Source organism: Mauremys reevesii, linkage group 1 (assembly GCF_016161935.1).
Source record: "Mauremys reevesii isolate NIE-2019 linkage group 1, ASM1616193v1, whole genome shotgun sequence".
Lineage (NCBI taxonomy): Eukaryota > Metazoa > Chordata > Testudines > Geoemydidae > Mauremys > Mauremys reevesii.
Window position 1 is genome coordinate 222,277,291 of NC_052623.1, and position 72,089 is coordinate 222,349,379.

A 72,089-nucleotide genomic window follows, 5' to 3' on the forward strand; every position below is an offset into this window, starting at 1 on the left:
AGAATTCCCCTCTAGGCAAAACTTTAAAGTTACAAAATAAATAAATAAATAAAAATCAGGAGTAAACCTCCCTCTTAACCTAGGGAAAATTCACAAGCTAAAACAAAAGATAATTCAATGCATTTCCTTCCAATTACTTATAATTTGTAATATTAGATGTTTAGTTTGGATATGGCTTTAGGAGATGTATTTCCCCTGCCCTGGTTCCTCGCTGACCCAGAGAGAACACACAAAAGAACAAAACTAAAAACTTTCCCCACAGATCTGAAAGTATCTTCTCCCGACATTGGTCCTTTTGGTCAGGTGCCAGCCAGGTTATTTGAGCTTCTTAACCCTTTACAGGTAAAGAGGGATTTTATGCTACCCTTAGCTGTGTGTTTATGACAGGGGCCATGCTCTCTGAACTCCAAGGGCGTTACACTGGCAAATAACTAACTAAAGAATGTTAAGTAATAAACACTAGAACTATTTGTTAGAGTTTGAAAACAGACTAAGAACAAATAGGAACAGAATTCCTCAAAAATCTTCAGCAGAGACTGCAATTCATGATTTTTCAGTGTATTCTCAAGAGATATGTTATATGTTGTTTTTATGACTGAGTCCCACCAATAGTGCACAAGACTGCCCATTGGCTTTGTGCTCTGTGATTGCCTCGGACTAGTGTTGTTAGTCTCTAACTTTCAGGAGCACTAATATTCAATCACAAAAACAATGTAATATCTACAGGAGAAAGAGATCCCCATCTTTTACACCTTATAAATTTAGGGATGAATTTATGAAATTTAATGTCATTATGTGCACATACCTGTTGAAACACTGTTTCCAAAAGAATGTTTACATAGTTGTCTGGAAGCATATTGTTTGCCTACTTGTTTCACAGCCAATTGATATTGAATCCACATAGCTGCACGCATGACATTTCAGACAAAAATACAGATGCACAAAATAATCTCAGGCAGGCTATTATTTATTGTTTGTACCCCAGAAGTACCTAGATGCCACAATTGTTGCTTGATGCTGTTCTAATGCACAGCAAAAAGACAGTTCCTCCCTAGAACATACATCAAAATTGAAGCTAAGACGCAACAAGTAATAGTAACAACAATTGAAAAGAATGAGGGATAAATAATGAGGGTAAAAGTAACAAGATCACGAGTTTGCAGAGGCCAACTATGTGCACGGATGGACAGTTTTGAGTTGGTTCATGTCTTTAATATAATTAAGTACGATAAATATCAGAAGTTCCTACTGGAGACATCTGCTTAGCTCTAATCAGTTGGCAACTTACCGCAGGCATCCGGAAGAAGTTGGTCTTAAGGAGCTATTTGGAGGAGCACAGTGTAATGGATTTATGGATTAGTTTAGAGGGAGTGACCCTGCATAAGAGTCAGAACGGAAGAAAATGGGAAGGTGCTTGTGTGACAGGTGAACTAACGGATGATAGGGGCTGACAGCATTGGCAGAGCAGAAGAGGCAGGATTATATACAAGAGTAGACAAGTGGGGAAGGTTTAGGTTGTGAAAGGTCCATAAAGGAGGAACAAAAAGCTTGCATATGACATGTTCTATGGGACTCGAGAAGGGGACTGACATTGTCACTGTGACAGGTCAAATAAATGACTTTGCAACATCAATTTTACTAGACAGGAGAGTGAGGTGGGTGCCAGGAAGGTCCGAGAGGACGCAGATAAGCACTGGAGAGATTTTTAGTCATGTAGACTGAGGGAATAGGCCTGATAATGGAAATACGAGGGAGAAGGAAGTGGCAAGGCTTGGATACAGTTTGGATGGATAGCTCTAGAGACAGTGAAAAGTCAAAGATGACTCTTAAGTGAGTCTGAGTGACAAGAAGGATGGTAGTACTGTCAATGGTGACTGAGAATGCAGGTGAGATCTTGAGAGGAATGAAAGGAGCTCAATTTTAATCAAGTTACAAAGAAATAGATAGGAAAATATCCACAAGGAGATGACAAAGAGACAGGCCAAGATGCAAGACTGTGGAGAGGAATCAGGTCTGGAATGGATCGCCAAACAACCAAATTTGTGTCCAGGTCAGGGCTGGTTCCAGGCACCAGCTTAGCAAGCAGGTGCTTGGGGCGGCAGGTCCAGCTATTCGGCATCGGGTCCCTCACTCCCAGTCGGAGCGAAGGATCTCCCACTGAATTGCTGCAGATTGTGATTGTGGCTTTTTTTTTTTGTCTGCTTCAGGCGGCAAAATCTCTGGAGCCGGCCCTGGTCCAGGTTTTGTCTTATTGCAGTCTCACTCCAATTGAAGAAAAAGGAAGTTTTGTCATTTGCTTCAATGGAAGGCACTTGCTTTCCCATTCCATTGCCGTTCAATTTGGCTAGCCTGTGCAGGGACTGTGGACTCCGTGCTCCTCTTTGTAAATTGGTGAGTACCATACCAGAAACTCATTTACAGTATGAGGCAATTTGGAACTATTTCAAATTAGGCACCTCCATGACTGTGAAGAGTACTCTCTTTGGACAGTACAGAAAGGCATGGAGCTGTCCAGCTGATGTGACACTCAAAAATTGCAAGTGGGAAATGCACAAAATCAGCTAGACTTGCCCTTTTCTTTAGTCTTTCTGATATTAGATACATAATGAACTGACATTGCACAGTTTGGTAAATAGGAACCTCCCATAGTAAGAGGAGGCCCTGAGATATAAACCTTGGTATCAGAGACCTGGTATGAGGCCTAAGGCCTAAACTAAAGTAATGGTCAAGACTTTGCTAACATAAAGCAAAGTTAAGTTGTGAGCCAGAGGCAGGCCCTGCTCACAGAAGCCGGCAAGGAAAGGACTGATGCTGCGAAAACAGACATACCTAAAAGGTACTGGATGCCAGATATCAAAACATTTGCATACTTCTACGTTCCACACAGATAACAAGGAACAAGCTGACCCATCCCAATTATAGGGCCAAAAGGGTAATATGATAGATAGAGTTGTTTTGTTCAAACCAACATGTAAAAAGTGAGAGGCGGCACCTTACTACATAGAGGGGTTGCACCTCAATATGTCAGGAGTGATGTGTAACGCAATTGTACCTGTCTATACGAATGCATCCCTGGGCCAGTGTCTTTGTCCAGCCTAGGGGGCAGTGGAGAGTCCCGCCACTGACTGAGCTGAGGCCATTGCCAGGGGGCACATATTCGTAGTATGTCCTGTAGAGTCAAGTCTAGAGTGAACTCTTACTGTGGTTCGTTTGACAATAAACTTGGCCGGGTGCCTTCATACCTTACTAGAGTCTGTGGTCATTGGGGATTCCCTCAGGGTCTGCTGTGCCAGCGATCTGCAGAGCCGGGGCAGCACACAGAGGGAACACACGCACAGCTGATTGATATCAACATTGAACAGAACAGAGCACCACACTGGGAGCGTCCGATGACACCTCCTACAAAAGAAAGTCGACTAGTTTGGCCCTGCCTGCTACTAGCAAGTTTGATGCTAATCACAAGATTTCACAGTGACAATAATAGGACACAGTAACAGCTTAAAACTGAGTAGTGGTCCAGGCTTAAACAGTCATTGGTGCAGGACTAGAACTGGGGTCTGTAAACTAGATACTGTGATCCTCTGCTATTGAGTCATTCTGGCGGCTCTTGGCCCACTGTATTTCATACAAAGTGAAGCAGCTTCATCAGATGAGAGTAAGAAAGCCCCTCCCCTCACTCTCCCTGTAGCCCAGTACTAAGCATACTCCCTTGAACAGTGAAAGACCTGGGTTCAAGTGCCTGCTCTGACACAAGAAGAGGGGGGATTTGAACCCTGGTCTCCCACCGTCAAGCTGAATGTTTTAAATACTATGTAAAAAAGGGCATCACAACCTCCAAGTTGTCTTTTCTTTTCCCCTTCAGACAGGGCTGACATTGATTAAACACCTAATTCCAGGAGGGTTCACAGCTGTGACTCCCAAGTGGCATTAAGTGGACTCGAGCCTAATCCTCTACTCAGCATTTGCTATTGGCTAGCTTCAGCAGCCTCTCACTCAGCTGCTGTGAATCCCATTCTTAGGTGCCCAACTCTACACATACATTTATAGGGAGCCTGCGTACCTGAGTCAGGGCTGAAGATTCCAATAAGTCGCAGGGGACCTAAAGTTAGGTGTTTCAACACTGAACCTAAGTCCTCTTTGTGAATTTAGCCCCAAATTGCTCCTTAAAATGTGATGCCATATAGAGTTGCCTTTTATGTCTGTGAATAGGGCAATCCTGGGGAATTAATGGGATGCCATCCCAAAAACTGTGAAGCAAGAAATACTCTGCTGTCTTTTAGTTTTTTATAGTTAAACAAACCCTCAGTTGAACTATTGTGAATTTATTTCAGCATGAGCTTTTGTGAGCTACAGCTCACTTCTTCAGATGGCTCATGAAAGCTCATGCTGAAATAAATTTGTTAGTCTCTAAGGTGCTACAAGTACTCCTGTTCTTTTTTCAGGGAACTGATGCAGATACCTGGTAAGTGGCAACACCTGACTTAAAAATGTGTTACCAGCCTCAGACCTCTCAAGAAACATCTCAACTTGGTGGAGAATGTTAATCTAACCAGTGAACATATATCAGTGGTTGGAAATAAAGTCCCTCCTCTAGTTACTAGTTACTGACATATTGATAAAGACCCTCCTCTAGTTACTAGTTACTGACATATTGATTCACACCTTTGTGTTGTTCCAGGAGCTCTTAAACACTTTAAGCCCAAAGGAGTATGATTTCTGTTTCTAATCATTTGGTCAAGCTGGCTTCTTGCTGCATCCCAAAAATTTCCCAGCTGTTGTGCAATGACAAACAACTATAAGGTTTGGATTTTCATAAAACTATTAAACAAAAATTAATCATTCACATCTGTTGATCCAGATTATAAAACAAAGACAGAATTAATAGAAGACAATTAGCAAACATTTACTGCATTTTTGTAACTGTTCATCTCATTATTTCTGACACAATTACAGTACAGATATTGATAAAAATCTTGTGGCATTTTAAAAATAAAGAGAATATGATTTTGTTCCAACTTCAGTATTCTGTAATGGATAGATCATGCGCCAGATTCACCCCCAGTGTAAGGTAATTGATGCCAATGGAATTATACTGATAATTAATTTGGCTCCTTGTTTTCAGAGTGTTTTTGAAAGATGCTAATTGAGATCACAGTAAATTGCAGACTAAATGGACTCTGGGACTAAATGGAGCATGTAGGATGGCATAGCTTATGTTCTACTGCAGCATGTGCCATATACCAAGGGACTGCTTTCATTGGGCTTTGTATCAGGTCCCCAGGACACATTGCTAAGAAAATACAACTGTCCAAAAATATTTAATAAGGTTTTTCCATGAAGTGCAACTTTAGGAAAGTAATGCATTGGAGCCCTGCCATCTAAAATACATTGATGGGTTGCAAGAAGGAACCAAGGCAACCACAGCTTCAGCTTAACCCATGGCTGCTCTTTAAAGATCAAGTCCTAATTCTCCTCTGATTTTAATCTTTTAGTAATTATTTGAGGCCAATGCATAATATGATATTTATGGCCTTGTATACTTTGAGCAATGATGACAAAACAGCAGTGCAGTTTCCATGTGTTTTCCAAACACAGACATTCCTTCAAATGCACATCAGTGTGTGAGCAATCTCCCTATCATGATACATGGTCTGCCCGTCACTAAGTCATCTATTTAATATTTATAGCAGAGGCATTTCTAGTACTGTGGTGCCACTGTATCTGAACACCAGTTAAAAAGCTATGAACCTAATCTTGCAACCAATTGTTACCAGGCATAGAGCTTACTATCCTTCAATGGGACAGCTCATGGTAATAAACCTTATGACCTGGAGCTACTCTTGGTAGGATTAGGGCTACTTTAACTTTCACATTGTCCAAAGAGATATAAAATCGGACTTTCTGTGATCTCTAATTGTGTATATTCATATCAGTGTAACACAGGTTGAAAAATGAGATTGTATTTAGCAAGGTAGCCATCATTGTAAATGTACAGGACTTGGTCTGAGGGATTATAGTTGATACTTTGAATTGTTTCTAACATTTTATCCATAATTATGCTAATTTTATCTTCCTGTTCAGTGTTTGTGTTGTATGTGTAAAATATTTCCTCTTTCCGAGTGTTGACAGGTCTTGTGGCATATAGAACACCACATATGATCAAGTGTTGGAAATGGACGGCTTGTACTGCCTTGTATTCCAAGTATGGAGCACATCAAGTGTGGTCTCGTTGAGTTTGCTAATCATAATGTTCCCTGTGTTGTCCTCGGTTGAATAAATTACCCACAATCCACTTTCATCCACTGCAAAGTCCATATCTTGCCACCCAACACCAGCATAAGAGAAACGGTTACCATAAGCAGCATTCAGCAGAGTTTTCCTCACAGACAATGTGTTTCTGTTTAAATCGAGCTTGCTTGAATTATATACATTGTAATACATGAAGTTATTGTAAACTGCAGTGCCACTGCCTTCCCCATATTGAATTTTTAACTCTCTAGCATTTTTAATAGCAGCAAATCTTTGTAGGAATTATGAAGTCTGTAATATTCTAAGAGTCTCCCATCTGTGTTCAAAGGTGCAACCCAGTATAGGTCCTTCTGAGGAGTCCGAAGAAAGCAATCCCTACCCCAGGAACCATATTTGAAGGAAAATCCTCTCCAGTTCAGCTGTACAACATAGGGCTGGCTGATATTCACAATTCCACCATGACCACAGCTGCCTGTAAGCAAAGAGAACATGCAGGCTTTTCAAATGGCATGATTAGGAGAGAGGCTTTAGTGTATGCGCTTTATAAGAATTAGCATTGTTGCAAGAACAGAAAAATATACATATTTTTGTCAAAGATTTTCCTTGCACCATGTAAACAGCACATGGATTTCAGTTCTGTAGCGGTTCCAGTCTGACTGAAATACAGTGGTCATACCACTAGAACTGGGATCATACTGAAAAAAAACAGCCAACACTTCAGCAACACATTTTAGAGATCTCAGTTTTTAGTTGGTACTCACTTGCAGTAAATAAGTGATTAGCTTCTGTTTCAGATAAGTGACCAGTTTTCTGTTTCTACCTATTCTATGCTTTCCACTCTGCTGGGCTGGGAAATCACATAGAAAATACAATTTCAGAAGCATTTTAGGTCATTTTCTCCTGCAGTGGAGCACAGTTCTGGAAATATGGGAAACGAGAAGGTGGAGGGAGAATTAGCAGCACTAGTTCTAGAGGCTCATCTCAGATTAGCAAGCTACTGTCAAAATCACCACTTTAAAATGATACTTCAGAGTGCCTTCCATCTGAGGCTCTCAATGCAATTCAGATATTAATGAGCAGAGCCAGGGCTGGCACAACCCATTAGGTGACCTAGACATTTAGGGAGTGGCGACCGCCTAGGCGGTCGTCATCGGTATTTTGGGGTATCTGTCGGGGGCACCGGCGCTTCTGAGCATAGCCTTATAACAGCTCTGTAAGGTAGAAGTAAATATCCACAATTTACATGTAAAGTAACTATAAAGTAACGATACAACCTATTTCAACCAGGATAGTCTTGGTTTTTCTTATGATGCCCCAGGATAATTGAAATATCCTGTTGGGTTTTTTTTCATTTCATCAGCCAAAATATTTGTTTTTTTTATAGCTACACAATGCTTGTTCAAGATGCATTGCTATGCTGAGTAGAATTTCCACTGTTTACTGAGAACAAACAGCCCGTGGAAAGAGTTTTCAGTGTAATGAACAATGTCTGGAATGAAGAGAACTTGAATTGAAAGCAAACACTATCAAAGCTGTTCCTTTGCTCAGAACAACTGTTGATGACACTTGTTCAATGCAGAACACTAAAGTATTGGAAAAATCCTCCACTTCAAAATACACAGGTCTCCTGGGTCAGATGCTGGCAGTGGTAACATCAGCACACTTACAAATAAAAGTATCCTTTGTCTGACTCTTTGCAGCCCTAAAAGATGTCCCTATGAATGTGTGCCAGTTTTTTCCCTTTAAAAGCATGGTCATCTGAGACACAGACATCTCTCGCTGGAGAGAATCAAGGGATACTATGCCAGGCTGGGTAAGACGCTCAAGGAATTTGAGGCTCAGGTGATCTTCAGTGGGATTCTACCTGTCCCTAGGGAAGGGTGACAAAGGGGTGACAGGATTGTGATGATAAATAGTTGGCTCAGGGAGTGGTGCTATAAGGAGGGCTTTGGGATGTATGGGCACTGGGAGGATTTCGGGGACAGAGAACTGTTCTCACAGGATGGGCTCCACCTGAGTAGGGAAGGAATTAGACTTCTAGGAGGGAGGCTGGCTAATCTGATCAAAAGAGCTTTAAACTAGGAATTGGGGGGAGACAGTTGGGAGATGTCCAGGCACTCTCCACGCCTAATTTAAACATTGAGAGGGAGGACAACAGGATAAGAACAGATATAGCCAGAGGGAGGGGTTTGGACGTAAGGAAGATGGGGGGATGGATACTAGACCAATAGGTCATACTGGTGGTACTGTGTCCCTACCAAATTGGGTAACAAAGGTGAGAGAAGCCAAACAGCAAAAATTAGGATGTTTGTTCACCAATGCGAGAAGCCTAGGTAACAAAATGGAGGAATTGGAACTCCTGGTCCGAGAATTGAAACCGGATATCATAGGAATAACCGAAACATGGTGGAACGGTAGTCATGACTGGAGTAAAGGTATGGAAGGGTATGTGCTGTTTAGGAAAGACCAAAACAAAGGTAAAGGTGGGGGAGTAGCATTGTATGTCAATAATGAGGTAAACTGTAATTAAATAACTAGTAATGGAATGGATAATACGGAGTCTGTTTGGGCAATAGTCACATTAGGGAAGAAAACTACTAGAGCCTCCCCTGGGATAGTGATTGGGGTGTGCTATAGACCGCCAGGATCTACCCTGGATATGGATAGAGAACTCTTTAATGTTTTTAAGGAGGTAAATACCAATAAGAACTGTATGATCATGGGAGACTTTAACTTCCGGATATAGATTGGGGAACAAATGCTAGTAATAATATTAGGGCTCAGCTTTTCCTAGACGTGATAGCTGATGAATTCCTTCATCAAGTAGTTGCAGAACCGATGAGGGGGGATGCCATTTTAGATTTGGTTTTGGTGAGTAGTGAGGACCTTGTTGAGGAAATGGTTGTAGGGGACAACCTTGGCTCGAGTGATCATGAGCTAATTCGGTTCAAAATAAATGGAAGGATAAACAAAATTGCATCTGAGACTAAGGTTTATGATTTCAAAAGGGCTAACTTTACTAAATTAAGGCGACTAGTTAGGGAAGTGGATTGGACTAACATATTTAGGGATCTAAAGGCGGAAGATGCCTGGGATTATTTCAGGTTGAAGTTGCAGGAGCTGTCAGAGGCCTGTATCCCGAGAAAGGGAAAACGGTCCGTAGGTAGCAGTTTTAGACCGAGCTGGATGAGCAAGCGTCTCAGAGGGGTGATTAAGAAAAAACAGAAAGAGTACAAGGAGTGGAAGATGGGAGGGATCAGCAAAGAAACCTACCTTATTGAGGTCAGAGGGTGTAGGGATGCAGTGAGAAAGGCCAAAAGCCGGGTAGAGATTGACCTTGTAAGGGAATTAAAACTAATAGTAAAAGGTTTTTAGCCATATAAATAGGAAGAAAACCAAAAAAGAAGAAGTGGGACCGCTTAAAACTGTAAACGGAGTGGAGATTAAGGATAAGCTAGGCATGGCACAATATCTAAACGAATATTTTGCCTCGGTCTTTAATGAGGCTAATGAAGGGTTTAGGAATAGTGGCAGAGTGACTGATGGGAATGAAGGTGCGGGGTTGGAAATTACAGTATCCGAGGTAGAAGCCAAACTTGAACAGCTTAATGGTAGTAAATCAGGTGGCCCGGATAATCTTCATCCTAGAATATTAAGGGAATTGGCGAGTGAAATTGCAAGCCCATTAGCGATGATTTTTAATAAATCTCTAAACTCGGGGGTTGTACCGTTTGACTGGAGATTAGCTAATATAGTTCCTATATTCAAGAAGGGGAAAAAAAGTGACCCGGGTAACTACAGGCCTGTTAGTTTAACATCTGTAGCATGTAAAGTCATGGAAAAAATATTAAAGGAGAGAGTAGTTACGGACCTTGAGGTCAATGGCAATTGGGACAAATTACAACATGGTTTTACGAAAGGTAGATCGTGCCAAACCAACCTGATCTCCTTCTTTGAGAAAGTAACAGATTTTTTAGACAAGGGAAATGCGGTGGATCTAATATATCTTGATTTCAGTAAGGTGTTTGATACGGTACCGCATGAAGAATTACTGGTTAAATTGGAAAAGATGGGGATCGAAATGAAAATCCAGAGGTGGATAAGGACCTGGTTAAAGGGGAGACTGCAGCGGGTCGTATTGAAAGGTGAACTGTCGGGTTGGAGGGAGGTTACCAGTGGAGTTCTTCAAGGTTCGGTTTTGGGTCCGATCTTATTCAATCTATTTATCACTGACCTCGGAACCAAAAGTAGGAGTGGGCTGATAAAGTTTGCGGATGACACGAAGTTGGGAGGTATTGCCAATTCAGAGAAGGACCGGGATATCCTCCAGGGAGATTTGGATGACCTTGTAAACTGGAGTATTAGTAATAGGATGAAATTCAATAGTGAGAAGTGTAAGGTTATGCATTTAGGGATGACTAACAGGAATTTTAGTTATAAGCTGGGGACGCACCAGTTGGAAGTAACTGACGAGAAGAAGGACCTCGGAGTCCTGGTTGATCACAGGATGACTATGAGTCGGCAATGTGATGTGGCCGTTAAAAAAGCTAATGCGGTCTTGGGATGCATTAGGCGAGGTATTTCTAGTAGAGATAAGGAGGTGCTAGTCCCGTTATACAAGGCGTTGGTGAGACCTCATTTGGAGTACTGTGTGCAGTTTTGGTCTCCCATGTTTAAGAAGGATGAATTCAAACTGGAACAGGTACAAAGAAGGGCCACTAGAATGATCCGAGGAATGGAAAGCCTGTCGTATGAAAGGAGACTTGAGGAGCTCGGTTTGTTTTCCTTAACCAAAAGAAGGTTGAGAGGAGATATGATTGCTCTCTTTAAATATATCAGAGGGATAAATACCAGGGAGGGAGAGGAATTATTTCAGCTCAGTACTAATGCGGACACGAGAACAAATGGATATAAATTGGCAGTCGGGAAGTTTAGGCTTGAAATTAGACGAAGGTTTCTAACCATCAGGGGAGTGAAATTCTGGAACAGCCTACCGAGGGAAACAGTGGGGGTGAAGGACCTCTCTGGCTTTAAGATTAAGCTTGATAAGTTTATGGAGGGAATGGTTTGATAGGATAATGTGATTTAGTCAATAGGTCAATAAAGTGCGACCACTGGTAATTAGTACTGAGGGTCAATGTTGGGATATTGAAAGTCTTTTTCCTGAGTGTCTGGCTGGAAAGTCTTGCCCACATGCTCGGGGTTCAGCTGATTGCCATATTTGGGGTCGGGAAGGAATTTTCCTCCAGGGTAGATTGGCAGTGGCCCTGGAGGTTTTTCGCCTTCCTCCGCAGCATGGGGCAGGGGTCGCTTGCTGGAGGATTATCTGCTACTTGAAGTCTTTAAATCAGGATTTGGGGACTTCAACATCTGAGTCAAGGGAGAGAATTATTTCAGGAGTGGGTGGGTCAGCTTTTGTGGCCTGCATCTTGCAGGAGGTCAGACTAGATGATCATAGTGGTCCCTTCTGATCTTAAGTTCTATGAAACTACGATTCTAAGTGACCTGCACAGTCACACAGCAAGTGAATGGCAGTGCCAAGACTCAAACCAACATTTCCTAACTCAAAGTCAGATGCTTTAACCACTAGATATTGCTCCCTCTTAGAGGTGAAGTAATGTTTACCTGCCAAGACCTGAGTTTTATGTTTCTATTAATTGATCAATTCAGAGCAACAGCTAATGATATCAAATCAGTGCAGAGGTTGCACATGCTCTAGTTACCCCATAGTGAAAGGGAACTTTTTTGCAACTGGCTTTTAAATGCATGGGGGAGTTATTGAAAAGTATATGGCTGCATACTTGGTTTGGTGTGTTTTATAAAGCTGCTGTTTTGTGTGTGAGAGAGGTCTGTGCAGGTATAGGTGTAGATTTTTTTAAAGTATTTTGTTTGTTTCAAAACAACAGGGTTTTGTACTGTGCAAAATGTGGTTTTAAATGAATTTTAAAAGCAGTTTGATTTTTTATTCTGCAAAATGAGATGTATTTAAAAAAAATGTGAGTTTGTGTTTTTTGTTTTGTTTTTTAAGTGGTAGAAATAAACTCAAAACCTGTGTTTGCTGTACAGCCTGAAATGGATTATTTGTTTTAAAGCTATGACTTTTTAAATAGAAAAACACCCTAATGAATATTTAGTTTTTAAGTTTACAAGATGGTTTCATGTGTTTTATAATAATGTTGTTTGCTCCACAGTACGGTCAAAACAGGAAAGATCCTTAGACCAGAGGGAAAACAAGCTCAAAAGAAAAAGGAAAGAGACAGCTGAAAAGGAAAATTCACCAGCCTCAGTGACTCATGGATGGATGAAGTCCAGTAAATATATTTTGCTTATTGGTTTGGTTGTTCTATGAGGTTTTGTATTTTAAGTAAATACAAAGGTGTGGGTGAGAAAAATGGTAAAGTTCAGTTTTGTAAAATGGTCCCCCCCACTCCCCCAGAGGCATGGGCAACTTTTCTGACAATGCTGTAGTCAGAGCTACAAGGACACCTCCTCCAGAACCGCCAAAGAACCAGGAAGTTGCTTTGAGTTCTTTAACAACACAAAACAGCACAAGAGTACAGATGAAGCATCCGGGCAGTTCAAATCTCATATACGTCAAACCAAGACTCTAGTAAAAAAATAAACAACCACACAACTACAACTCCAGTTCCTCAGCGGCCACTGCCACACCAAACCCAGAGAAAAATGTGAGCGAAAACGCCCACATTCACAAACCCAGAGCCCACACACTAGGGGCTCTGAACATGTGCAAAACCACACACATTCACAAACCTGGAGCATGCACTCTAGGGGTTGTGAATAAAAAACCAAGGACTGACAAACCATTCTCCCAAAACCATAAGCTCATCACAGCTTCCCTTTTCTAGTATTTGGGAAGAGTTTGATGCTTCATTCAGAAAACTGATGGATGCTGTATCCTCGGGGGGGGGGGCTAAAAGAACGGCATTCTGAAAAGAATTGGGAAAAATATGACACTTCGTTCAGAACACTGGTGACCTCTGTATCCTCGTGGGGGCTAATGAATGACTGCAACTCGCTTACTGGATGCAGAAATGAAGTCTGTTCTTCAAAGAACTGATTTAGCTGAATACTAAAAGGCTAAACTTTACAGTGCCATGCTTCAAAGGTACCTAATGTACATGAAGCAGAGCGATGCAGAAAAAGTGAAAATAAGTCTGTTTCTACCAGAACAGGAACAGAATGTAACTGCCAAACCCCCAGAAACACCAAAGACCTCAGACTCTGTTGCTCAGGAGGTGTTGGATAATGTGAATAAGCGTTATAAGAAAAATGCATTAGTATTGCTAAAGAAGCTGGGCCAGGATAAAAATATCTCTTCATGGAATGAGAAAGGGGCTTTTGTGTACAAAGGCTCTGTAGTTAATGGTTCTAACATGCTCAACTTAGTCAGGGCCGTCACCAGTGGTGAGCTCCAGTTGGTTCGCACCGGTTCAAGAAGAATCGGTTGTTAATTTAGAAGTTTTTTAGAACCGGTTGTTCCAGGACAACCGGTTCTAAAAGCTTTAAATTTAACAAAGGCTTGGGCAGCTGTCCACCCAGCCCCCGGCCCCAGCTCACCTCCCCCTCTCCCCTGAATGCTCCGCCCTTCTTCTCCTCACCTTCCCCTGCTTCCCACGAATCAAATGTTCGCGGGAAGCCTGAAAAAAGCAGCAGGCAGGTAAGCCGGGCATGTGGGGGAGGGGGCGGGACAGCTTCCCCTGGCCCCGGCCGAGCGCCCCAGCCCAGTCCCAGCCAAGCACCCCCAGCTCAGGCTGGTCCCAGCTGCGTGCCCCCACGGCTCCGGCCCCAGTCCGGCCCGGGGTGTCGGGCCCCACGGCTGCGGCTCCGGCCCGGGGAGTCGGGCCCTACGGCTGCGGCTGTCCCTCCAGCCCGGGGAGTCGGGCCCCGCAGCTGCGGCTCCGGTACCGGCCCAGCCCGGGGAGTCGGGCCCCGTGGCTGCGGCTCCGGCCCCGGTGCCGGCCCGGCCCAGGGACTCGGGCCCCGTGGCTGCGGCTGCGGCCCTGGCCCCGGTGCCAGCCCGGCCCAGGGAGTCGGGCCCCCCGGCTGTGGCGGTGGCTCCAGCCCTGGTGCCGGCCCAGCCCTGGCCCCGGTGCCAGCCCGGCCCGGGAGTCGGGCCCCGCGGCTCCGGCTCCAGCCCTGGTGCCGGCCCGGCAGAGCGGACCCGGTCCTGGCCCCAGGCAGTGTGGTAAGGGGGCAGGGAGTAGGGAGGAGGTGTTCGGTGGGTTGTGGAGGGGTTGATAGGGGTTAGGGCAGTCAGAGGGCAGGGAACAGGGGGATTGAATGGGGGCAAGGATCCCGGGGGGCAATCAGGAAGGAGCAGGGGTTGGATGAGGTGGTGGGGGCACTTAAGGACAGAGAGAGAAGGGGTGGTTGGATGGGGCAGGGGTCCTGGGGGGCCATCAAGAATGAGAGGAGGGGTTGGATGGGGCTGCAAAGGGCAGTCAGGGGACAGGGAAGCGGGGGGGATGGGTCAGGAGTCCCGGGGGGAGGGTGTCAAAAAACATGGGGGGTTGGATGGGGCACGACCCCCTCATGAGGTGAGGAGGAGGGAGCCAGTTGTTAATATTTTGGCAGCTCATCACTGGCCGTCACCCAGACACGCTCTGTTCCTAGCAGACATGTACCTAAAAGATGGGATGTGTTTATGAATGTCATGGCAGAACTAAATGTACCATCTTCCATCACGGGCAATGCGGCCAACAGAGATCTATTGGAACACTCCACAACCTCGACGGTCACTTCTTAATCATTCATTTACCTGTGTTCACCTTGTTCGCCAGTGACTCCCCCAAGCCACAGTTGCATTCCACCTCTAAGGGGGTGAACAAAGAGAGGCCACCATGCTCATCAGGGTGTCTCACAAGCATTTGGGTTTTGGACTTGGGTTCCAGCGTATCCATCAATGCCTGGGCCAAAAGACTCCCCTTGGTCACTCCCTCCTCCTCCTCGGGACTGTCGCTGATGTAGACCTTTCTCTATGGATGGTCAAAGACTGTCGTGGCTAGGACAAAGTCCAAAGTTCTCACAGGGGTGATGAAGGAGTCCATGTTCCCTCTCAGCAGCCTTTCCATGATTTCTAAAACACGTGTGCTTGGTAAGAGATGGCCTCCTCTGTCTGGTGCTGGGACTTATGGGGTAATAGTGCTGCACTCTGATTGGCAGAGGGCCTTGGGATCAGTTCTTAGTGGGGTCATACGGCCCACTTTCGGACGGGTCACCCTGCCCCAGAACTTGCCCTGATTGGTCAAAATCTCCTTTTGGGGTAGTCCTATTGGGGCAAAACCCATCCTAATTGGTAGAGGGCAGTGGGAGGAGTTCGTAGAAGGGGCACATGACACAACTTGCTTCCGGTCATGTGGCCACCTTGACCCCGGAAGTAATACCCCCCACAGGACGGGACTTCCAGTGACAAGTGGGAGGGACTAAGGGGTCATGTGGCAGGGTTAGGGTTTGACTGATGGTAGGACGCTTATACTACTGCAGGGTGTCCGAGTCAAGAATTGTTGAATATGTCTAGGCAATACCAGAGCCAGTGTCTAAGTCTAAGCCAGAGATCAAAGCCAGATGATCAGACCAAAGATCAGCCAAGTTCACGGCAAGCCAAAGTTCAGATACAGGCCAAAGGTCAAATCCGAGTAGTCAAAATCCGAGGGGTTGGGGAAGATCAGGAGGAAGAGACAATGCTGGAGCGGGTGGGTGTAGGGCCTGGAGTGAGGCTAGAGAAAGGGAAGGAGAATACTGACCCAGGGTTCATAACCAAAATCTGGAGCCAAGAAGGGTCACGCCAAAGTCAAAGCCAGAGACTGGAGCCAAGAGTTAAGCCAGAGTCAACAGTGAAGAAACCAGAGGGCAGGGCAGGGCAGGGTGGTACATGCGGGTGGGAACGAGGATGACTTACTGGAGCCCTAGAGACCCCTAATTGTGGGACTCCCTTCCTAGGAATAAAAGAAGGACAGTTGGATGACAAAGATTTCTCTGACCCTGGGGTCCAAGCCAAGGGGAGCTCCCATCCAGGCTATGTGCCAGGATGCCATCACCCTCCCTGTTCATTTCACTCTCACAGACCCCCTAGCCGGACGGGAGAATAAAGGGCAGAAAGCAAAGGTGCCCCTGGGGGAAAGGCTCTAGTCTGAGACCCAGTCCACTTCCCAGATCTACGCCCAGGATTGTGTGACCAGGACCACAGCCCTTCCCCTACATCTCAGTTCCCACCTGCCAGATGGGGAGGATCCTCCCCTGCCCCAGTGCGTTAGGGGGGAGTTTCATTCCTGGCTGGGAAGGGTTCAGCTACCAGGTGGGTGGATTGGGCCCCAGGTGAGGGATGGTCAGACATTCGCTGCATCAGAGATGACACAGGGCCATGAGAAGGTCTGAGCAGTGATGACAGGGGAGGGGCTCCATGTCAAGCCACCCCTCCCAGACTGCAATGCCTATTGAGCATAACCCCTGGTTCTGCGGATGCTCTCATTTCTGGGCCAGCCCCACAGCCCGGACAGCCTGATTCTTCCAAACCAGTATCTTGCCTGGCCCCAGCTCCAGGGGTTGGGGTGCGGCATGGTGTTGAGAGTGAGGTACTCGGCTTTGGTTTCTCTCAGTGCTGTGGGCTCTATGGCCACTCCCCCTGGCCCTTCCCCCACAGGGAGGCAGAGCAGTACGTGTGGCAGGGAGTGAGAGATTCAGGACATGCGAAGGGGGGGCTGTTCAAGGCTGTCCCAGAGAGCACAGGCCCTGCAGTGCTTTGGGCACCTGGTACAAGCACCTGACATTCCCGCCTCCTCTGCTGAGGGATGGGAACAGCCGCAGCTGGGGGTAACCTAGCTGGAGGAGGATCTGTGACTCCCGGCTCTGGGCCCAATCAGCGCCAGGATTAGGGCAGGAGGATGGGGGGGGTCCTGGTACCTGAGATTGTAAACCGCGGCCGTGGAGCTGGACATGATGGAGCTTAGCTCGGATACCACGGGAAGATTTTCAATCAGCTCCTGGGAGACTTCAAGGAAACAAAACTGTGTGTGAGACTCAGGTCCTGCACACCCACAGGCACTTCCCAGGGAGGAGGCCAAAGTGCTCTGCAGAAACAGCCAGTGTCACCCCCACCTCTAACCAGCTGGGCCACCCAATTCCTCCCTCCCCTCCCCTTTAGTCTTACAATTCCCCCACTGCCAGCTCCTGATCAGTGTCACAATTATCCCCTTCCCTGTCCCCCAGACTTCAGCCCCAGGAACCCCTGTCCTCAGCTTCCCACTCCGGCCCCACTAACTCTTCCTCCCATATCTGTATCCCTTGCCCCAGAGGCCGGGCATGGGGGTCTCACTCACCGCAATGCTCTCCACAAGGGCTGCTTTTGAAAAGTGGGGTTCCAGGGTGTCCCACCCCTGCTGCTGTGCCGAGACGCACAGACTTGGGACAGCTTGGAGGAAGTGGAGCTGTTTGGCCCTGTCCTCCACCAACTAGGAGTGGGGGGGAGAGAGAGAGCCTGTTACATTGGGACCTCCCGCCCAACCCAAACCAGCTCTAGGGCACAAGACCTCCATGGGGTTGGATAGGAAAGCCGCCCCTTCCCGAAACCAGTGTCGCCCTGCACAGACAGGGGTTGTAACTTGGACAGTGTCTGCGGAAAGAGGACACCTTGGCCTGTGTGGGACAAATGTCCCCACTTTGGGATGCCAGATAACAGAGGAGATGTGTCCCCCAATTGCGGGCGAGGGATTCTCTGGTACAAGACCCCCTGCCTGGGTGGGGATGGAACAAGGAGCAGGACAGACTCGGTGGCAGCACAGCTGGGGATTTTTGTACCTCATCTCTGCCCTGGAGGTGCTGCTGGATGACTCTGATGGTGTCTTGTTCAGGGGACACATCCTCCTCCTCTTCCTCCTCCTCACCCGCTTCTCCTTTTCCTACTCCTAAACCCACTCCTCCTCCTCCTCCTTAACTCACTCCAGCTGGGCACTGGGTGTCTCTGCACCAGGGAAGGAAGGAGAAAGTATAATCATGGGTGGCAAGTTTGTAGAAATGTTGGTGGTGCCAGAACCCGCCCCCCATCTCCGCCCCCCCAAACTCTGCCCCCACCTACCTAAGGCTCTGGGCGGGGTTTCTGGGGGAGGTATGGGGTGCAGGTCCTGGGCTGGGGATTAGGGTGCAGGAGGGGTGCAGGCTTTGGGATGGAGTTTGGGTGCAGGCTCTGGGCTGGGGGTGGGGATGTAGGAAGGGGTGAGGGGTGCAGGCTCTGGGAGGGAGTTTGGGTGCTGGGTGCAGGCTCCGGGCTGGGGCAGGGGGTGGGTGTGCAGGAGGGGGTGAGGGGTGCAGGCTTTGGGACGGAGTTTGGGTGTAGGCTCTGGGCTGGGGGTGGGGGTGTAGGAAGGGAGAGGGAGTGCATACTCTGGGAGGGGGTGCACGCTCTGGGAGGGAGTTTGGGGATAGGAGGGAGTGCAGGGTGAGGGCTGTGGGGCTGAGGATGAGGAATTCATGATGCAGGAGGGGGCTCAGGGCTAGGGCAGAGGGTTGAGGTGTGGGGTGATGGCTGTGGGGCTGAGGATGAGGGGTTCATGCTGCGGGGGGGCTCAGGGCTGGGGCAGAGGATTAGGGTGCAGGGGGATTAGGCAGCAGGTTTAAAACAAATAAAAGGAAGTTCTTCTTCACAAGGCGCACAGTCAACTCCTTACCTGAGGAGGTTGTGAAGGCTAGCACTATAACAGCATTTAAAAGAGAACTGGATAAATTCATGGTGGTTAAGTACCAGAAATGTCCATGCACCAGAAACACAGATGCAGGTGAGCAACCGTTTTCATGTTCTCTCCACAGGTACTAGTGCAGAGAATGGAGTGGATGATACATCTGAGGGAACAGAGCAGAAGGAGACTCCACTGATTGGAAGGCATGAGATGCACCGTCCTAGGGATGGGGGTTCCACGACCACCACTCCCAAGAGGCGGAGGAGGAGGGTGGTGGTGGTTGGGGACTCTCTCCTCAGGGGGACTGAGTCATCTATATGCCGCCCTGACCAGGAAAACCGAGAGGTGAGCTGCTTGCCAGGGGCTAGAATTCATGATGTGACGGAGAGACTGCTGAGACTCATCAAGCCCTCAGATCGCTACCCCTTCCTGCTTCTCCACGTGGGCACCAATGATACTGCCAAGAATGACCTTGAGCATATCACTGCAGACTACGTGGCTCTGGGAAGAAGGATAAAGGAGTTTGAGGTGCAAGTGGTGTTCTCATCTATCCTCCCTGTGGCAGGAGAAGGCCAGGGTAGAGACCGTCGAATTGTGGAAATCAAGGAATGACTACGCAGATGGTGTCGGAGAGAAGGGTTTGGATTCTTTGACCATGGGATGGTCTTCCAAGAAGAAGGAGTGCTAGGCAGAGACAGGCTCCACCTCACGAAGAGAGGGAAGAGCATCTTTGCAAGCAGGCTGGCTAACCTAGTGAGGAGGGCTTTAAACTAGGTTCACCGGGGGAAGGAGACCACAGCCCCGAGGTAAGTGGGGAAGTGGGATATCAGGAGAAAGCACAAGTAGGTGAGTGCAAGAGGGGAGGGCTCCTGCCCCATACTGGGACACCAGGACGATCAGTGAGTTATCTTACATGCCTATACACAAATGCAAGAAGCCTGGGGAACAAGCAGGGAGAACTAGAAGTCCTGGCACAGTCAAGGAATTATGATGTAATTGGAATAACAGAGACTTGGTGGGTTAACTCACATGATTGGAGTACTGTCATGGATGGATATAAACTGTTCAGGAAGGATAAGCAGGGCAGAAAAGGTGGGGGAGTTGCGTTGTATGTAAGAGAGCAGTATGACTGCTCAGAACTCCAGTATGAAACTGCAGAAATACCTGAGAGTCTCTGGATTAAATTTAGAAGTATGAACAACAAGGGTAATGTCGTGGTGGGAGTCTGCTACAGACCACCAGACCAGGGGGATGAGGTGGACGAGGCTTTCTTCCAGCAACTAACAGAAGTTGCTAGATCACAGGCCCTGGTTCTCATGGGTGACTTTAATCACCCCGATGTCTGCTGGGAGAGCAATACAGCAGTGCACAGACAATCCAGGAAGTTTCTGGAAAGTATAGGGGACAATTTCCTGGTTCAAGTGCTGGAGGAACCAACTAGGGGTAAAGCTCTTCTTGACCTGCTTCTCACAAACAGGGAAGAAATAGTAGAGGAAGCAATAGTGGATGGGAACCTGGGAGGCAGTGACCATGAGATGGTCGAGTTCAGGATCCTGACACAAGGAAGAAAGGACAGCAGTAGAACAGAGATCCTGGACTTCAGAAAAGCAGACTTCGACTCCCTCAGGGAACTGATGGGCAAGGTCCCCTGGGAGAATAACATGATGAGGAAAGGAGTCGAGGAAAGCTGGCTGTATTTTAAAGAATACTTATTGAGGTTGCAGGAACAAACCATCCCGATGTGTAGGAAGAAAAGTAAATATGGCAGGCGACCAGCTTGGCTTAACAGTGAAATCCTTGCTCGTCTTAAACACACAAAAACAGCTTACAAGAAGTGGAAGATTGGACAAATAACCAGGGAGGAGAATAAAAGTATTGCTCAGGCATGCAGGAGTGAAATTAGGAAGGCCAAATCACACTTGGAATTGCAGCTAGCCGGAGATGTTAGGAGTAACAAGAAGGGTTTCTTCAGGTATGTTAGCAACAAGAAGAAAGTCAAGGAAAGTGTGGGCCCCTTGCTGAATGAGGGAGGGAATCTAGTGACAGAGGATGTGGAGAAAGCTAGTATACTCAATGCTTTTTTTGCCTCTGTCTTCACAGATAAGGTCAGCTCCCAGACAGCTGCACTCTGCAGCACGGTATGGGGAGGAGGTGACCAGCTCTCTGTGGAGAAAGAAGTAGTTCGGGACTATTTAGAAAAGCTGGACGTGCACAAGTGCATGGGGCCAGATGCACTGCATCCGAGGGTGCTAAAGAAGTTGGCCAATGAGATTGCAGAGCCATTGGCCATTATCTTTGAAAAATCATGGTGATCGGGGGAGGTCCCAGATGACTGGAAAAAAGCTAATGTAGTGCCCATCTTTAAAAAAGGGAAGAAGGAAGATCCAGGGAACTACAGGCCAGTCAGTCTCACCTCAGTCCCTGGAAAAATCATGGAACAGGTCCTCAAGGAATCAATTCTGAACCACTTAAAGGAGAGGAAAGTGATCAGGAACAGTCAGCATGGATTCACCAAGGGCAAGTCATGCCTGACTAACCTAATTGCCTTCTATGATGAGATAACCGGCTCTGTGGATGAGGGGAAAGCAGTGGATGTGCTATTTCTGGACTTTAGCAAAGCTTTTGATACAGTCTCCCACAGTATTCTTGCCAGCAAGTTAAAGAAGTATGGGCTGGATGAATGGATGGTAAGGTGGATAGAAACCTGGCTAGATGGTCAGGCTCAACGGGTAGTGTTCAATGGTTCCATGTCTAGTTGGCAGCCGGTATCAAGTGGAGTGCCCCAAGGGTCGGTGCTGGGGCCGGTTTTGTTCAATATCTTCATTAATGATCTGGAGGATGGTGTGGACTGCACCCTTAGCAAGTTTGCAGATGACACTAAACTGGGAGGAGTGGTTGATACACTGGAGGGTAGGGATTGGATACAGAGGGACCTAGACAAATTAGAGGATTGGGCCAAAAGAAATATGATGAGGTTCAACAAGGACAAGTGCAGAGTCCTGCACTTAGGACGGAAGAATCCCATGCACTGTTACAGACTAGGGACCGAATGGCTGGGCAGCAGTTCTGTAGAAAAGGACCTAGGGGTTACGATGGACGAAAAGCTGAATATGAGTCAACAGTGTGCCCTTGTTGCCAAGAAGGCTAATGGCATTTTGGGTTGTATAAGTAGGGGCATTTCCAGCAGATCAAGGGATGTGATCATTCCCCTCTACTCAGCACTGGTGAGGCCTCATTTGGAGTACTGTGTCCAGTTTTGGGCCCCACACTACAAGAAGGATGTGGATAAATTGGAGAGAGTCCAGCGGAGGGCAACAGAAATGATTAGGGGGCTGGAGCACATGACTTATGAGGAGAGGCTGAGGGAACTGAGATTGTTTAGCCTGCAGAAGAGAAGAATTGTGGGGGGATTTGATAGCTGCTTTCAACTACCTGAAAGGGGGTTCCAAAGAGGATGGATCTAGACTGTTCTCAGTGGTCAAAGACGACAGAACAAGGAGTAATGGTCTCAAGTTGCAGAGGGGGAGGTTTAGGTTGGACATTAGGAAAAACTTTTTCACTAGTAGGGTGATGAAGAACTGGAATGGGTTACCTAGGGAGGTGGTGGAATCTCCTTCCTTAGAGGTTTTTAAGGTCAGGCTTGACAAAGCCCTGGCTGGGATGATTTAGTTGGGTTTGGTCCTGCTTTGAGCAGGGGGTTGGACTAGATGACCTCCTGAGGTCCCTTCCAACCCTGAGATTCTATTATTCTATGAATGGCTAGACTCTGTATGTCAGAGGATGGAGATGGATGGCAGCAGAGAGATCACTTGGTCATTGACTGTAAGGTCCAGTCCCTCTGGGGCACCTGGCATTGGCCACTGTCAGTAGACAGGATACTGGGCTAGATGGACCTTTGTTCTGACCCAGTATGGCCATTCTTATGTTCTTAGAAGTCCTTGAACCAGTGCCCAGTACGCAAATATGAAACCTCTCTATTTCTACCTGAGATTCTGCTATGTACCGCTCCAAGGGTCACATTTGCCACTTTGGCCACAGCATTCCACTGGGAGCTTATGGTCAGCTGATTATCCCCCATGACCCCAAGCCTTTTTCAGGGTCGCTGCTTCCCAGGATGGAATCCCCCATCTTGTACATAGAGCCTCTATTTTTCTTACCTTCTACACAGGTGATGACTTCTTTTGACAAAATCCACACAGAAATGAAAAAAACCTCACAAAGAATCTCCTCCCCACCAATCCTCTCTTGGTCCTCACAGAGAGACCGCGAGATGGAGGCTTGCTGCAGCAAGGCTACAGGGGTCTCTGAGGTTCCCCCTGCCCCGCATCCCTGTCCTGCCTGGCTGTTGTCAAGGGAGCTCTGTGAGGTCACAGCCGCCTCATCGTATTTGCCCAATAGGCTGAGTTCCTGCCAAAGGCCTTTGTGAAGTCACTGCCACACTCACCTTTCCCTTGCAGGCCTGATGTCTGCCCCTGGCCAGCCCGATTGGACGTTTGAGCTGCACCGCCAGATCTCCCTACTTGCTCATTATTGATTCTGGGGAGCAAGCAGGCTACCCAGTAAAACAGCAGAGTCTGTTCCTCACCCCACACTGAGTTTTTCATAGAGGCGTCGGTTGTGGAACAATTTGATCTCCTAATCTGGCCTCTGTTTCATGGGCCATGAAATTTCACACACTTAGCACTATATTAAGCCCAATTGCTTGTAGTTCACTAAAAGGCACCTTCCAGAATGACAACCAGTTGTGACTTGAGGAGACCAGGAAACAGAGAATAAACAATGGTTATAATACCATGAAAAGTGAGATGGAAACATCTGAAATGGTGACACTGGTCAATTTCAAGGCCAGAGAGTTTTTAAATTAGTCAAAGTGAGCCCTGAATTTGGTAGGGACCTGGCTATTATGGAGGCCCTAGCAGGTTTGCACTCCCAGTTCTCCTGAAAGGCCATTGAGAATTCAGGCTGCCTGAGAAACTTCCCAGAATAAGCTACCAGGATTGGGGGAATGAAGGAAACCAAACGAAGCCTGAGCTAGGATGGAGAGCACTGATCCAAACGGCGTTTGATCCTCTCCATCCCCACCTGTCTGCCTGCGGTGAAATGGACAGAGGGGCACTGATTTCTATTTGTGAACTTGCTAAAGACCATGGGCTTCTGCACAAGCCGTACAGCCCATACTCTGAACTCTTGGATAAATGGCAAAGTTGGATTTTCAGAAACCTTTTCCCCCAGTTCTCTGCAACCACTTTGGATTGTGCCCAGCAGAGGCTTTGGAATCTATGACTAAATTATGTTTCCATTTAGGGATATCTTAAGAGATAAAATGAGTCTGTACAGGACATCAGATTTATCTGTGTGGTACCCATTGCTTCTATCCCCTACCCTCCTCTGCCTCTTCTTTGGCACCAAGCACAGTGACAGGAGAAATGGCTCCAGGGAACTGCATCACAGTGACTGGCTTCACTTTCCAGGGAATAACAGACAGTTGAAAGCTACAAAACATCCTCTTTGTGTTCTTCTTTGCCATTCATTTCTGCCCCCTGGTAGGGAATGTCGGGGTGATTGCGCCGATTAGGGTTGACTCCCAACTCCACAGCTCCATGTACTTTTTCCTCAGCAACTTGCCACTCTTAAATGTTGTCTGCTCCTCTGTGATTGCCCCCAAGGCGATGCTCAGTTCCCTAGTGACGAGTAAAGACATTTCTTTCCCTGAGTGTGTGGTTCAGTTTTTCCTCTTCTCCTTCTGTGTCAACAATGAGCTTTGCCTCCTGGCTGTGACGGCCTACGATCGCTTTGTGGCCATCTGCAACCCATTGCTTTATTATGTCATCCTGTCCAAAAGAGTAGGCTTCCAGCTGGTGGCTGGCTCTTCCCTATGCGCCTGTGTCAATGCCACTGTGCATACGTGAACTGAATTCAGTCTGTCCTTCGGCCACTTCACTGTCCTCAATCATTTCTTCTGCGATATTCGCCCACTCCAAGAAATCTCCTGCTCTTACTTTCATATCAATAAGCTAGTGTATTTTATCTTTGCAGCCATAGAAACAATAGGCACCATTTTCACCATCCTCATCTCCTACATTCACATCATCTTTGCCATCCTGAGGATCCGCTCCATGGCAGGAAGGCACAAAGCCTTCTCCACCTGCGCCTCCCACCTGACTGTCATTTCCTTCTTATTTGGGACCCTGATCTTTACATATTCATGACCCTCGCCTGGCAGCTCAGTGGACTGGGAGAAAATGGTGGCCGTGTCCGATACCCTTGTGATACCCATGTTGAACCCCCTGATCTACAACCTGAGGAAGAAGCCTCAGGTGAAGGATGCCCTGAGGAGGACAATACACCAGAAAATTATTCCTCGCTGTATGTAAATATGGGGACTGGTTTTTCTGATCAGTACTGGAGTGCAGATATGAGCTAGTTCTCGCTCATTAAGTCAATGTGCAGAAGTTTCTATCATGTGATTTACAGAAGAAAACAATATGGAAATGGAACTTGAACCAGATAATGAAGGAAGGTGCCATTTCCCTTGAAAAACAATGTCCAGTACCTGTGTTAAAGCTTCTCCTTTATGCACTGATATGTGATTTCTGCAATATAGGCATCTCCCCCTGTTTGTTCCACTGCCTTTTGAACTATATTGGTTAACTTAGCAGATGATATAAAGAGGAGATCCTCAGACTGTAATTATTTCCATTTGCCACTGCTATTATCTCAGTTCCCACAGCCCCCACCTAAAATCACTGTACAATTAAATAAAGGGAGGTGCACACGGAGAGGTGTTTTTATAGATAGATAGTCAGACAGATGCTTCAGTTCGAGGACAGACAGGTAGACACTAGACAGATGGATGTTTTTCTATGGGGATAGATAGACAGAGACATAGTTATGTCTGGGGTTAGATAGACAGAAACATGTCATTAGACACACACATGAGAAAGGAAGGATGGTCCAGAGGTTATCGCACTCACCTAAGACTTGAGGGGTCTGAGTTTAAATTACGTCTCCACTGCAGACTTCCTTTGTGACCTTGAGCAAATCACTTAGGGCTAGATTTTTTAAAGGGATTTCATTTCCTAATTCCCATTGAAATCAATGGGATTTATGTAGCCTAAATACCTTTACAAAACCTAGATTTCATCTCCCTTTGCCTCTGTTTGTCACTTGTAATACGGAGGTAAGAGGAGTGTTGTAATCAAGACACAAGAAGTAACTCTTCTGCTCTACTCCGTCTCCGCACTGATTAGGCCTCAACTGGAGTATTGTATCCAGTTCTGGGTACCACTTTTCAGGAAAGACGTGGACAAATTGCAGAGTCCAGATAAGAACGACAAAAAAGCGAGTGCCATGTCTCCGTGTGGCTCCCAGAAGCAGCAGCACATCCCCAATCCGGCTTCTATGCATCGGGAAAGCCAGGAGGCTCCACACGCTCCCCGTGCCCCAAGCACCGCCCCTGCAGCTCCCATTGGCTGGGAACCACAGCCAATGGGAGCTTCAGGGGCAGCACCTGCAGACTCCTGGTCTAAGGCCACAGAAAGTTCCCAGTTAGATGGCCCATGATGCCAGCCTCCATCACTCTCTTGTTAAATCTTCAAACAGGCCCCTTCATGCTTTTTCCCATTCTGACCCCAAACTCGTGAGGAGCTCCCTGTAAACATCAGCAAAATGATCTCCTCATCCCAGGGACTGTTTGACTCTTTAATTATTCCCTGTCCAGCAAGTTTGCCATCTCCTTATGAACTTGCTGCTGCAATGTACCCGTTCTGTGGTATGCTTTGCAGGATGCAGGTTGTGATCCCACAGTGTTAATTTTAGGCAACTTTTTTGAGCCTGGCTGGCCTGCTTGGTAATACCTGCCAGTGAAGTTGCAGCACAGCCATGACCTCTGTCTTTTTAGTTAGGGTGACCTCTTCACACACCTCAATGCTCTTGAGTGGGATATCCCTATGGCATTCAGGCCTCAGATCAGTAACGGGCTGTCTTACAATCCTCTGCACAGAATATCATCTTGACAATGGCTTCACTATTGTGATGCACTTTTAACCTGATTATATGCACAGTCCAAGGTGCAACCTGTGGAGATTAATAGAAGGAGGAGGCACACGTCAGAGCCTTAGAGGGGCTCATGTTAGGGCCCTAGTGGGGCTCTGGGTGATCGCTACTTCCCACCACCCAACAAAGATGTAACGAGGTTGAGTAGTGTCCGCAAAAGAGAAACTAAACAACTAATTATTTCTCAAGAAAGGTTTTTAATGACTTATGACTATAAAGGCAACACAGACAGAATGTGCCTAATGACTTTACGTGTACTGTAACCATCCCCAACCAATGCAAATTTATATGGAATACTGATACATTAATTAACTATAGTTTACTAATTTTAAGCTACCTATTAACTTATTAACAACTTATAAACTTTTACTGACTTTTATGATAAACTTGATGGTAACTTATACTGAAGATAGGCTCAGTGACCTGTAAAGCCACTATGATTTATAAACAACTAACTTCACTAGCACTGTACCTACTTCCAGCAAGGCACAAAACATACATAGTTACTATATATTGATTAACTATTTACTACTACTATTTTTAAACAACTGAAATAATTTACTAATAAACTCAACCTATAGTATTAATACAGACGTAAGATTAACCAACTCGAGCATAACCAGACCTTTTCAGTTCAAATCTCACCCTGCATTTGAAGATACATTACCTTCAGTTCACCATTTCCTGCACTGGCCAGGCACAGATAGTCAGTGAAGTGCAAGTCCCTTTGGTTCAGTGGGTGTATGTGAGCTTGACAAAGAGCTATTTCTTTTAGATCAACACACACACACACACACACACACACACGCACGCACGCACACACACACACACACACACACACACATGCCTTTGCATCTTATTTATATGATATTTGCTGGCCATGTTTCAAAACAAGTCAACCAGTCAAGGTGGCCAAATATTTGTGGTTGTTTTGAACTTATGAACTGTGCACCTGTGCTCTGCTGATCTCTTCTCTATGTGGCTACGAGTGGGCAATTTGCTAGACTCAACAAAGGTCAAGTCAGCTTATAGAGGTATTTGGTTGCAGAGCATAGTAACCATAGGGTAGTGTGTATCTACCCTGACAGAGTTTCCTTTTTAGTCTATAAAGCTTCCTAAATGGATTATGCTTATGCTTGCAGGATTCTACTGTACTCGCTTCTTACAACTTCTGGAAGTTTGAGGCCTAACAGTACTTAGCCTGACATTACTTGACAAGGCTTATGAACATTAATCACACATCCCTGCTGTGGGGCCTGTGTACATTGCAGAAAACAGTGTGACCCCTCCCTACCATCTCAGAAGGTTCCTCCCATCAGTTTTGCAATTTGTACTTTTCCACAAGGAATAAAACCAGCAGCAGATCACCTGCATCAAATGATCACCCGTTTATCCCATCAAATTGGGACCAGGGCCAGACTGGTTAACCAAAATGTCAGATAATCGGATGAATGGGAAAGTGTGAGGCTGCATCGCCATCTAGTGACCATAGGATAGACTGTCCACTTCTGTACCTGTGTGGGCTGGTTGTTGGGTTAATACGGAGAACCAGGTAATAAAGGGTCAGATAAACAGGGTTCTACTGTATTGTGATCATACCATTCCTTCCGAGCTGCCTGGCTTCTAGTGAGGCTTTGCTTCACTATTCCAATCATGGATTTAGGGAAACCTAATTTAGGCTACTCCCTGTGAAAGGGAAAGGAAAAGTGAAGTGCTTCACTAAGATCAACCTTATGAAAAAAAAATGGTTCATTTTTTTTGTTTCAAAAGGATATTTGGCTTCAGAATTTTATTTTATTCTTTATGAGATTGTGCCTTTTATGCTTTGTGGCACACTAGAAGAGAAGGTAGAAAAAACATAAAATACTCTTGCTGGAAGTTTGCAATGTCTCGCAAATTTGTTTCTTAGGAGCCAGAACAATAACACTTAAGAACCCAAAAATCAGAGGGAGAGAACGTAAGCTACTGCCTATAACAGAGACGCACAACTCACTGTGTACCTGCTGACTGACTGCTGCTAAGCCCCGATTGTGTGCTGCCCTACTGAGCCTCCTAGCATGGAAGCACATCCAGGAACCCTGCACAAAATTTAAAGTCATAGTATTCAATTTTAACACAACTACAAATACACCAGAGCATCAAAATTTTCAGTTTTACAAGGCCTCTCCTTTTTTGGAACCCTTGTTTCTAAACATGCCATGAGGGATTTGAATCAAATTTCAGCGACTAATTACCATACGGGTGGAATCATCAATAATATGTATTCTTTGTAGTTATGTTGTTGGCTTCTTTAGGACATTTGGGAAAACAGGAGCACTGGGAAAGCCTGTTCCCCTCCTCCCCTCATACACACTGCACATTTGCTGCCACCTGGTGCTGGCTGAGCAGTAGCATTGTGACATCAGAGATAACCCACCGCTCAGCACTCCATCCCTCCAGTTCATTTTCATACTTGGGGAGAATGACTAGCACCCTGGCTGCCATGGCAACAGCTACCTTTGACAACTGATTGCTCCCTTGTTACCAGAACATCATCACAGACAGGAAGTTTGTAATGAAACAGGGCCCGAGCTGGATAACCAGGACAGCCCCTGCTGCGCTCAGCGGGGTTTGTGCTGTGGTACGGTGCTGTGTTCCTTCGCAAAGGGCAGGCGTTTGCTACTCTCCTCAGTAAGGCCTAGGTGAAAACAAGATGCAAAATTCCAGCTCTTTTTCTTGGATATTGTTTATCTGCTTCTTGCACATTCAGGGTTATAGCTGAGAACTTCCAATGACACTGAAGTTGCATAAAATGAGTTTTGTTTTAATGCAGTTTAATTTAATGACTTCCAATACTCTGATCAGCACAACACTGAGTGGGAAAACTGGGATTTTCACAAAGATAAGAATGGTAATAAAATATATACTGAAACGACACATGAGTAAGAGCTTCATTGTTTAAACAGCACATATAGAAAATATTTTCTTTCTATTAAAAAACAAAGGAAATAAACAAAATCCTTCATTTAATGCTACTTAAGTTTGCTTTCATGAATAAAATAATTAGGAAATACAAAGTCAAGGTTTTTAAAAAGGATGAAAAGGTTACAAAGTTCAGCATTCTCAGATTAGCAAATGTCCAAATAAGTGTTGCCCTGGCACCCTTAATTCAGTCCTCTTGTGCATTTGCAGATGTTGCCTGTAGGATCCCTGCCTCATTTATTGCAGAGTTAATGTTGCACAGACAATGCTCATTCTGGTATTTCCTAACTTGAGAGTGCTTCACTTTGCAGCCTTTTAGTCCTTTGTGCATTTCCTATTTTTTATAGCTTACTTTACCGATGAGAACAATCTTTATGACAAAGGCTGTTTATCTGTTTAGTGTCAATAGTGTGTGCTTTACAAGACAGAAGAAGTAAGGACACTCCCTAATACAAAGACCCTATGATCTAAGGAAGATTGACACATACAAAAAAAGCAGAATATGTAAGAACTAGGATTTTCTTTCTTTCTTTTGATGAATAGTCATTTATTTATTGTGAATTATTGTTATTTTTAAAGAAAGAGTGGTGGATTTGAGAACTTGTGTGGTGAGGATGTTCTATGCAGAAGGAGCAATATTTAAACACACGAAGAATGGAATGGGAGAAAGAAACACGCATGGCATTGGTGCTAGCTGTACTGGTAAAACAGAGAAGGAGGGAGATGATGTAGAAATTGACTAGATTTTTGATTATGGCCTGTCCCTGTAAATAGCCTCGTCATGGGGTGGCTTGGGATTATAAGGACTGGAGGCCTGAGCTCAGCCAACCCTCGTGGCTAAGACCACCCACCTGAACAGGGATCAGCTGATTCGTTTACTGATCAGCAGGGTGCAGAAGAGGAAGTGGCTGAGAGAGTTGCAGGAACTGCAGAGAAAGGAAGGCGCACCAAGGATGGCTAGAGACAGAGAGTTTGGCAATAACCTTGGAGGAAAGACCCAGAGAGCAGAGACTAAGGCCAGCAACAAAATTGCCTTATGCTGTTCTTCTCCTTTTGGTTTGTCTCTTGGAAAATAAATAAAACCTGGCTGGAAGGGTCGGCAAGACTGATCTGTTGTGAGTGCAGCTGTGGAGCCCAGAGGAGAGAGAGATGGATGGCAGGGTGCTGCAGGACCACTCAGACCATGAGGGGATGCTTGGGAGGAGGTCATGAGCAGGGGAGGAGTGGGGTTTCAGGAGATAGCTCTACAACCAGGGCCAAACAGGAACCCTGAATGTGTGCACCCAACAGCTTTCCTGCTATTTCAAGTTCTAGACTCCAATCTGGTTGGAAGGTGGCAGTTCAGAACCATCCCTAAATCACATTTAATTCAGCTGCGAAGTTTCACGGACACAAGGTCATGCATGGGCAGACTCATTAAAATACACTATCTTTCTTCTGTTGTATCTCTTTTCCCACACCTCTCTCCCCCAGCCTGACCCCTGGTGCCAAAGCATGTGGGGATCAGGAATTCACTTACTGCCCTCACTGCCGGGGGTGGGAAGCAAATTTAATTTCTTCCCAGGGCTTCTATGGAGCCCTGCTGATAGAAGCTGCAGAAAGATTGTGTTGAATTGCTGCCTCCCCTCCACCCCCTCGGCCACTCACATCATGCCCCTTCTTGGTCAGCACCAGCCATTTGTGGGGCTCTGTTGGCCAGAGCAGAGGTTACAGCCATTCTGTGGTACTGTAACTTCCCCCTGATCAATTTTCTCCTCTGGGGACACTCTTCTAGAAGATGGTGTAGCTCTCGTTTTTGCTCCCTTGCTGAAACACACTACCAGGCTCAGATTCAGCAAAGCATTTAAACACGTGTTTAAGTGCTTTACTGACTAGGAACGGGACCTGAGACCTCATTTCCAGATACAGCACACAATGCAGGCATGGAGCTGTAGCTCTGCAAATGGCAATTAGCATAGCTAAGAACATGGCCTCAGTACTTGGCACATATACTTATGTTTGGAGGTGCTCATACCTCAGCTAATGCAGTGCAAGAAAGACAATGCAGATGATGATGCAAAGTGGCTTACAACCTGCCAACTCCATAAATCAATTTGAGCCATTTGCCTTACATCCCTATTGTGTATCGCTACCTCTGGCATTATGGTTTGTTCTTAACTGTCGACATATTGAATCTATTACTGAACTTAACTCACAGCGATCTCATTTAAAAATTAAATGGCTATTACTGCTTCTCTAAATGTGTGATTTGTTTCAAATATTGCTGGTACTGAGGTACTACTCAGAGAGTTTGGATGAAGGGCAAAACATTACTTCTCATACTTTTGTACTATTTCCAACTTTTTCCACTTGAAAAACAGTAAGAGTATGTAAAAGTGTTTGTTTCCTGCCCTCATCTTTCACATCAGCCTATTGCTGAAAAGTTAGTACATCTGGCAAATTTTCCAAGACCTGTGATTTATTGTTTTTTCATTTAACTCAGTCTTCTTCCTACTTCTCCCATCCCTTCTCATATGATTTATACCCAGAATGCTTACCTGGTGGGAAATAGGAGGGTGTTGTGGTTTGATTTCTGTTTTTCACATTCCTTCAATCAATTCTGGAGAGGCACAATTTCTCGATGGATTGCAAGGATATTGTTTTTGTCCAATGATTCCAGATCACTTACCATGAGAGTCAGATTCTTGATCTAGAGAAATAAAAATTCAGCATCACTTTAAATTGCAGTCAACTTTATTTCACAAACATTTTAGACTGGATTTATCATTCCAAAAAAGGTGCTGGAGAACAAGATTTAGGAACTATTCCCAAGAATAAGCTTTAGTATGAACATCCGGTCTCAAGCTAATGTGTGTAACTACAAGAAAATGTTTGTGATTTTAGCCCTCAGCATATACCATAATGCTAAAGATCACCCAGAAATGCCCAATAAGGCTTACTTGATTATTAGCTGTTACCGGTAAATGATTTCAGCCTTGCAGATGTGTCCTGAAAGTTTGCCTGCCCAGATAAATAATCTACTCGTTTAATGTTGAAGAAGACAGTGAAGAAACTAATGATATTTTACTTACCATCAAATGCAATTATTCACTCAGGTAAGTGAGTGATAAATTTGAAAATCTGATTTATTGAATATTGCGAAGGGGTTCTTGATTTTATATTGATTGGGTCACTACCCTAATAAGTTTTTAATTATATTTGTTGGAGTACAGAAGCTTTCAGGCATGGGTGCCCATAATTAATATTTATTATAATAATATAGATGGTATCTTTATTTAATATAGCAGCATCCAAGAACTTTAGCTTTCAGTCACACAAATGATAAAAATTGCCATTTTTTTGCCACATATGAAGAAACATGCTAACATGCTCATGGCCAAGATTTGCTTTAATTGACACTGATTTAAATCCAGAGTAACTCCACTGACAATAGTAGAGACACTCCAAATTTCACTAGTGTAACAGAGAACTGAATGTTTCTGAATGACAGAATAACCCTCATACTCTACCTCCACATATAGTTGTTCAACAATCACATTGCTTCCAACAAGTGTGGATTTCAGCTGAGTGACCAATCTCTCCATTTCATTGATTTCAGTTTCAGTAACTGAAAGTCCAACTCAGTGTAAGAAACACTGGTCAACTCCATATGTTCCACCTTGATGGTTAGGTTTCAGATTTTCTGTTCATACATTTCAATTGCTTTCATTCATAATCTTCACTTTTTTTATTCCTCACTGTAACAAGGGAAGCCACATTGTGCGCAACCCCTCCTGGCCAGAAGTCACCCTGCAACACCTGCCTCTGTTCCCCCACAAGGGCCTCTTTTGCAGACTCCACACTCTTTTTCTGAGGTCAAAATACCCCTCCTTGGGGCCTGGGTTTATTCACAAAATATAAACTGAAAATAAAACAAAGCCCAACAAACAAACATTTATCTTCCTGCTCCCAAGTCTCCCTGCCTGGAGAGCTTTTGCTGTCTTTCCCCTGCTCTGCCAGGGTCCCCCTTGCCTTAGCAGGCTACTGCCAGCACTTTCTAATTGGAATTTTAGGCTACATCTACACTGTCCTGCAGGGTGCACTAAAATGCTGCTCTATAACTCCTCCATGTGGATGCCAGGGACTTGAACTAGCAGGTTCCTTCTTCACACAAACGTAGTCCTGTTTGAAGAGGATTACATGAAGGCAAACTTGGAACCTTATGGGTTGCACCTGCAGCATACACACAAGGGAGTTACAGTGCAGCATCTCGTTGCGCATTGCTATTCACACCCCCCCATGGTCCAAACTGCTGGACAGTGTAGATCGGGGTGCACAACCTATGGCCTGTGGACCATACACAGCCCACCAGAGCATTTGATAAGGCCTGCGGCCTCCTTCAACACAACATACCAACGGCCAATTCATTAGCGTTTTTTCCATCATGTTTACGTCATTGTAGTTTACACAAGTATGTAAACCGACAATATCGTACACAGAAACAACCTATCTAAATACATACAAAACAAGCTGAACTTCAAATATCAATCAATACAAGTGACTTTAAATCTTATTAAAATATGTAGAATCTGTTTGGCCCACATCAGGTTTATGTGGCACTCCTGTGTAATAAGGTTGGGCACCACTGGTGCAAATAAACCCTGAGTCACAAATCCCAGGACTCTGCTGGAGCCTCCTCACTCCCAGCAGTCTTTGCTCTCCCTGAGTTTTCACCTCACTTCAGCTTCCAGCTACTCTGTATGGGGGAATCACCTGATCCCTGTCAGGTGTGCCTCCTTCAGTAATCAGGGCTGGCTGCCACAGCAATACCGAGTTTACAGCAGTGCCGTGGGGCCCAGACCATGCTCAAAAGGGCCCCCAGCCCAGTCTGCTCTGTTTGCACTTTGCCCTGAGGCCCTGCCAGCCTGCTGGCTCCTCTCTGCTCCCAGCCCCTCCTCCTCACTCCTCTCTGACCCCTTGCCCCACCCACCTTCTCTCTGTCCCCTGGCCAGACCTCAGTGCGGCTCTGGCTCTGGCCAGTTTGGGATGAGGGGGCAGTGAGGGGGCTTGGCTGGGCTCCTCCAAGCAAGAGCGTTCTGAGGGAGCCAGGCCAGGGCAGGGGCAGGCCCTTGCCTGGCTGAGTGTGCTGCTCCCGAGGGGCCGACGCAATTCCCCATCCTGGGACTGGAACCAGCCTTGACCACGCTGCCAGCTCAGCCCAGTCAATATGGTCGCCTCCCAGCAGGGCTGGTGAGTGCAATGGGGTTGGCGGGGGGTGGCACTCTGTAGTTGTGGTGGTGGGGCTGTGAGGAAAGGTACTGGGCAGTGGTGGGTCACATGGGTGGGGGAGATGTGTGAGTTGGGGCGCTAAGGAGTGGGGGTTCTGGGCAGTAGTGGGGAGCTGTGGGTGGGAGGGGATGGAAAGTTGTGGTGGGGGTTGGGAGACACTGGGCAAGGTGCTGGTGTGCAGGGCATTGTGCATTTTTTGGGAGGTTGTGGGAGGCACTGGGCATAGCAGGTCCAGGGGATGCTGGGACTAGGGAGTGGGGTGGTGCTGGGCAAGGGTCTGGGGGGCACAGGCCAGGCCCACCCCCAAGGGGAAGAGGCACTCTGGCAGCACAGGGCTGGGTGGCCCAGTTTGCATCTGGCAATTGCTGGTTTGTGAACAGTGCCCTTGCACTGGACTGGGCGGGTCAGAGCCACCCCCACCATGCCATGCCCCATTGCCCCAGCCGGCACCTCACTCCTGGGAGTGACCTCCCCATGCCGTGCTCTATTGCCCCCAAGCTTTACTAAAATCATCTACTGTCTGCCCCCCATCCACGAGGGTTATTACCTTGTCAAAGAAGAATATTAAGTTGGTTTGACATCCTTTGTCTTGACAAATTCATGTTGATTGTTACTTATCTTACTTTCTTCTAGATCAGTGGTTCCCAAACTTTAACAACTTGTGAACCCCTTTCACTAAAATGTCAAGTCTCACGAACCCCTCCTAAAATGTATATTTCCAGGGATTTTCTCCTTTACATAAGTATAAATTATAAAAGCAGTGATCTTGGAAATATAAAATTTGTTTTATGACATGCTTATTACACTCGGTTTATTAATTATTATTTATCATTACAATAAGTTATTACATTATGAAAACAGCAACACTCTTTCAAGATCTCACTTCCGTAGCATGTAGCACTTTGAATAAACCTGTTATAAGACAAGGCTGCTGTGTTTCATCAAGGAGTGGCAGATGTGAAACAGCATGAAAGTATTTAAGAAGCCAACTCAAAGAGTTCCTCCTAAACAAGCATTCAGGTCTTGAGCAGTCCAGGAAAACAACTCATGTTAGAACAAAGCTTAAACTTGTTCTTCAAAATAATTTTAAAAACAATACTAGCTGCCTATTTAATTTTAAAAACCGCTAAAATATCCTCCTCCCTTTCCATTTCTTATAGGGAGTCTTGAAGTTTAAGTCCCCTCAGTGTGTTAGATGTGTTTGCTTTGATCTCCTTAGCTCTTTGAAGTCCAGGGGCTCTGGCTGCTGGCCCAGCATCCCTGGGGTCCCTAGGGACAGCTCTGTCCACCATTAGGGAATTTTTTCCCCATGAACCCCCTGTAACATTTTGTGAACCCCCAGGGGTTCACAAACCCCAGTTTGGGAACCACTGTTCTAGATGCTTACAAATTGATTGATTGATTATTTGCTTCATTATTTTTCTGGCTACCAGTATTAAGCTGACTGGTCTATAATTGCCGGAGTTGTCTTGTTTTCCTTTTTATAGACAGGTACTATATTTGCCCTTTTCCAGGCTCTGAGATGTCTCCCATCCTCCACTAGTTCTCAAAGATAATGCTAATGGGTCAGCGATATCTTCAGCCAGTTCATTATTGTGGCAGAGCTCCAGCTTTGACTCAGGAGATCCTGTGCTTCTAGATGGTTAGGGATTGCCTCAGAGGTTTGCTGTAACCCTCAATGTAGCCTCTCTCCCCTCCCAGAGACAAGGGTTATAGCTTACTGACTCACTTTCACCATTGGCTAGTCAATGGGTTTGGTGTAAGAACCCTTTTTAGTCCCTCTCTTCCTACTTAGGGAATCATTTTTGTAGAGGGGTGGGGAGGGTTGAGGAGAACCCAGGCCCATCCTCTTCTCCAGGTTCCAGCCCAGGGACCCCAATGGCACTGGCAACAGGTAGTTTTCCTATACCACCAGAGCTACAGCCTTTCCCTGGGCTACTTCCTCAAACAAACCCTAGCAGCACCCTGACCATGCTTGTCCTCTGGATCTTTTACTGTGCACCGTCTTTCTCCCAGTCTTCCCACTACACACCTACTTACTCTCAGTTCCTACCAGCCAATCTCTCTGAAGGGACTTCCTTTTAAACTATTCCCAGCCTGTTCTAAACAGGCTTCAGGTGACCTGATTAGCCTGTTTCCCTTGATTGCTTCTAATCTGTTCTTAATTGGTTCCAGGTGTCTTATGGAGTCTGCCTGACCTAATTGCTTCTAGTACCTTCCTGACTGCACTGGGACAGCCCTTGCCCTGGTCACTCAGGGAACAGAAAACTATTCATCCAGTGTCCAGTATGTTTTCCCTCTCTAGATTCCTGTACCCAACCAGTCTCGGTTTGTCACAATATTCTAGGATTTATTTCATCAGGCCCTGCCAGCCTGAAGACATCTAACTTATCCAAGTAATTCTTAACTTGTTTTTTCCTTATTTTAGCCTAAGATCCTACCCCATTTACACAGATGTTCACTATCTTAGTCATGCTAACTTCTTGGTGAAAATATCTACAAAAAGGCAATTAGCACTTCAGATATTGCTGTGTATTCAGCTATTGTCTTTACCTCCTTACAGAGTAATGGGCTTCTCCTGTCCTTGGTCTTCCTCTTGTTTTGCATATATTTGTAAAATGTTTTCTTATTACACATTATGTCCCTAGCTAGATTCACCTTGTTTTTTGCCTTGGTCTTTCTAATTTTGACCCTTCATGCTTCTGGTATATTTTTCTTTTTTTATTTAACTATTCATCCTCTAATTTGAACTAGTTTCCACTTTTGTATGACTTTGAGTTTCAGGTCTTTGAAGTTCTCCTGGTTAAGCCAAGGTTGTCTCTTACCTTACTTCTATCTTTCCTATGCATTGGGATCATTTGCTCTTGTGCCTTTAATAACGTCTCCTTTAAAAACTGACAATTCTCCTGAACCTTTTTTCCCTTTAGGCTTCAGCAAAGAAAAGTGATAGGTAAGATCTTGTGGGAAGTCTTGCAGTCCATTGTCTGGAGAACTCCATATGCACACAGAAAATATGAGTGCCAACTTTGGCCCTCAGATACATACCATGTGCATTTCAGTGTGCACATACGTTAGGGCAGACTTTATCCCAAGTAACTTAGGACCACCATATTACAATGAGAGTCATAACACTGAATTAATTTTTTTTGCCCTGACTATTAATATTCATTTGGCTTTCATCTTGCAGGCTTCTGTGAGTTGCTTCAACAGCTGAGGAAGCTCTTAGAAGGAAGAAATTATGGAAGGTGAGCATTCAGGTTGTGCCATGTTTTTCTTTCTTCCACAGGACAGCAGTGACTTTGTCTGTACATAGTGCAAGCTGGTCTCCATATTAGAAGAGAAGGTTCGAGATCTGGAGCAACAAGTATCAACCCTGCGTTGCATAAGAGAAAATGAAGATTTCCTGGACAGACGTCACAATATGCTTCTACGGGCACAACGTCCTGAAGAATCGGCGCAGGCTGTGCAGAGGAGAGAGAGGGACGGTGAAGAAATTTGGCAGCATGTGACTTCCAGAAGAAGAAAGAGGAGTGTCCATGTACCAGCAATGGAGATACAGATGAGCAACCATTTTCATGTTCTTTCCACAGGTACTAATGCGGAAAGTGGACTAAATGGTACATCTGAGAGAAGGGAGCAGAAGGAGATTCCACTGATTGGAAGGCACGAGATGCACTGTTCTAGGGATGAGGGTTCCCCAACCACCGCTCCCAAGAGAAGGAGGAGGGTGGTGGTGGTTGGGGACTCTCTCCTCAGGGGGACTGAGTCATCTATCTACCACCCTGACTGAGAAAACCGAGAGGTCTGCTGCTTGCCAGGAGCTAGGATTCACGATGTGATGGAGAGACTGCTGAGACTCATCAAGCCCTTGGATTGCTACCCCTTCCTGCTTCTCCACGTGGGCACCAATGATACTGCCAAGAATGACCTTGAGCAAATCACTGCAGACTACGTGGCTCTGGGAAGAAGGATAAAGGAGTTTGAGGCACAAGTGGTGTTCTCATCAGGGCCGGCTCCAGACCCCAGCGTGCCAAGCGTGCGCTTGGGGCGGCATTTTGCCGGCAGGGCGGCAGGCGGCTCCGGCGGACCTTCCGCAGTCATGCCTGCGGTAGCTCCACCGGAGCCATGGGACCGGTGACCGGCAGCGCGCCCCCTGCGGCGTGCCGCCCTGCTTGGGGCGGCCGGATTCCTAGAGCTGCCCCTGGTTCTCATCCATCCTCCCTGTGCAGGGAAAAGGCCTGCATAGGGATCGTCAAATTGTGGAAGTCAACAAATGGCTACGCAGGTGGTGTTGGAGAGAAGGCTTTGGATTCTTTGACCATGGGATGGTTTTCCAAGAAGGAGGAGTGCTAGGCCGGGACAGCCTCCACCTAACTAAGAGAGGGAAGAGCATCTTCGCAAGCAGGCTGGCTAACCTAGTGAGGAGGGCTTTAAACCAGGTTCACTGGGGGTAGGAGACCAAAGCCCTGAGGTAAGTGCTTGGAGGAAGCACAAGTAGGAGAGTGCAAGAAGGGAGGACTCCTGTCTTAGATCAAGAAAGTGGGACAATCAGCGAGTTATCTTAAGTGCCTGTACACAAATACAAGAAGCATGGGAAACAAGCAGGAAGAATTGGAAGTCCTGGCACAGTCAAGGAACTATGATGTGATTGGAATAACAGAGACTTGGTGGGATAACTCACATGACTGGAATACTGTCATGGATGGATATAAACTGTTCAGGAAGGACAGGCAGGGCAGAAAAGGTGGGTGAGTTGCATTGTATGTAAGAGAGCAGTATGACTGCTCAGAGCTCCAGTATGAAACTGCAGAAAAACCTGAGAGTCTCTGGATTAAGTTTAGAAGTGTGAGCAACAAGGGTGATGTTGTGGTGGGAGTCTGCTACAGACCACCAGACCATGGGGATGAGGTGGCTGAGGCGTTCTTCTGGCAACTGGCAGAAGTTACTAGATCGCAGGCCCTGGTTCTCATAGGAGACTTTAATCACCCTGATATCTGCTGGGAGAGCAATACAGCGGTGCACAGATAATCCAGGAAATTTTTGGAAAGTGTAGGGGACAATTTCCTGGTCCAAGTGCTGGAGGAACCAACTAGGGGCAGAGCTCTTCTTGACCTGCTGCTCACAAACAGAGAAGAGTTAGTAGGGGAAGCAAAAGTGGATGGGAACCTGGGAGGCAGTGACCATGAGATGGTCGAGTTCAGGATCCTGACACAAGGAAGAAAGGAGAGCAGCAGAATACAGACCCTGGACTTCAGAAAAGCAGACTTTGACTCCTTCAGGGAACTGATGGGCAGGATCCCCTGGGAAAATAACATGAGGGGGAAAGGAGTCCAGGAGAACTGGATGTATTTTAAAGAATCCTTATTGAGGTTGCAGGAAAAAAACATCCCAATGTGTAGGAAGAATAGTAAATATGGCAGGCGACCAGCTTGGCTTAACAGTGAAATCCTTGCTGATCTTAAACGCAAAAAAGAAGCTTACAAGAAGTGGAAGATTGGACAAATGACCAGGGAGGAGTATAAAAATATTGCTCGGGTATGCAGGAGTGAAATCAGGAAGGCCAAATCACACTTGGAGTTGCAGCTAGCAAGAGATGTTAAGAGTAACAAGAAGGGTCTCTTCGGGTATGTTAGCAACAAGAAGAAAGTCAAGGAAAGTCTGGCCCCCTTACTGAATGAGGGAGACAACCTAGTGACAGAGGACATGGAAAAAGCTAATGTACTCAATGATTTTTTTGCCTCTGTCTACACAAACAAGGTCAGCTCCCAGACTGCTGCACTGGGCAGCACAGTATGGGGAGAAGGTGACCAGCCCTCTGTGGAAAAAGAAGTGGTTCAGGACTATTTAGAAAAACTGGACGAGCACAAGTCCATGGGGCCGGACGTGCTACATCCAAGGGTGCTAAAGGAGTTGGCAGATGTGATTGCAGAGCCATTGGCCATTATCTTTGAAAACTCATGGGAAATGGGGGAGGTCCCAGATGACTGGAAAAAGGCTACCTTAGTGCCCATCTTTTAAAAAAGGGAAGAAGGAGGATCCGGGGAACTACATGCCAGTCAGTCTCACCTCAGTCCCTGGAAAAATCATGGAGCAAGTCCTCAAGGAATTGGTTCTGAAGCACTTAGAGGAGAGGAAAGTGATCAGGAACAGTCAGAATGGATACACCAAGGGCAAGTCATGCCTGACTAACCTAATTGCCTTCTATGAGTGTTATATCCTTGGGGGCAGCCGGTTTAGGAAGAAATCAGTTGAGGCCAGAGAGCAGACAGCTAACAAAACTGCCATTTTATTTACAGACACAGAGCTCACCCAACCGGCCGAAACAGGCTGGACTATCCCCTAATAATCTAACTCAGTTGCCATAGGAACAAAAAACATGACAACCAAATACACAAAATATTCCTCCCCCGCCCAATAAGAACATCCCCTAAAGAAAACACACACTAGACTAGAGAAGGAGGGTAGACTGCCTCCATTCCCGGCTAACCCCTGGGGATTATTTTGCCCCATAACCGTGGGTTCGCCCTAGCTAAAGATCCAGCCGATGAGGAGGCCTTCTGTCTCTAGGTGGATTACTGCAAACTTCTGGTGTTGTTGCACCCGAAAGTACCATGGGCTCATGGCCGGCAGCATGAACAGATGAGGAGGTGGTATCAGCTCGTGCTGGGCAAAGGGGTATCTCAGCCGCCAGCAGTAATGGAGGAGAACAGTCAGGAACAGGTGATTCGTGATTCGGTGTCTCACCAGAGGAGGTGAAGTCAGACCCCTCAACTGCAGATGTGTCCTGAGGACTGGCATGACCTGGCAACAGCTGATCTACATGTCGCCGCCAGGTAAGATTCTCTGCTGTCCGGACTGTGTAGGAAACGGGTCCTGTTTGAGTGATGATTGTGGCAGGGACCCATTTAGCTCTGGAAGTATAATTCCGAGCCAAAACTGGCTGTCCCGGGCTAAAGGTTCGGTCTTTTGCTCTGGGTGCCCGTCTGATGACTTGATATTGTTGCTGATGTTGCACAATTTGTCGGGGTTCAGAAGGTTTCAGCAGATCAAAGCAAGTGCGCAGCTGTCGTCCCATCATTAGAAAGGCCGGGGATGCCTGGGTCGTAGCATGAGGTGTGTTTCTGTAGGAAAGTAAGAAGGTATCCAGACACTTTTGAATGGAGTGTTGTCCCCTTGCTGATGTCAAAGTGTGTTTCATTGTCTGCACAAATCTTTCAGCTGGTGGATAGATGATATGGTGCTGACGTGATGTGGTGTATCCCGTTTGCCTTCATAAAATTTTGAAATTCCTGAGAAACGAACTGCGGTCCATTGTCGCTCACAAGTTGTTCTGGCAGACTGAAACGACTAAAGAGTCCTCGTAGTTTTTGGATAGTACTCTCTGCAGTAGTGGACTGCATTATAAAGACTTCTGGCCATTTAGAATTGGCATCTACTGCCACCAAGAACATGCTTCCTTCAAGGGGGCCAGCGAAGTCAACGTGAATACGTTGCCACAGGTTTTCAGGCCAGTCCCATGGGTGTAGGGGTGCCCACTGGGGTGCATTCCTCACACCCTGACATGACATACAAGCTTTTGCCTTCTCTTCAATAGCACTGTCCAATCCAGGCCACCAAAAATAGCTTCGTGCAATTTCCTTCATGTGCACTATTCCACAGTGACCGGAATGGAGCTGTTCTAACATCTGTGATCTCAATGGTGGTGGAATAATGACACGTCTCCCCCACAACAAACAACCAGATTGGACTGATAACTCCGTCCTCCTGGACATGTAGGTAACAAGGTCAGGTGAGACCGGAGAGGTTTGTCGAGATTTTCCATGCATCACCAGGTCCAGAACTTGGGACAATACTGGGTCAACGTGAGTTGTCTTCTTTATCTGAGTAGTAGTGATGGGTGTATTCTCTACCTGTTCAAAGTAGAAGATTTCCTTTTGGGCACTATCTTGATGTTTGACCGGCAAAGGCAACCTTGAGAGGCCATCTGCATTGCCGTGCAGAGTGGATTTCCGATATTTGATTTCATATGTGTGTGCTGAAAGTATCAATGCCCAACGTTGCATACGACTAGCAGCTAATGGGGAAATGCCTGTGTAGGGTCCAAAAATTGACGTCAGAGGTCGATGGTCTGTGAGAAGAGTAAACTTTCGCCCAAACAGGTATGATGAAACTTCCTAATTCCAAAAACAATTCCTAATGCCTCACATTCTATTTGGGCGTAGTTAGTTTCTGCTTTGCTTAGAGTGCGTGAAGCAAAAGCAATAGGTCTCTCTTCTCCCGAAGGCATAATGTGTGACACGACTGCTCCCACTCCATAAGGGGAGGCATCACAGGCCAATTGCATGGGTAAGGATGGATCAAAGTGTGTTAGAACTTCAGAATTTAGCAATGCATCCTTAGCTTTGTTAAATGCAACATCACAGGCTTCAGTCCACTTCCAGGCCTTGTTCTGCCCAAGGAGCTCATGAAGTGGTTTTAGCAGTGTGGCTAACTGTGAGATGAACTTTCCATAATAGTTCAGTAGTCCTAGAAATGAGCACAGCTGGCTTACATTTCGAGGTGGGGGAGCCTTCACAATAGCTTTAACTTTTGCAGGGGCCTTATGAAGACCTGCAGAATCGATGATGTGTCCCAAATATTCAACAGAGGGCTTGAAGAATTCACACTTGTCTTTGCAAACTCGTAGGCCATACTCTTCCAGTCTTTGTAGGGTAGCCTCTAAATTCTTTAAGTGATCCTCTTCATTCCTTCCAGTGACCAGGATATCATCCAGATAGCACTGAACTCCTGACAAGCCACACAAGATCTGGTCCATAGCCCTCTGGAACAGGGCAGGTGCAGACGTTATTCCGAAGGGTAGGCGACAGTATCGATAAATCCCCTTATGAGTCACAATAGTCAACAGCTCTTGGTAGTTTTCATCGACATGCATCTGTAAATATGCTTGACTCAGATCAATCTTACTGAACTTTTGTCCCCCCAGCCAGGCCTGTGAAGAGGTCATCGATGCGGGGAAGCGGGTATTGCTCTGCACACAACACTGGGTTGACAGTGACATTAAAATCACCGCAAATCCGGAGAAAGCCATCTTTCTTCACTATTGGAATGATAGGAGTGGCCCATGAGCTATGGGTAACTGGTATTAGGACTCCATTGGTGACCAGGCGCTCCAGGTCTGCTTCAACTTTTGGCCTGATGGCATATGGCACAGTTCGGGCTTTCAGATATTTTGGTGGACTGCCAGGTTTAATGTTCAATGTCACAGTGATTCCCTTCATACTTCCCAAATCATCTCCAAAAACAGCAGCATGTTTCCTTAGTACAGGGGTTAGACTGGTTTCTTCTTTAGTCATCCGGTGCACTTCTGCCCAGTTCAGCTGAATCTTCCCAAGCCAAGACCTACCCATTAAGGCTGGGTAGTCACCTCTCACCACAAACAGTGGCAATTTAGCCGCCTGTCCATTGAGCTCCACCTTAACATCAATAGTGCCCAACATGGGCACAGTTTCACCTGTATACGTCTTCAGAACAGTTTTTGTTGCCTTAAGCGGAAGATGCTGTAGCTTTTCCTTATGCACAGTCTCCGGAACCAGCGAGACAGCTGCACCGGTGTCTAGTTCCATGCGTATAGGTTTGCCCTCCAATAAGGGGGTTACCCAGTATTCATGTGAGCCCGCTGCCAAAGACAAAACATGCAGTGGCACTTCCTCTTGTGAGGAGGTGTCTCCTTGATCATCCTGGGTCTGCTCTAGGGTATGCAAGGTTCCTCTTTTTGTCGGCCAGACCACAGGCCTCTTTTTCTTTTGTTTACAGGCATACTCAATGTGTCCCTTTTTGCCACAGTGTCGACACACCCGGTCCTTACACCAGCATTCTGATGCCTGGTGACCCAGCTTACCACAGCGGTAACATTCTTGACTCTGCACCGTTTTGTGGGTCAGTTCTTGTGACACTTTTTGCATCCTAGGGGATGCACCGATGTATTGTGCCTCCCTTGTAGCCAGTTCCATGGAGACAGCAATATCAACAGCCTTCTGTAATGTAAGCTGAGCCTCTGTCAGTAGGCGCTTCCGTATAGCTTCACTGCAGAGGCCACACACTAACCTGTCACGCAGGGCATCATTTAACATCTCTTTAAATTCACAGTGTTCTGCTAACTTTTTTAAAATGGCTACAAATTGTACAACTGTTTCATCTTCCTTTTGGTCTCTTTTGTGGAACCTATATCTTTCAGCAATTACCAGTGGTTTTGGGGAGAAATGAGACCCCAGGATTTCCACAATGTCACTGTAAGATTTAGTCTCAGGCTTAACAGGGTGTAGTAAGCTGCGTAGCAGAGAGTAAGTTTTAGCTCCTACAACAGTTAAGAATATTGGCACCTTCTTCGCTTCTGTAATGTCATTTGCAATACCAAAAAGCTCAAAACGCTCAGTATACACATGCCACTGCTCTGTATTCTCATCAAAAGGCTCCAGGGGCCTGGTCAGAGTAGCCATGATTTTTAGTTTCACTTTCACAGTCAGTGCAACAAGCAGCTTTTTTTCTTTGTTTGGTCTTTACCGTGACTTCTACTTCCTTCTGTTACTGGAGCAGCACCAGGATCCCATCCTCATCGCCAGTGTTGTATCCTTGGGGCAGCCGGTGTAGGAAGCAATCACTTGAGGCCAGAGAGCAGACAGCTAACCAAAACCTCCATTTTATTTACAGAGACAGAGAGCTCACTCAGACGGTTGAAACCAGCTGAGCTATCCCTTAATAGTCTAACTCAGTTGCCATAGTAACAAAACCCATGACAACCAAATACACAACAGGTCCTGTTTGGTGTCACTGTGTGAAATGCCTCTGCAATAGCAGGGGGGCTGCAGGGTGTCAGGGTGAGGGGCGATACCGGGCTGGGTGGGGTGGCCGAGGGCACCTAACTCCTCTCTCATTTAATATTTCGTTACTGGAAGAGCCCAGATAATACTAGCTAGGGACCTTTCCAGTTTCAGAGAAGCTACATCTATATCCCCCAACCCACCCGTGATCAACTCCAGAAGTGCCTACTCAGGCATCCAGCCATCACCTGTCTCTGAGTGGGAACCTCCTGTCCCACCTCCTTGTGGCTTGGGGTTTTTAATGCTCCACAGCCCCCTGCCTTCCACTGTGAAACCCCCAGCAAACCAGTCTGCCCACAGGCCAGCCCCAGTGCTGTGCGTTCTCCCCAAGGGCTATGAGCAGTGTATTGCCAGCAGTTACAAGTCACCACCCAGCTCTCTCTCAGCAGACTGCACCTTGTTAGTAGGAAGAAACTATCACAAGGAACACTTTAAAAACAATAAAAATTCCTCCACACCTGCTGAACACACCAGAATTCACCCGTCTTCCTCTTGGGCAGCCTGGTAGACCAACGTCCCTCCAACTATTCAGTGTTGGGATCCCCGTGGACAGAAGGTCCTGCCCATTTGCTGAATCAAAATGAAGGCCCTGAGTCTGTTTAAACTCAGCCTTTCATATCAGAAATCTTTCTTTGTCTCATGGTCTCTGGTAACCCAGTTTGAACCAGTCTGTGTAAACCACCCTAAAGGCTGTTACCTTTCTGGAGTTGTTACAATCTCATTGGTTCACCTTAATCAACCCGCCCCCGCCACTCTCACACACACAGTTTTTTCTTCCTGGAGGAGCTGTGGTAACCCTCCCACATGCAGTAGAACATAAACCATTCATAGATTTAATACAGTGATTCCCAAAGATACCGCCTGGGGTCAGGGCCGGCTCTAGGTTTTTTGCCTCCTCAAGCAAAAAAAAAATTGGCTGCCCCCCACCCCAGACCTGGGATTGCCCCCCAGCCCCTGCTGCCCGAGCCCTGGGCTCTCCCCCGCACCTGCACCCCCCTGCCGCCCCAGCTCTGGGCCTCCCCCGACCATCACCCCTCTGCCATCCCAGCCCTGGGTTCTCCCGCCCCCGACCCACACCCCCTGCCAACCCAGACCTGAGCTCTCCCGCACCCACCCCCCGTGCCGCCCCAGGTCTGCGCTCTCCCCCGCACCTGCACCCCCTGCTGCCCCAGCCCTGGGCTCTCTCCCCCACCCACGCCCCCCCTGCCCTCCCAGCTCTGGGATCTCCCCCCGACCCACACCCCACCTTCAGCCCCAGCCCTGGGCTCTCTCCCCCACCCACACCCCTGCCGCCCCTGCCACCCCAGCCCTAGGCTCTCCACCACACACCCTGTGCTGCCCCAGCTCTGGGCTCCCCCCTGCCACAGCAGTGCCTCCCTACCTACACACCCCCTCCTGCCCCAGCCCCCTCCACCTGCACCCCCTGCCACCCCTGCCCTGGGCTCTCCGCCCCCTCTCCCTACCTGCACCCTTCTTCCACCCCAGTCCTGGGTCACTGATAACTTGCTCCCAGGGCAGGTCATTCAGCAGGAATTTTGGATGTGCACAGAACACAGACAGGATTGGTTCCCATATGGTTACAGAACTGTAGTAAAGTGGAACAATTTTCAGCTTGTGTGATTGGAACATATCTGGATGCATATTATAAGACTGTCCTCCATAAATGAGGAAAAGTCAAGGTGCCTTTATTATTCTTTTGTTCCACTCTTTGTTTCTATGGGGAATTTGCCAATGCAATATCACTGTCTTCGTTTTAAACAAATAAAACTTAAAAAAAAGGCTGTTGAAAATGGGCTTCTATCTCCCTTGCTAGGCTTGCTATAGACCACCAGACAAAAGGGATGATGTGGACGAGGCTTTCTTCCAGCAACTAGCAGAAGTTACTAGATCGCAGGCCCTGGTTCTCATGGGAGATTTTAATCACCCTGATATCTGCTGGGAAAGCAGTGCACAGACAATCCAGGAAGTTTTAGGGAAAGTGTAGGGGACAATTTCCTGGTGCAAGTGCTGGAGGAACCAACTAGGGGCAGAGCTCTTCTTGACCTGCTGCTCACAAACAGAGAAGAGTTAGTAGGGGAAACAAAAGTGGATGGGAACCTGGGAGGCAGTGACCATGAGATGGTTGAGTTCAGGATCCTCACAAGGAAGAAAGGAGAGCAGCAGAATACAGACCCTGGACTTCAGAAAAGCAGACTTTGACTCCCTCAGGGAACTGATGGGCAGGATCCCCTGGGAAAAATAACATGAGGGGGAAAGGAGTCCAGGAGAGCTGGATGTATTTTAAAGAATCCTTATTGAGGTTGCAGGAAAAAAACATCCTGATGTGTAGAAAGAATAGTGAATATGGCAGGCTACCAGCTTGGCTTAACAGTGAAATCCTTGCTAATCTTAAATGCAAAAAAGAAGCTTACAAGAAGTGGAAGATTGGACAAATGACCAAGGAGGAGTATAAAAATATTGCTCGGGCATGCAGGAGTGAAATCAGGAAGTCCAAATCACACTTGGAGTTGCAGCTAGCAAGAGATGTTAAGAGTAACAAGAAGGGTTTCTTCAGGTATGTTAGCAACAAGAAGAAAGTCAAGGAAAGTGTGGGCCCCTTACTGAATGAGGGAGGCAACCTAGTGACAGAGGATGTGGAAAAAGCTAATGTACTCAGTGCTTTTTTTGCCTCTGTCTTCACAAACAAGATCAGCTTCCATACTGCTGCACTGGGCAGCACAGTATGGGGAGGAGGTTACCAGCCCTCTGTGGAGAAAGAAGTGTTTCGGGACTATTTAGGAAAACTGGACGAGAACAAGTCCATGGGGAGGGATGCGCTGCATCCAAGGGTGCTAAAAGAGTTGGTGGATGTGATTGCAGAGCCATTGACCATTATCTTTGAGAACTCATGGTGAACGGGGGAGGTCCTGGATGACTGGAAAAAGGCTACTGTCAGTTTTGTTCAATATCTTCATTAATCTTCATTAATGATCTGGAGGATGGTGTGGACGTAGACAAATTAGAGGACTGGGCCAGAGCTTTTGATACGGTCTCCCACAGTATTCTTGCCAGCAAGTTAAGGAAGTATGGGCTGGATGAATGGACTATAAGATGGATAGAAAGCTGGCTAGATCGTCAGGCTCAACGTGTAGTGATCAATGGCTCCATCAAGCAGAGTGCCCCAAGGATTGGTCCTGGGGTCAGTTTTGTTCAATATCTTCATTAATCTTCATTAACGATCTGGAGGATGGTGTGGACGTAGACAAATTAGAGGACTGGGCCAAAAAAAACCTGATGAGGTTCAACAAGGACAAGTGCAGAGTCCTGCACTTAGGACAGAAGAATCCCATTCACTGTTACAGACTGGGGACCGAATGGCTAGGAAGCAGTTCTGCAGAAAAGGATCTAGGGGTTACAATGGACGAGAAGCTGGATATGAGTCAACAGTGTGTCCTTGTTGCCAAGGATGTTAATGGCATTTTGGGCTGTATAAGTAGGGGCATTACCAGCAGATTGAGGGACGTGATCATTCCCCTCTATTCGACATTGGTGAGGCCTCATCTGGAGTACTGTGTCCAGTTTTGGGCACCACACTACAAGAAGGATGTGGGAAAATGGGAAAGAGTCCAGTGGAGGGCAATGAAAATGATTGGGGGCTGGAGCACATGACTTATGAGGAGAGGCTGAGGGAACTGGGATTGTTTAGTCTGCTGAAGAGAAGAATGAGGGGGGATTTGATAGCTGCATTCAACTACCTGAAAGGGGGTTCCAAAGAGGATGGATCTAGACTGTTCTCAGTGGTATCCGATGACAGAACAAGGAGTAATGGTCTCAAGTTGCAGTGGGGGAGGTTTAAGTTGGATATTAGGAAAAACTTTTTCACTAAGAGGGTGGTGAAGCACTGGAATGGGTTACCTAGGGAGGTGGCGGAATCTCCTTCCTTTGAGGTTTTTAAGTTCAGGCTTGACAAAGCCCTGGCTGGGATGATTTAGTTGGGAATTGGTCCTGCTTTGAGCAGGGGGTTGGACTAGATGACCTCCTGAGGTTCCTTCCAACCCTGATATTCTATGATTCTATGATTCAGATAGAGAGATGCACTGTCCATTTAGTCCACCGAATTCCTTCTTTGGGGGCTGCAAAGGTGAGGTCACACCAGTATCCCTAATCCAGTCTGGGGATGTCTTCTGAAGGGGATATCTGGGCCAAAGCCTTCTACTCCTTGGGCACACTTGTTCCCCATTCACAGGGCCACCCTGCTCTATCAGTGAGCTCTCCATTCACAGCAAGCTGCAGCATGAAGTTTTAGCTACCATACTCCCTCCCCCTCCCTTCCTGTTGATAGTGGCCAAGGGAATGCTGGGAAATGTAGTTCTTTCCCTGCTCCAGGGCTGGCTCTATAGGCAGGGAGCTAACCAAGGAACTACACCTCCCAGGGCCCCCTGTTGTTTCTCAGCTCCCAGGCTGGATCCCTGCCAGCTGCCGCCTCTGCAAATGGGCTTCACCAAGCAGCTGCTTGCTTTGCTGGTGCCTAGAGTCGCCCCTGCCTGGGTTTGCACAATCTATCTAGGGTGACCAGACAGCAAATGTGAAAAATCGGAACAGGGGGTGGGTGGTAATAGGAGTCTATATAAGAAAAAGACCCCAAAATCAGGACTGTCCCTATACAATCAGGACATCTGGTCACCCTAAATCTATCCCAGGGAGGGGTTCTGAATATCACAAGGAGAGACATCATGGAAAAGGCACCTAGAGAAACTGGAAATATTGTCAGGAAAAAAGTATATAAAAATCGAGTTCTGGTAAATAGTTTTGAAGAGAGTGATACAGTAGAAAAGACAATCTTAGGAGGGAGAAATGTGGGAAAGGAGCATTATACTGTATTATACTCAAACCTAGCAGTTGTAGGGGATTTTACATTTATAGCACACGATACAAACATTAGCTAGCAGCTCCTTGGCAAGAAGATGGAGAATGGGATTGCCATCAACATACATGTAACATTCACAACTTACCAGTAAGACAATGCCCATAGTCGGATCTCATGCTTCAGGGCTTTAGCCGGTCACCCACAGGGGTCAGGAAGGAATTCTGGGAAGTCCCCATATTTGTGTTTTGTTTCTTGACCTCCTCTGAAGCATCAGGCATTAACTACAGATGGAGATGTGATGCTGGATGGGCTGGACCAGTCCTCTGAGGTGCTATAGAGAAACCTGTTTCTAAGATATCTGGCTGGTTTGTCTTTTCCACATGCTCAGGGTCACACCAATTGTCAGATTTGGGGTCAGGAAGGAATTTTCCCCCAGGTCAGATTGGCAAAAAGGGACCTTGGGGGATTTTCATTTTCCTATGGACCATGAATCACCTGCCAGTATTATCTAGGCATCTCTCATCTCATCAGTTCCCTGCCATTGCTGGGGCCTGGGACATTGGTGGTACCTTAGTCACTCCTGTTTTCTGCCTGTGGCACACAAGAGCTTATTCTTCTGAGGACTGAAATGCTTTAGTCTAAATGCATCTTTGGGCTCAACCCTAGGGGTATCTGGGTGAAATGCAGTGGCCCGTGTTATACAGGAGATCAGACTAGATGTTCTAATGGTCCCATCTGGCCTTAAACTCGATGGAAAAAAAGTGTTATCACCATTTTGCAGATAAACACCAGTGTGGGGGAAGAATTATTTAAGCTGCTCCAAAGGTCAATAGCCCGGAATAATGGGATGAGATTAAAAAGGGAACATTTAAGATGAATGTGAGGAAGCTTCCTGACAGCGAACTAGCCCTGGGAACCATCAACAAAGAGCTGTTGTGGAAGGAAACCCTGTCACCTGGCTCATTTCAATTCCAGCACTGGGAATGGGCTGTCGCTTCAGGCTCACACTGGGCCCAGGAGGAGGGGCTGGATGATCCCATAGTGTTTCCCATTTCTGGTTTCAATGACCCTGTGCAAACCCTGCCCTTTGTTTTCAGGCTCCAGAAGACCCTTGGATCCCTTCTCTGATGCCGTGTATGAGGAGATTGATTATAACTTGATGAGAGAGAAGCAGGAGATGTTCAGTCGCTCAGGTCTGTGTGTCTCACTCTTAACAAAAAGAACAAGGAGTACTTGTAGCTCCTTAGAGACTAACAAATTTATTTGGGCATAAGCTTTTGTGAGCTAAAACCCACTTCATCAGATGCCCAAATAAATTTGTTACTCTCTAAGGTGCCACAAGTACTCCTGTTCTTTTTGCTGATACAGACTAACACGGCTGCTACTCTGAAACCTGTCACTCTTAACAGGGAGCAGCTCTAATGCCCTTTCCCTCTGAGGCCCTGGCCCAGAGTGAAATCACTGCAGCTTCAGCCCTGTGAGCTTCTCATTGGTGCTGGGCACAAGTCTTCATTACAAAAAGTTTGATGAAAAATGCGGGTTCAGACACACCAAAACATTTCACAAATTCCTGTTAATTTCATCCATTTGTTCTAAATTCGCACAGAACAGTTTATTTCATTTCAACATTTTCTAAAGAAAACATTTTGGTTTTTTTCAATTTAATAGTATTTTTCCATTAGAAATTTCCTTTAATTTTATCTATAAAAACAAACAAAAATTGACTAATGCCCAAAAGAACACCAAATCTTTTCATTGAATATTAAACTATTTATTTTACTTTTCAATTTGCAAAAAAAAAAAGAAGAAAAAAGTAATTTTTGGCTCAATTCAAAACAATGTTGTTGGGTTTTGTTGTTGGTTTTTTTGCTTTCCCCTTCCCCAATAGCCGAGAACCAAACCATCTGTTTTTTGTTTGTTTGTTTGTTTTTGTTTGGGTTTGGGGTTTGTTTGTTTTTTCCAAGCTCTAGCTGTGGGAACTGGGTCTGTGGTGAGAGCAGCAGTTACTCATGTAGACTGAGGGAGATAGGCTTCCTTCCCACCATACACTGAGTGTCCCTGTTCTAGGGACAGTTAATGTCACTCTGTCTGTCCTGCAGCCTTGGAGTGTAACCAGTGAGGGGTCAAGAAAGCGAATATCTGGGGCCAGGCTAAACTATCATTTGAAAATTCTCTGGAGCACTGGATGTTCTGTGCCCCCCTCCCACCACAGCCACTCAGATGCCTTGCAGTAGAGAGATCAACCCAGGAGAGCCTCATGAGTTTGAGTCATGGCCCTTTTATCCATTCTGCTTTTTTGTCTCAGTGTCTGATGGGAACATCCTGCCCAAGGGCTGTGCTGTGGTGGGGCCCTGGGAACATGCTCAGGGCATCCCCCAACACCACTGACAAAATGGTTACAGTGAATCTCAGACTCTGCTCTGGGCCTATCTTGGCCTAATCGGGAAACACCACGGAGAGCTGATCGACTGATTCATGTGGGAGGTGGGTATATCCCTGAAGAAGGAGGATTCCCCTATGTGGCTGAGGAGGCCAGGACCATTATGGAACTTCCCTGGACCAGCAGCCAGAGACGTGCCCTTCACTCACCCCAGTATATTTCAGGTCAGATTGTAGCATCCCTTCAGTCACATTTACCACAATAACAGGGAGATTTCTCTTGGGGAGTCTGTGTCAGCCTCTCACTGCTCAGAGTTGCTGTGAGTCACCATCTCCTGCAGAAGAAGGAATAGACTGAGACCAGAAATCCCGCTCCAGGCCCCAAATGTGTTCCCAGTCCCACAGTTCTGCTGTTCTCACTGATGAATTTCTGGTTCTCATCTCTCCAGTCTCCTATTCAGATGACTCAGTGGCAAAGCTGCAGTATTACACCGGGGACAGCGAGGGGGAAAATGATCCTGGATCAGAACAAGGTAATGGGGGAGGGGCAGACTCAGGCCAAGAGACCCAAATCTGGGCAGAGAACAGAATTTCTATGACATTTTCTGCAATCGCAGCCATTTCCCATCACATGGTTCCCATTTTACACAGTCAGGTCTAATCCCATTGAACAGGATTTCTGCCAGAATCTCAGGATGGGAACATGTGCCCATCTCCTGAGCACACACCCCTGGGAGTGGCTCCCAGTGACCTCCCCAGGTGAAGAGCTGGCGGAGATGGGTCAGTGTCTTTGGGTGGAAGGCGTCAGTGCCCAGCAGGGCTCCTCTCTCATCTCTGAGAGGTGGGGGGAATATTGTCCAATATTATAATTACAGATGGGCTCAGCCCAACTCACTGATCTGAACCCACCAGAATTTTAGGGGAAGGGAATTTGCAGATTCTGACCCTAACTCTGGATCTCAGTTTTGGGGCTGGCACCTGTCACTATAACAGTCTAAAGCAAAATCCTGGATCTGAACTTCCTGGCTTGGGCCCATCTCTAATGGTACGTCTACACTACGGGATTATTCCGAATTTACATAAACCGGTTTAGTAAAACAGATTGTATAAAATGGAGTGCACGCGGCCACACTAAGCACATTAAATCGGTGGTGTGCGTCCACGGTCCGTGGCTAGCGTCGATTTCTGGAGCGTTGCACTGTGGGTAGCTATTCCGTAGCTATCCCATAGTTCCCACAGTCTCCCCCACCCCTTGGAATTCTGGGTTGAAATCCCAGTGCCTGATGGGGCAAAAGTCATTGTCGTGGGTGGTTCTGGGTAAATGTCATCAGTCATTTCTTCCTCCGGGGAAGCAACGGCAGACAATCATTTCACGCCCTTTTTGCCTGGATTGCCCTGGCAGATGCCATATCATGGCAACCCTGGAGCCTTTTTTGCCTCTTGTCACTGTCACCGTATGTGTACTAGATGTCGCTGACAGAGGCGATTCAGCAGCACTACACAGCAGCATTCATTTGCTTTTGCATGATAGCAGAGATGATTATCAGCCGTACTGTACAATTTACCATGCCATTGTAAATTGGCAATAAGATGACGGTTACCAGTCCTTTTGTGCTGCACCATCTGCTGCTGTCATAGATGCCCCTGACTGAGATGGGTCAGGGGCACAAAAAACAAAAATGGGAATGACTCCCTGAGTCAATTCCTCCTTTACAGTATCTAAAAATAGAATCAGTCCTGCCTAGAATATGGGGCAAATGTACTAGAGAACCAGTGTATCAGAGAACCAGAGAGCACAACCGCTCCGTGTCAGATCCTGCAGAAATGATGAGCTGTATGCCATTCACAGGGGGTGCCCCTGCAACAACCCCACCTGTTGATTTCCTCCTCCCCCAGCCTTCCTGGGCTACCATTGCAGTGTCCCCCCATTTGTGTGATGATGTAATAAAGAATTCAGGAATAAGAAACAGTGACTTGTTAGTGAGATATGAGGGGAAGGCAGCCTCCAGCTGCTATAATAGTCCAGACAGAACATTAAGCAGTGTGGGGGAGAGGAGCCCAGCATCCCGCTGCTATGATAGTCCAGGCAGAACAGAATCTTTTCTTTACACATGAAGGGCAGGGGCTGATGGAGCTCAGCCCCCTGTTGCTATGATGAAGACGGTTACCAGTCGTACTGCACCATCTACCAGGAATGATCAGGAGCTTTTTACCCAGCCGCCCCCGGCCAACCTCACCGGAGGCCAGCCAGGAGCACTCATGGGCTGATGATGACAGATACCAGTCCTTTTGCACTGCACCATCTGCCAGAAGGCTGATGATGAGAATGGATATCAGCCATATTGTACCATCAGCCACCTATGAGGGGGGGGCAAGGATGCGGCCATTGACTGCTGCAGCATCACGTCTATCAGCAGCATTCAGTAAACATAGGGTGACATTTAAAAGAGTCAAGAGAGGATTTTTTTCCCTTTTACTTCTGGGGGTGGGTGAGGGGGGTAAATTGACGAGCTATGCCCTGAACCACCGCGGACAATGTGTTTGACACTACAGCCATTTGGAGCTCAGCCAAGAATGCAAATGCTTTTCGGAGACTGCAGGAACTGTGGGATAGCTTGAGTCCTCAGTCCCCCCTCCCTCCCTCCATGAGCGTCCATTTGATTCTTTGGCTTTCCGTTACGTTTGTCATGCAGCAGCGTGCTGAGTCCCTGCTGTGGCCTATGTCTGGAGATTTTTTAAAAATGCTTTGGAATTTTGTCTTCTTTAACAGAGCTCTGATAGAACAGATTTGCCTGCCCATACAGCGATCACATCCGTACGGTCCATGCTGGAGCTCTTTTTGGATTTGGATTTGGGACTGCATCGCCACCCGTGCTGATCGGAGCTCCATGCTGGGCAAACAGGAAATGATATTCAAAAGTTCGCGGGGCTTTTCCTGTCTACCTGGCCACTGCATCCGAGTTCTGATTGCTGTCCAGAGCGGTCAGTGGTGCACTGTGGGATAGCTCCCGGAAGCCAATACCGTTGATTTGCGGCCACACTAACCCTAATCCGATATGGCAATACCGATATTAGTGCTACTCCTCTTGTTGGGGAGGAGTACAGAAACCAGTTTAAAGAGCCCTTTATATCAATATAAAGGGCCTCTTAGTGTGGACGGGTGTGGCATTGAATCGGTTTAACGCTCCTAAAACCGGTTTAAACGCGTAGTGTAGACCAGGCCTAACTGTAAACAGGGCAGCCTTTCTACCCCAGCTGCTCTCAAGGGAGTCCATGAATTTGGGCCCTTTGGGAGTTTAGCCTGTGGCTGGGAGAGGAGACACTGAGCAGATGAGCCAGTTCTGCTGAGAAGCTGGAGTGCTGCCAAGCTGAGCCCTGGGCTGCCTGAGAGGCTAGTGGAGAGCAGGAGCTCACAAAGGTTCAGGCCAGTGACCTCCCAGTGGGAGCTTTAATTCCTGTAGAGGGGAGGTTTCTCCTCCCCAGTGAGACAGGAGATCAGCTGGATTCAGAGACCGTCTCTGCCCTTGCCTGGCCTGTGTCCCAACCTGTTATCTCAGCACAAGCCCAGATCCTGCTCCCACTGAAACACATACAAGAGCTGCTGTTGGATTCTGCATGGACAGGTCTGGCCCCTAGTTATTTCTGGGACTCCTGTTTTACTGTAGTTCTCTGACTTGTGCCCTCTCACCATGGGCCCCCTGCGACTTCCCTCTCATGTGCCATGATAAACAACTCTAGTTATAAGCACCACCTGCGCTGAAGAGACACTGCTGGTGCCAGGGGCTGAGTGTGGTGTTTGCTCTTCCAGAGGGAGCTTCCCCAGGGGGGTCTCAGTTGGATTATGATAACGTGGAGGAGCCTGCCTTGAACGACATCCCCCAGACTCCAGATGGCCGAGGTGAGTAGTGACTCCGACTCCTGGAAGCAATGTCACCCTGACGAAAAACTAATTGTATTTCCTAGTAGGAACAATAGTGGTTTGTTAAGAAAACCACAAAGTTCACCCACCAGTATTGTCTATTGGCGTAACGCTGGGGGCACTGACCAGGTGCATTACAAGAGCTGGGTGGAGGCCCAGGGGTAGGGAAGCATGTGATGTCCTAGGTCATGACAGAGGCCCATTGCAGAGACTGAAGGAGCAGTTTGCTCATGAGCTGTCCATGCTGTACTTGGCTCAGGTCACTGACCTGTGACCCACACTGCCATGAGCACTAGGGTTACTCACTATTTCTAAACATAATGCATCAAAGCAGAGATCTTTACATAGCAGTAATGTTCCCTGCCAGCCTTTCCTGGCATGCAACTATGGCAGCTTATATACAGCTGTGTCAGACACACTGTGACAGGGGGGTGGGCGGGACATAGAGATTTTACACCCGAGGGCCCATGTCCCACCCTTATTAGCTGGCTCAGCTCCCACTGGTGTTAGTACATTGGAGACTGATGGCAGTTTATGGGGTAAACTTTATCAGGAGAAAGCAGCAAAGAGTCCTGTGGCACCTTATAGACTAACAGACGTATTGGAGCATGAGCCTTCGTGGGTGAATACCCACTTCGTCGGATGCATGTAGTGAAAATTTCCAGGGGCACTTCGTCGGATGCATGTAGTGGAAATTTCCAGGGGCAGGTATGGAAATGCCCCTGGAAATTTCCACTACATGCATCCCACGAAGTGGGTATTCACCCGCAAAAGCTCATGCTCCAATACGTCTGTTAGTCTATAAGGTGCCACAGATCCAGACTAACATGGCTGCTTTTACAGATCCAGACTAACATGGCTACCCCTCTTATACTTTATCAGGAGAACGCATTGAAAAGACATTTTAAAAATAATGTCAAGTTTAGGAAGCCGGAGACAAACTCTGGACAATTCCAAGTCATTTACATTTGTAATTATTGTAACCAAATGCCTTGTGGAACGATCCCTCTGAATTAGATTCCAGTCACCTCTTTCCAGAACTCCCCCTTCCCCTCATCATCTAGGAGCTCTAGGATCCACTGAACCAGGTACTGAAATGTATCAAATCAATCTGATCTGTAAATCCCCTCAGTCTGAGGGTTCCAGAGCAGGTCTTGTCTTACATCTCTGAGAGTGGAAGGGCTGAGAGAACCCCAGGGACCAATGAGGCTGGCACATCTGCAGCTTGTAGTTTATTTCTATCTTCACTGTGAATATTCTCTTAATTACTTCACATCTTCACGTCAGATGCCCCTGCCGTGCCTGGAGATGTCCCAGGGGATGGTTATGATGATGCCAGAGAAGTGTCTGACACTGAAGGTGACCCTCATTTGGGGCAGAATAATGAGAAAGGCACTGGAGCGAATGACAGGGATTCACAGACAGGTGCGTGGAGATCTTTTTGCACTTCACACTGTCTCTGCAGAATGGGAGGGCTGGAAATGTGGAGTACACAGCAAGAGAATAGCCCTGGCCAAGCCAATGCCTGTGAGGCAATCTCTCCTTCCCTCATCTCTCCATTCCCTCAAAGCAGAGGCTTCAGTGCCTGCCATGGAGAGAGGAACAACAGGGTCCCTGCTGGGTGGTACTTCGTGGTCAAACCAGCAAGGTACCTGGGATCCTTCTGCCTCTAGGTTCCAAATCTTGTGTTGCTGCCACGCCCTGGATATGCTCGATTCCCACCCGTTCATGTGCATGTATCTTTTGGGCAGAATCCTATACACTAATGTCCTGTTACTGCTGCACCGATGTTAAAGAGCCCATTACACATCTTGTAAAATCTGGAATTGGCTTTGCCCATTGTCCTTGGCCAATATCTCTCCTCTCTTCCCCATTGTGTCATGAGCAGAGACAACATCAGCCACCCCAGAGGAGGTTCAGTGGTGATGAAATGTGCATTGATTAGTACTTGATAAGAATAACGTGCTAATGTTCATTGCTGGGCAGAGTGAAAGTTATGATGTTCTTAACCAAGCGCTCCTTGCTGGCAAGTGCTTGGGTTTTGTACATGGAGTGACAAGTAGCTACAGCTGGCACTTGGCAACTTTACCTGGTCTGGAAACCAAAGGTTTTACTCTCCAGACTATGTTTAGAGATGACGGATTAGAAGTTGTCATAGACCCAAGATTGAAGGGGGAACGATTCCCATCTGTACTGTAGAACAGAGGTTCTCAGACTGGGCAGCACAGAATATATTCTGGGGCAACATGAGAAACCAGAGCAGAGAGCGTTGGCTCTGTCCGGGTACCCAGTTTTGAAGGCAGCTGTCATAAATAGACAGTTAAGGGTTAACTCTTCTTTTACCTCTAAAGGGTTAAGAAGCTCACATAACCTAGTTGACACCTGACCAAAAGGACCAATAAAAAGATAAAATATAAAAAAGAGGTAGGAGGGAAATCAGTCTTTTGTCTGTTCAGTAAGTTTGTGCTGATGTGGAAAGATCCAGGATTCCACCAGCTAACATTTCTTAAAAGTAGTGAGTATTAGAGAAGAATTCTCTAGATTTCTTTTCTTTTCTTTTGTGACTTCTTTTTGCATAAGAGGGAGAATCAAATTTGTGTAAGTAAGGTTTTGCCCAGAGCGCAGGGGCGGCTCCAGGCCCCAGCACACCAAGCGTGTGCTTGGGGTGGCATGCCACGGGGGGCGCTCTGCCGGTCGCCAGGAGGGCGGCAGGCAGGCAGCCTTCGGCGGCATGCCTGGGGAGGGTCCACTGGTCCTGCGGCTTCGGTGGAGTCGTGGGACCAGCAGACCCTCTGCAGGCATGCCTGCGGGAGGTCCACCAGAGCCGCGGGACCAGCAGACCCTCCGCAGTCATGCCGCCGAAGGCTGCCTGGCTGCCTGCCGCCCTCCCGGTGACCGGCAGAGCGCCACCCGCCATGCTTGGGGCGGCAAAATGACTAGAGCCGCCCCTGCCAGAGGGACATCCTCTGTGTTTTAAATTTGTTGTCTGTGAGATTTCCTTGCATGCTAATCTCACAGAGGTATCCCTTTCACCCTTTTTCTTTAATTAAAAGTTTTCTTTTAAAAACCTGATTATTTTTTCCTTGTTTTAAGATCCAAGGGTTTTTGGATTGGTGTTCACCAGAGAATTGGTGAAGAAATCTCTCCAGTCTAGGAACTTGGGATGGAGATATTTTGGGGGAAGAGAAACTCCAAATGGTCCTTTCCCTGTTTATTGTTTAAATCATTTGGTGGTGGCAGAGGAGTACCAGGTTTTAACCTAAGCTGGTAAATAATCTTAGGGGTTATCTCATGCAGGTCCCCACATCTGTACACTAAAATTCAGAGTGGGGGTGACACCTTGACAGCAGCACTGCCACCGGCAGCAGCACAGAAGTAAGGATGTCATGGTCCAGTGTTGCTGCTGTTACGTCTCCGCTGCTGCTGGCGGCAGTGCTGCCTTTGAGCTGGGTGGCTGGAGAGCTATATACTTAAATAGCTCTTTTTGACTCAATGCCCTACTGCTTTTCATATTTAGTGAAAGTTGCATGTTGATTTTTTTAAAAAAATTGGTACATGTACTTGTGTGGCGGGGAGGGGAGGTGTCAGCTACTACGGATACATGGAAAGGTGCCACAATCAAAGAAGTTTGAGAACCACTGCTGTAAAGTGCACTCCACCTTGCTCTGCAGCCGCACATAACCATAGAATGGATCCACTGACTGTACGTCTCCCCCTTGGTGTTTTCAGGTTGGAGTCGGCATTCACTAAGGAGTGAAGTTGTCTCTGTGATGGAGAAGGAAACCCCATCCCTGCCTCCTGGAGACACAAGTTATGATGATGTGGGACATGGTGACTCTGGGGGTTCAATATCATAACAATTTGACTGGACAAAATAACCCTGTGAGGATGCAAACGCTTCAACTCTTTCTCTCAGAAATGATGCCCAGAGAAAGTTTCTGCCTGGTAGATAGACAAAGCAGGTGTTTTTGTAGGATTTGTGTGAAGTTGCAGGAAATACAAGAGTGAGTGGGAAAAGGTTCATAAGCTTTCTTTGTATAATTTCCCACTGTTTGGAGGGGGTGGAAGTTTCCTGCTTTTTTATGTCTATAATTTTCTTCTGCTTGACTTTGTGACTTTTTCATATTAAATACTTTCTGAAAGTCTTCCCCTTAGTGGATGGTTTTCTTGCCAGATGATTTGTGCAGTTTCCAGGGCTCATCACAAGGAGAGGCTGAGATTAAACAAACCAAGAGACAAGGGAAGGCCACCTTTGGGTATAGCTGGGTGGGTTTACACATCAGGCATGTGGTAAAAGTGAGAAACCAAGTAGAGACATTCAGAGATGAGCAACATGGTTGTTCCTGAAGTGAATTCAGATATGAAACTTTTATTGAATCCAAGGAGATAAATGCAAAAATTATCCCTGAGTAATTCACACCTGAAATTAAACAAACTGTGAAAAGATTTCCCGATTAGCAATAAATGCAGAGGATGAATATTTCTGCTAGGATTAGAAATTAATTCTATAGAAAATAATGACAAGAGGACGGTTAATAAGAATCTGGATTTCCACTGAACCAATAAAGCTACAACAAGTAACAAATCACTGAGTTGTTATGTAAAACTCCAGTAAAACTGATCATGTTCACACAGTGGCATGTTTATTTCCATGACAATCTACAAATGTAGTTTAAAATCGATGCTGAGCTGAGAACTGACCACTGGGAAAAGCCAGAAGTGTTGTCTTGATGAACCCTCAGTGAAATCAATACCAGAACGCATCCAGAGGACATCGCTATTTTACAGAAATGTCTGTCTTTCCTTTATCACAAATCCTACATTCAGTTGGGTCACTTCATCTGTAGAAGGATAGATTAGAAATACAAATGGTGAGAGAAGGTGCTTCCAATCATCTGCATTCAGCAGGGCCAGGAGTCATATAAAGAGACAGAAATACAACAATTTACTTTTGAAAGGAGAAAAATACACATCTTCCTAATGCCTTTTTAATATGTCATAGTGATCATAGGAGACTGAAGGGGGATAAGAGTATGTCGACTTTATAGAAGTCGATTTTTTAGAAATCGATTTTATACAGTCAATTGTGTGTGTCACCACTAAAAGCATTAAGTCAGCAGAGTGCGGCCACAGTACCGGGGCTAGTGTCAACTTTCGGAGCATTGCACTTTGGGTAGCTATCCCAAATTCCCGCAGTCTCCACCGCTCATTGGAATTCTTTGTTGAGCTCCCAGTGCCTGATGGGGCAAAAACATTGTCGTGGCTGGTTTTGGGTACATGTCGTCAGGCCCCCCTTCCTCCATAAAACAATGGCAAACAATCGTTTCTTGCCTTTTTTCCTTGGTTACCCGTGGAGACGACATACCACGGCAAGCATGGAGCCCACTCAGATCACTACAGCAGTTATGAGCACTGTAAACACCACTCACATTATCGTGCAGTATATGCAGCACCAGAAACTTCAAAAGCAGGCGAGGAGGCAACAGCAGCGCGGTGACGAGAGTGATGAGGCCATGGACACAGACTTCTCTCAAAGCATGGGCCCTGGCAATTTGGACATCATGGTGCTAATGGGGCAGGTTCATGCCGTGGAACGCCAATTCTGGGCCCGGGAAACAAGCACAGACTGGTGGGACCACATAGTGTTGCAGGTCTGGGATGATTCTCAGTGGCTGTGAAACTTTCGCATGCGTAAGGGCACTTTCATGGAACTTTGTGACTTGCTTTCCCCTGCCCTGAAGTGCAAGAATACCAAGATGAGAACAGCCCTCACAGTTCACAAATGAGTGGCAATAGGCCTGTTGAAGCTTGCAATGCCAGACAGCTACCAGTCGGTCAGGAATCAATTTGGAGTGGGCAAATCTACTGTGGGGGCTGCTGTCATCCAAGTAGCCAAGCAATCAAAGAGCTGCTGATATCAAGGGTAGTGACTCTGGAAAATGTGCAGGTCATAGTGGATGGCTTTACTGCAATGGGATTCCCTAACTGTGGTGAGGCAATAGACGGAACACATATCCCTATCTTGGAACCAGATCACCAAGGCTGCCAGTACCTAAACCGAAAGGGGTACTTTTCAATGGTGCTGCAAGCACTGGTGGATCACAAGGGATGTTTCACCAACATCAACATGGAATGGCCGGGAAAGGTACATGACGCTCGCAACTTTAGGAACTCCGGACTGTGTGAACGGCTGGAGCAAGGGACTTACTTTCCAGACCAGAAAATAACCATTGGGGATGTTCAAATGCTTATAGTTATCCTTGGGGTCCCAGCCTACTCCTTAATGCCATGGCTCATGAAGCCATACACAGGCATTCTGGACAGTAGTCAGGAGCTGTTCAACTATAGGCTGAGCAAGTGCAGAAAGGTTGTAGGATGTGCCTTTGGACGTTTAAAAGCACGCTGGCACAGTTTACTGACTCAGTTAGACCTCAGCAAAACCAATATTTTCATCATTATTACTGCTTGCTGTGTGCTCTACAATATCTGTGAGAGCAAGCGGGGGACATTTATGGCAGGGTGGAAGGTTGAGACAAATTGCCTGGCCACTGATTATGTGCAGCAAGACACCAGGGCAGTTAGAAGAGCACAGCAGGGTGCGCTGTGCATCAGAGAAGCTTTGAAAACCAGTTTCTCGACTGGCCAGGTTACGGTGTGAAAGTTCTGTTTGTTTCTCCTTTATGAAAACCCACCCTCTTGATTCATTCTATTTCCCTGTAAGTAAACCGTCCCCCCTCCCCCCCTTTGATCACCTCTTGCAGAGGCAATAAAGTCGTTGTTTCAAATTCATGCATTCTTTATTAATTCGTCACACAAATGGGAAGATAGCCTGGGAGGAGTGGGGAGGAGAGGACTGGGTGTGGTGCTGGAGGAGGGGAAGAGGGAAGGACAAGGCCACACTGCACTTCAACCTTATTGAATGCCAGCTTTCTGTTGCTTGGGCAGTACTCTGGGGTGAAGTGATTGGGTGCGGAGGCCCCTGCACCGCGATCTTGGGTGTCTGGGTGAGGAGGCTATGGAACATGGGGAGGAGGGTGATTGGTTACACAGGGGCTGCAGCGGCAGTCTGTGCGCCTGCTGCCTTTCCTGTACCTCAACCATACGCCGGAGCATATCAGTTTGATCCTCCAGTATCCTCAGCATTGCATCCTGCCTCCTCTCATCACACTGACACCACCTCTCCTCTTGCTCCCTCCACATGTCCTCTCATGTGTCCCTCCTGTCCTTGCATTCATTTTCTGCTTTCCTGCACTCTGACATTGTCTGTCTCCATGCATTCTGCTGGGCTCTTTCAGTGTGGGATGCCTGCATGAGCTCAGAGAACATTTCATTGTGAGTGTGGTTTTTTCACCTTCTTATCTGTGCTAACCTCTGGGATGGAGATGATGGGGGAACATTGAAACATTTGCAGCTGCGGGAGGAAAAAAAGGGAGACTCTTACATGGTGAACTAAGCTGTTAACATTACTTAGCATGTGGCTTTCTTTACAAGGTTGCATTTTGCCTCTTATATTAGGGCCTGCCAATTTGGTATGAGAGATCACAGACACAGTGCTGGGAGGCAACAGAATTTGGCTTGCAGGCATACACAGTAAGCCACAGTCTTTTGGCTTCTTTAAACTTCATAACATGTGGGAATGGTTTCAAACAGCAGTGCCCTAATTTCCCATACCAAGCACATATTGGGTTGGCCATTTAAAAAGAGGAGCTGTGGTTTTCAGGTTAACGTGCAGCACAAACCCAACTAACCCCCCCCCACACACACACCCAATTCTCTGGGATGATCGCTTCACCCCTCCCTCCACCGTGTGGCTAACTGCAGCGATGAATTCTGTTCGGCCGCAGGCAAACAGCTCAGCAGGAATGGACACCTGTGAATGTCTCCTTAATAAAATTCCTCTATTTCAACCTGGAGAGAATAATATCACTCTCCTGAGGATAACACAGAGAGATAAAGAACGGACGTTGCTTGAATGTCAGCAAACACTGGGACCATACGCTGCCATGCTTTGTTATGCAGTGATGCTAGACTACATGCTACTGGCCTGGCATGGTAAAGTGTCCTACCATGGAGGATGAAATAAGGCTGCCCTCCCAAGAAACCTTTTGCAAAGGCTTTGGGAGTACATCCAGGAGAGCTTCACTGAGATGTCCCTAAAGGATTTCTGTTCCATCCCCATACATGTTTACAGACTTTTCTAGTAACTATTCTGGCCCCAAATGCATTCCAGGACTTCAGGGCAAATTAATCATTAAACACGCTTGCTTTTAAACCATGTACAATATTTACAAAGGTACACTCACCAGAGGTTCCTTCTCCGCCTTCAAGGTCCGTGAGCCTGCCTTGGGTGGGTTGGGAGGGTACTGGCTCCAGGTTGATAAAGAGTTCCTGGCTGTCGGGGAAAACAGTTTCTCCATTTGCTTGCTGTGTGCTATCTTCAGCCTCCTTTTTATCATCATCTTCCTCGTCTCCAAAATTGGCATCCCTGTGGCATGAGAATCCATTGACGGAGTCCACACACGGGTGGGATATTTATAGGGGCAACCCTAGAATTGCATGCAGCTCATCATAGAAGCGACATGACTGGGGCTCTGACCTGGAGCAGCTGTTTGCCTCTCTGGTTCTTTGGTAAACTTGCCTGAGCTCCTTAAATTTCATACGGCACTGCTATATGCCTGTTATCCCTGTTATAGCCTCTGTCTTTCATGCCCTTGGAGATTTTTTCAAATATTTGGGCATTTCATCTTTTGGAACGGTGTTCTGATTGCACAGATTCCTCTCCCCAAACAGCGATCAGATCTGGTACCTCCCATTCGGTCCATGCTGGAGCTCTTTTGCGATTCTGGGACTCCATAGAATCATAGAGCAGGGGGTTGGACTAGATGATCTCTTGAGGTTCCCTTCCAACCCTAATGATCTATGATTATATGAAAAGGAATAATAGAATATCAGGGTTGGAAGGGACCTCAGGAGGTCATCTAGTCCAACCCCCTGCTCAAAGCAGGACCAATTCCCAACTAAATCATCCCAGCCGGGGCTTTGTGAAGCCTGACCTTAAAAACCTGTGCTGATGAGCTCTGCATAGTCACCTGTGCTGATCAACTTGCCATGCTGGTCAAACAGGAAATGAAATTCAAAAGTTCCCGGGGCTTCTGAGTTGAGAGCGCTGTCCAGAGCAGTCACAATGGAACACAAAACTCCCAGAGGCCAATACCATCAGATTGCATCCACACTACACCAAATTCAACCCAGCAAGGTCGATTTCAGAGCTAATCCCCTCGTCGGGGAGGAATACAGAAATCGATTTTAAGAGCCCTTTAAGTTGACAAAAATGGCTTCATCATTTGGACGGATGTAGGGTTAAATTGATCTAACACTGTTAAATTCGACCTAAACTTGTAGCGTAGACCAGGGCTGAGAGGCTGTACCCACCTGTTCCAAGGGTTGTGTCCTCCAGACAGATTTGTGGGACAAAGGAAATGACCAGAGAGAGAGGAAGTGGGCCCATTGTGGGTGTTTGTGCTTTGGCAGGGAACCCAGGCTGCTGATGCTGCCTAGGGCCTGGGACTGGAGCCTTATAGAGGGAGCGGGTGAAGGCTTCTCTCTTCTTTCAGGCTGAAGGAATCCTGGCAAATGTTCCTGGGTTTGGCCAGTCCATCCAGGAGGTCACGTCACTCACAGGCAAAAAGGGGAGCACTCCCACCAGAATGACACATCTGTCCATGTTTCCCCACTTTCTTTTTTAAAGTCATATGCTCTGCCACCCCTTGCTGGCAATTCAGTGGGTTCAAATTTCATCAAACTCTGCAGGGATTTGCACTGAGGGAATAAGGGAGTTCCCTAGCTCATGGTTTTCTGTTAGATTGCGATTCCTACATAGGACAGCTCGCTTACTTACCAGATCAACGGTTATGGGTCACTGGTGTGGTTAGAGGTTGATCGATGTTTGGCTGCATCTGTTTGTCCTCTCCATGTGCCGCCCCACCCCTGTGCAGACAGCTGCCATGACAGACCTCGAGCAAACTGTCCAATGATCATAGACTCACAGAAGATTAGGGTTGCAAGAGAACTCAGGAGGGCATCTAGTCCAACCCTCTACTCAAAGCAGGACTAACACCAACAAAATCATCCCAGACAGGGCTTTGTCAAGCCGGGCCTTAAAAACCTCTAAGGATGGAGACTTCACCACCTCCCTAGGTAGTCTATTTCAGTGCTTCACCACCCTCCTAGTGAAATAGTGTTTCTTAATATCCAACCTAAACCTCCCTCACTGCAACTTGAGACCATTACTCCTTGTTCTGTCATCTGCCACCACTGAAAACAGCTGACCTCCACCCTCGTTGGAACCCCCCTTCAACTAGTTGAAGGCTGCTATCAAATCCCCTCTCACTCTTCCCTTCTGCAGACTAAACAAGCCCAGTTCCCTCAGCCTCTCGTCATAAGTCATGTGTCCCAAGCCCCTGGTCATTTTCATTGCCCTCCACTGGACTGTCTCCAATTTGTCCACATCCTTTCTGTAGTGGGGGGCCCAAAACTTGACACAGTACTCGAGATGTGGCCTCACCAGTGCCGAATAGAAGGGAATAATCACTTCCACAGATCTGCTGGCAATGCCCCTACTAATGCAGCCCAATATGCCGTTAGCCTTCTTGGCAACAAGGGCACACTGCTGACTCATATCCAGCTTCTCATCCACTGTAATCCACAGGTCCTTTTCTGCAGAAGTGCTGCTTAGCCAGTCGGTCCCCAGCTTGCAGCGGTGCATGGGATTCTTCCATCCCTAGTGCAGGACTCTGCACTTGTCCTTGTTGAACATCATCAGATTTCTTTTGGCCTAATCCTCCAATTTGTCTAGGTCACTCTGGACCCTATCCCTACCCTGCAGCATAGCTACCTCTCCCCTCAGCTTAGTGTCATCTGTGAACTTGCTGTGGGTGCAATCCATCCCACCATCCAGATCATTAATAATGATGTTGAACAAAACTGGCCACATTACTGAGCCCTTAACGGATCACAGGATCACACGTTCCGTTAAGGGACAAAGGCACCCAGCCAGGTTTATTGTTGACCAAGCACGGTACTAGTATCCCACAGACTCTACCGGACCACTAATACATGTATGCCTGTAACAATGGACCAGATCAGTGAATGGCGGGACTTTCCATTCCTCCCTAAGCTAAACAAAGATACTCCCTGTGAGATACATTTCTATACCCTGATATAAACCAGTTATGTACTGCCTCTGGCATACTTAGTTACTGCCGCCTGATGTGGCTCGTTGCTACCCATCACCTTGTACATGCTGGTTTGATTAAAACATCTTTATTACATACTGCAATCCCGACCTTATCTTTTAGGAGGAGTCAGTGTGTTCCTGTTATCCTTGCGAAATGTTTTTATACTATCCTTGATATCAGGATGTTCTGCTACCACTTGATATTGGGATGTGTTTGTGTTAGTACTCTGTGCCTGGCACTTCTGAGAAATTTGTATTTCTGCAATATCAGACCTTTTTCTTGGCAGATTCTGTGAGCAGCTCCTGACTCTTGCTCACAGCTTGTCTTTGCTTTATATGAGTAAAGCTTTGACTTTAGCCGAGGCCTCAGGTCTCAAACCAGGCCTCTGATACAAGGGCTTATGTCTTAGGCTCGCTTCCTACTACACTTGTAATAAAAGATTTGCTGGTATTGTTGATTCTCATGATAAACATTTTGTTGCTAATGGTAAACATTATAACAAAGAATTTGGTACTGATGGTAAATCCTTTCTACTGAGTTAGACAGAGAATGCTGGAGAAGAAGCTGCACACCGAAGAGCCATGGAACAACAACCCAAAGACCTAGAGGAGGCGGAGGGATAGCTCAGTGGTTTGAACATTGGCATGCTAAACTTAGAGTTGTGAGTTCAATCCTTGAGAAGGCCATTTGGGTATGGGTCCTGCTTTGAGCAGGGGGTTGGATGAGATGATCTCTTGAGGTTCCCTTCCAACCCTAATGATCTATGATTATATGAAAAGGAATAATAGAATATCAGGGTTGGAAGGGACCTCAGGAGGTCATCTAGTCTAACCCCCTGCTCAAAGCAGGACCTAATCCCCAACTAAATCATCCCAGACAGGGCTTTGTCAAGCCTGACCTTAAAAACCTCTAAGGAAGGAGATTCCACCACCTCCCTAGGTAACCTATTCCAGTTCTTCACCACCCTACCAGTGAAAAAGTTTTTCCTAATATCCAACCTAAACCTCCCCCACTGCAACTTGAGACCATTACTACTTGTTTTGTCATTCAGGTACCACTGACAACAGTCTAGATCAATCCTCTTTGGAACCCCCTTTCAGATAATTGAAAGCAGCTATCAAATCCCCCCCTCACTCTTCCCCTCTGCAGACTAAACAATCCAAGTTCCCTCAGCCTCTCCTCATAAGTCTTGTGCTCCAGCCCCCCAATCATTTTCATTGCCCTCCGCTGGACTCTTTCCAATTTTTCCACATCTTTCTTGTAGTGCGGGGCCCAAAACTGGACACAGTACTTCAGATGAGGCCTCACCAATGTTGAATACAGGGAAATGATCACGTCCCTTGATCTGCTGGCAATGCTCCTACTTATACAGCCCAAAATGTCATTAGCCTTCTTGGCAACAAGGACACACTGTTGACTCATATCCAGCTTCTCATCTACCATAACCCCTAGGTCTTTTTCTGCAGAACTGCTGCCCAGCCATTCGATCCCTAGTCTGTAACAGTGAATGGGATTCTTCCTTCCTAAGTGAAGAACTCTACACTTGTCTTTGTTGAACATCATCAGATTTCTTTTGGACCAATCCTCTAATTTGTCTAGGTCCCTCTGTATCCTATCCCTACCTTCCAGTGTATCTACCACTCCTCTCAGTTTAATGGCATCTGCAAACTTGCAATCCACGTTATCCTCCAGATCATTAATGGAGATACTGAACAAAACTGGCCCAAGACCGACCCTTGGGGCACTTCCGTTGATACCAGCTGCCAACTAGACATGGAGCCATTGATCACTACCCCTTGAGCCCGATGATCTAGCCAGCTTTCTATCCACCTTATAGTCCATTCATCCAGCCCATAGTTCTTTAACTTGCTGGCAAGAATACTGTTGGAGACCGTTTCAAAAGCTTTGTTAAAGTCAAGGAATAACATGTCCACTGCTTTCCCCTCATCCACAGAAGCAATTATTTCATCATATAGGCAATTAGGTTAGTCAGGCATGACTTACCCATTGTGATTCCAGGCTGACTGTTCCTAATCACTTTCCTCTCCTCAAAGTGCTTCAAAATTGATTCCTTGAGGACCTGCTCCATGATTTTTTGAGGGACTGAGGTGAGGCTGACTGGCCTGTAGTTCCCTGGATCCTCCTTCTTCCCTTTTTAAAAGATGGACACTACATTCGCCTTTTTCCAGTCATCCAGGAGAGAGAGAGAAAGTACCAGCTGGACTTGCTAGAGAAGCAGATCCTCCATGCTTCAGTGAGTCCCACCTCTCCAAAAATCCACAAATGGGAACAGCTGTGTCCTACATATAGTGAGACAGGGGACGTTGCTGAATATGTCATCACCTTTGAGATGCTGTGTGTATTTCACCAGATTCCCAAGGACCAAAAGATGCCCACTTTGGTTGCCAAGTTGACTGGTACAGCTCTGGATATATTCAATGGGATGCCAATTGAGAATGCTTCGTATTATGGTAAATTCAAAGAAATGGTTTTGAAACAGATTCAGATTATACCTGAAACATCTAGAGTAAAATTTAGAAGCTATAAGAGGGGTGTTGGGATGAGTAATGTGGTATATGTAAACCAGATGAAAGATTTGATGGATAAGTGGGTAAAAGGAGAAGGTGTTACAAGCTTTGAGGGAATATGTGACCTTATTGCTCAGTAACATTTCTTGAGTATATGTAAAGATGATGTGAAACAGTGTTTATAGGCGAAAAGGTGAAAACTGTGGACGAACTGCCTACTGTAGCTGATCAATTTGAGCAAACTCAAGAATCTATTGCAAACAAACCACAGACAGAGGGGTTTAAACCTGATGGGAAGCAGAGTTCCCGTTTTACCCCTGGGAAGAAAGAGTGTGGCTGGGATGCTAGATGCTCAAATTCCAAATTTCCTGTAAAAACAGAGGAGCCCAGAAGGTGCTATCACTGTAATTCCACTGAGCACCTGAGGAATAAATGCCCTGTGCTGGGGATGGGGGAGGGGCAGAAACAGGCAGCAAGCAACTCATGGGAATGCTGCTAGAGGCACCTCAGGCAATTGCCACTTATCATACAGGGTTTGTAAGAGTAGCCTCTGCCCTGCCAGACATGAAGCACATAAAGGCTGTCAGGATTATTGGCAGAGAATACCTGGGGTGGGAAGACACAGGCAGAAATTTCTGTGGTTAGAAGTATCAGAGGGGTAGCCGTGTTAGTCTGGATCTGTAAAAGCAGCAAAGAATCCTGTGGCACCTTATAGACTAACAGACGTTTTGCAGCATGAGCTTTCGTGGGTGAATACCCACTTCGTCGGATGCAAGTCATGTGGTTAGAAGGAGTGTTGTCCAGGAAGGTGACTTACTGCCAAGACAGATAGCAGAGCTTTTATTAGTGGGAGGTCACAAAATCCTTGTGCCTTTGGCTAAAGTGCACATAGAAAGTGAGGATTTGGGAACTGTATTCTCCGTGGTGGTAGTAAATGATAACCCGATTGCTTTGTTACTGAGGAATGATTTCTTCCCTGTAGCTTGGGCTTTCAAGGAGAAATTTTATGCTGGAACCCCAGTGGGAAAGGGTGAAGTCCCAGGAATTGCTGAAGGAATGGGGGAGTGTCTCTTTAATTCCT

At 46.7% G+C, this 72,089-nt stretch overlaps 1 pseudogene; it reads right to left on the reverse strand.

The window, feature by feature from the left end:
* Positions 1-5,771: 5,771 nt before the first annotated feature.
* Positions 5,772-33,618, reverse strand: LOC120404179 (annotated as a pseudogene).
* Positions 33,619-72,089: the final 38,471 nt, after the last annotated feature.